This window comes from Cryptomeria japonica, chromosome 9 (assembly GCF_030272615.1).
Source record: "Cryptomeria japonica chromosome 9, Sugi_1.0, whole genome shotgun sequence".
Taxonomy (NCBI): domain Eukaryota; kingdom Viridiplantae; phylum Streptophyta; class Pinopsida; order Cupressales; family Cupressaceae; genus Cryptomeria; species Cryptomeria japonica.
The window spans coordinates 697606190-697678278 of record NC_081413.1 but is presented as its reverse complement, the minus strand read 5'-3'; positions in this window follow the sequence as shown (position 1 = coordinate 697678278).

Below are 72089 nucleotides of genomic sequence, written 5' to 3'. Positions count from 1 at the left end.
AGACGGTGAAACTCTAAAAGACACCATAGAGATGATTAACCAGTTCGGCAGCCACATCAAACAGATCAAGATGGAGAAATCCTTGTCCATGGAAGATTTCACAGGGATCTCTAAGGTGGAATCGATGCTCACCATTTGCCTCAATCATCTAGATTCTCACAGAGATAAAGTGCAAATGGTGAAGAGAAAGAAGGAGCTCTGGAAACAGAGGGTTATTCATATCAGTTTGCCACATGTAACAGTAATCCTAGAGTTTTCAAAAGTGCACCGAGAGTGGAGCATGACCAAGGTGGTGATGGTGTCTGTTCAGGACACTAACCTAAGCGATCACACCAAAATAGAGCAAACTGCATGACTAGCACTACTGGCAGTAGTTTGCCAGCAAGCCTAGTTATTCTCTTTAAATTTTGGTTGTTGCAGTTAGGGTGGTTTTTTGTTAACTCCTATGAGTTAATTTTTACTTTGTTTAAAAGAACTATTGGGTCTAGTTGCCTATAAATATTTGATGTAATGACTTGATATGGGTTCACCAAGTTTTTGAAAAAGACTATCTTTAAGACTAGCTAAGAACATTTTGTGTATGAAGAAAGTGAATGATCATCTATGAATGTGAAATCTTTTAAACAACTATTTTTAGTTTTAAATCTATGTGTTTGATTTTTTATGTCTGATTTCTATGTAAATCTATTTCAAAGAAGAGGCTATTATACTTTCTATATGTGCAGGAAACTATTGGCTAAGTTCATCTTTATAAGCTTTTTCATTTTGTTTTAGTGTTCATATGAAGTCTGTTGGCTTTATATAAAAAGTTATGTATGGATCTGTGCTTGCATTCATCTTGTATTGACTAGTGTATGCAATTTCCTTTAAGTGCTTTCTGGTGAAAAACATTCTATTGATTATATGTAATTTGGAGCCGAATGAATATTTACTAGAGGGAGCTGTACCTAAATTCAAAGGTTAATCAATTAGATGATTTTCCAACTGTTTGGTGAAAAGTTTGTCTGCTCTTCTATGATTCGTAGTGCTTTAAATTAAATAGACAAGAAAAGACAAATCTATTTACCAACAGATTTTTGGCGAATCTACTGGGGACCGAAGAGAATAATTAGTTTTAAAAAAAAATAGATCATCATTATAGTGTACTCTGTTCTTCATAAATGGTATTGCCTCTTGAATGGTTTTTGCCTGTGTTGCAACCAAACCTAAACTAGGTACAAGAGGAAAAAAGTAACATTACCTCAGAGCCCCATAATTTAGCTTGGAGGCATAGAAGAAGTCAAGCAGAATATGATAGAATAAGTTCTCTTCTTAGCGAGATAGAAAGACAATCGGATCAACCTATGTTAGTCATTGAAAGAATAGTAGTTCCTAGGGTTTTATTTATCCACGTCCCTGATAATCAATTTCAGATTCCCAAACATTTGTTGCCCTGATCGTTTCACACTGGACTCTAGACCATATACTAGATCCCAGAGGAGAGGAGGGGTTTCTGATCCTATTTTTGAAGAATTGCAGAATCTAAGTTCTTAACCCACCTTCTCGCCTCATTGAAGAGCAAGGAGTAGATCTCCATCTCCTTTTTCATCATCACCGGTGTCTCCAGTTTTTCAAGCATTGGTTCTGCATAGTGTTGCTATACTAATTTCATTTAATCCTACCCCCCTTAGTATTATACTTCCAATGGTGGCCAATAACCCTTGGGGGGCAGTTGTAGGCTCGTTGAACTTAGGTTTGAACCTTAACCCCTTGCTAAAAGCTGCCAAAGATCATTTGCCCAAATTTAGTGGGGATGGGATAGTCACAGTAGATAAGCATTTGAATGCTTTCAGTGTAGCCTATGGAGTGATAGCAATTCAACATGAAGATGTGGCTATTAGGTTGTTTATCCAAACATTGACAGGAGTTGCGGCTAATTGGTTTTATCATTTGCCAAATAGTGTGATAATGACCTAGTAGGATTTGAAGAGAAGGTTTGAAGCTAGGTTCAAGGTACCTGAAGATGAACACTCCCTTCTAGCTCAATTATCCCAATTAAATAGGGAAATTCCTAAATCTATGAGGGACTTTGTGGCACGATTTGATAATATTCTACATAAGATTCCAGTTAACCAAAAACCTTCAGATGACAATCTCAAATGTTTTTTTATTAATTCAATGCCCTCTAAAATAAGTTTCTTGATACGTAGGCAAAGGGTTGCCGATTTGAATGCTGCTAAAACTCTCATAGTTTAATTAGAGGATGATTTGATTACTATGGGCAAATCGAAATGAGAAGTACAAACATCTAATACTCAACCCGTTACTTCCTCATATCCTGTTATTCAATGGTTACTGAATGATGTAATTGCTCTAAAGAGATAGGCTCCTAAAGCAAGTACTTCCTATTCCCAGCCATATCAAGATATCCCTAGAAAATATCCTAATCAACAGGGAGGAGGTGGAGGAAGACAATTACAATTACCCCCTATTCAGCAAAGACTTGCTATTGAAGCACCACCACTTAAGACAAATTCTTGTGTGTTTCATTTAACTGATGAACATGATGGATCTTCATGCCCAGAGATGGTTCATTTTTCTCAAATGATTAGTAAAGGGGAAATAGTTTTAGAAGCAGATGAAGTAGGTTCCCAAGGTATGTCTGGCAACTCTGAAATTAATTATATGGAATATGTTTTTGACTCAGAGAGGGGAGGAAACATGTTGGTATCCTTGGAAGACTCTTCATACGCAATTCTTACAAGAACTCAATATAATTTGAGATCTCAAGATTCTGCAGCACCCGTACATAGTTCTAAGAAGGGAAAAGAAATCTTGACCCGTCATGGAGGTATGTCAAAAATGGTTCTAGGAGTTACTCCTTCAATTTTTAATTCTTCTACTAACCCTTTTGATATCATTGAGTTTTGCAAGAAATCTTGTGTTCAGATTTCTCTAGCTGAATATTTGAAGTTAAACCTGAGAGAACTAGATGGATTGGTTGAATTTGTTAAAGGGGTTGATGCCCATGCCTTAGCAAGTGAAACCCATACACCAATGAGTGTTGATTCTCCACCTCATGCTAATGTTAGTCCTTCTCTAGTAACCCCTGAGAGCTCATCAAGGTCTACTCCTTTGCAAGATGATCTACTTGAACCCAACCTTGAAAATAAACCAGAACCTTTCTATGTGTCTTTATATATTAACGGACATGAGTAATTGCATAATTGACTCAGGAGCATCTGATAATGTCATGCCTTTAGCTATAGAAAAAGCTTTAGGTTTAATCCTAACAAAGACCTTTGGCAAATGGTACTCCATGGACTCCAAGGAGGTTCCTTTATTAGGACAAATTAAAGATGCTTAGGTTGCCCTAGTAGCACATCCTGCCGAGAGAATCAAGTTGACAATCCTAGTGGCTGACATTCCTGCTAGCTATGGTATGTCGTTAAGTCACACTTTTTCTAAAGACATGGGAGGGGAAATTAAGATGGACTGGTCTCAAGTGGTTATCACAGTCAGAAAGTAGAGAGTCCTTTTGCATCCTGAAACGAAGGCTAAGTACACAGTCTTTCCTTCTGATGATCCGAAAGCTCAAATTTTGTATCAAGATTGTGGTTTTGGTAATTACATGATAACAACTAATCCTCAGGAGGAGAGTATGTCACTAAATGCAGGGAAGTCAAATGAGCTTTGGTCTATGGAATTTGATGGGAGCTGCTTAGCCTCTGGGTCAAGAGCTGGGGTTGTATTGATACCTCCTCATGGAAAGGTCATTCCTTACTCCTTCAAGTTGGAATTCCAAAACATGAATAATACGGCTGAGTATGAGGCCTTATTATTAGGTTTGGCTAAAGCAAGGAGGTTGCAGATCAAAATATTGAAGGTGAGGGGCTTGTTCGCGATAAAAAATGAGAGATTAAGACACTACAGGAACCATGTTTGGGACGAGATCGAAGCCTTTGATGCTTTTTCAATTGAAGCTATTCTTAGGGAATTTAATTCGAGGGCAGATTATTTGGCGATATCTATAGCCTTGCTGATTCCACATCCATAATTCACAACCAACACTTACAGGGTCGAACTAGTGTATAGACCTAGTGTGCCGGATCATTCTGAGTCTTGGCAGGTGTTTGAAAATGATAAATAGATTCATAATTTTCTGCAATGCACTGATATTTTTACATCCTTGTTTTATGAAGGATCAGAGGCAATTTGCAAAGAGTTTTCTCCTGATACGATAGAAGGGATACATGATGGAATGTTGCAATTGAAAGGAAACAAAATTCCAAGAGGTTTAGTTTCTCTTGAACGTCTTTTCAACAAGAAAGATGGATATGTTAAACAAAGAGACAAGGAGGCTCTTGTGGTTCAAAGCTCTGGTGAATATGAGCAAATCAATATTGGTACCAATGAGGATCCTAAATTTTTTAATTTGGGAAAATGTTGTTCTAAAATAGAAAGAAGGAAGTTCACTGATCTACTGGTTGAGTTTAAGGATGTTTTTGCATGGAGTTACAATGATTTGAAGAACTTTAGAGATGGTACATTCCAACATAAAATCATTTGAAACCAGGGGTTAATCCATTCTGGCAGAAATTAAGGAATTTTAATCCAAAGGTAGCGGAAGCAATTTTTCATGAGGTTGATAAGATGCTGAAGGCTCGGATAATTTATCCTCTGCATCATTCTACCTAGATTGCGAACATAGTTCCTGTTCGAAAGAAAAATGGTGAAATATGAATCTATGTCGATTTTAGGAATTTAAATCAAGCAAGTCTGAAGGATAATTATCCCCTATTGGCCATGGATCATATTTTACAAACTGTTTCCAAGTCAGAAATGAGGTCTATGTTAGATGGTTTCTCTAGGTATTATCAGATTAGCATCGCAAAGCAAGATCAACACAAAACAACCTTTATAACCCCCTGGGGTACCTTTGCCTATAACAGGATGCCTTTCGGGTTGATTAACATAGGGGAAACTTTTCAAAGAGCGATGGATCTTTCCTTTGGACATTTGAGGGATAAGATTATTGTGGTGTATTTAGATGATTTAACTGTATTCTCCAGAAAAAGGAAGCATCATGTGCAGGATTTGAGAAAGGTTCTTGTGAGATGTAGAGAGCATGGGGTATCCTTAAACCCTAAAAAATCCATTTTTGGTGTCACAGAAGGAAAGCTTCTAGGACATATCATTTCGCAGGAAGGAGTAAAGGTTGATCCACAGAGGGTAAAGGAAATACAAAAACTTAGCCTTCCCTCAAATAGAAATGGAGTAAGGCCTTTCTTTGGACAGGTGAACTTCTTGAGGCATTTTATTCCTGATTTTGCTGAAACTACCAGGTACATAGTGAATATGATGAGTGAGAAAGTAGCCTTTAAGTGGAATGAAGCTGGCAAAAAATATTTCGAAGAGATTAAGAAGGCAATTGCACATGTGCCTACCCTAGTAAATCCAGACTTTAATAAGGACTTTATTATTTACAGCTATGCATCCGAACATACTATGTCCAAAATTTTGGTGCAAAAAGGAGAAGATAATGAAGAGGTGCCGATTTCCTTTATGAGTATTCCCCTGAAGAAACATGAGTTGAAACACTCACAGATAGAGAAACAAGCTTATGCGGTGGTAAAAGTTGTAAAGCAGTTCAGGTATTATATACTCCACTCACATGCAATTGTTCTTGTTCCCAATTCTACAGTAAAGGTTGTTTTAACTCAACAAGATGTGGGCATCAACAATAGAGCATCTTGGGTCTCCAAGATACAAGAATTCAATTTAGATATCAAGCCCACTAAACTGGTCAGAGGACAAGGCCTTTGTAAATTCATGGTAGAAAATGAGTCTAAAGAGGGGGATAGTTTACCTTTAACTCTGTTCGTTGATCATTAGGATTCTTGGTTCACCAATGTAGCGTATTATCTTACATATGGAGATTGTTTAGATCATCTTTCTCCCAGGGGAAAAAGGAACTTGAGGTTGAAAGCTGCAAAGTATGTTATCTTAGATAACATATTATACAAGAAAGGTTTGGATGGCACATTCCTCCGATGTGTGGATAAACCGCACAAAGAAGCTCTATTGAAAACTTTTCATAATGAAGCATGCGGGGGCCATTTTTCCTCTACAGTTACTGCGTACAAAATTTTGAGAAACTATTACTATTGGTTGGGGATGTTCCAGGATGCATATGCCTGGGTGGCAAGGTGTGAGAAATGCAAGTTGTTCATAGGTAAACCACAATTGGCCACCTTGCCTTTGAGGCCTGTGATAATTGAAGAACCGTTTAAGCAACGAGGACTAGATTTTGTTGGTCCTTTGAATCCCATTTCTAGTGCAAGTCACACTCACATACTGACAGCGATGGATTATTTCACTAAGTGGGTGGAGGCGATCCTAGTAAAGAAAACTACCTCAGAAATTGTGTGTGCATTCCTTATGGAGAATATTATTATCAAGTTTGGAGTCCCTTGAAAAATAGTTATGGATAATGCATCCAATTTCTCTTCATCTGAGTTGAGTTTATTTTGCTATAATCATGGGATTTCTTTGGCACATGCTTCTGATTGCTATCCATAGGGTAATGGTCAGGCAGAATCAAGTAACAAAAACTTGATCAACATCATGAGGAAGTTGGTTAGTGAAAACTTCAGGGATTGGCATAAGAAGTTACACGAAGCATTATGGGCAGACCAAACTTCACCAAAATGAGCCATAGGGATGTCACCATTTGAGTTGGTATATGGTATTGGTACACAACTCTCTCTTCCTTTGGAGTTAGTGGCTTCAAAACTATAGACGGTGGTAGAAGATGCATTTTTCCAGAGCTCCCTTAAAAAATGGATCATGTATTTAACTAAAATTGAAGAAGAAAGAGAAAAGCTGGTTGACAGGATCATAGTACATCAGATGAGAGTTAAAAGGATTTTTTATCAAAGAGCAAGGCCTAAGAAGTACATGAAAGGAGACCTGGTGTTATTATGGGATAAAAGAAGAGAACCGAAAGGTGCTCATGGAAAATTTGAGTCGCTATGGAAGGGACCTTAGGTGATTCACAAGGTAAAGGGGCCTAAATCATTTAAACTGGCCTATCAGGAGGTTTTGAACTTCCCCTATCTTAAAATGGGTAGGATTTAAAATTGTATCAATTGTAAACAAGCATCCCCTGTTAGTTTGTACATATTTGTTTTTGTCGTGCTAGTTTAGGTGTGTCTGTTTTTGTTGTAGGTCAATCCTTATTCAATTATGCTGTGAACCAGAGTTTCTCTAATTCATTGCTTGGTATCTTAGACACCCAGTCCCCATGCAGAGCCACTATTGGGTCCATATACAATTTTCATTCCATATGTGTCCCTATTTGAAGTTATGTTTGTCTAGTTCATTGTCTGGTTCATTGGTCAAGATTTTGCTCAAATTTTTGCTCTTGTCAGTCAGTCCTTGTTAGGTTTCACTGCATTGAACTTGAACCTTGAACTTGAACCTTTTTGGTTCAAGGTTTAAAGTTCAACTGGTGTTCTTTTTTGAGCGTCTCTTCTCCCACACAATTTTAAGCTTTGCTAGTTCTTGTCGGCATTTTGCATTCTTTGAACTTTGAACTTGAACCTTTTTGGTTCAAGGTTCAAGTTCAACATCTGTCATATTAATATATTTTTGTGATTATTGTCCAAGGCTCTGAGTTTTATGTATTGGTTCCTTGGGAGGCATGCGACTTGCCATGTGGTAACGGTGCAAAATTTCAGAACATGATAGACGACCGCCGAGGGAAGGAATATTGCTTTTTCTAATAATTTGAAATCTGCCATTTATGGCAAGTATGTGTGAAGATCTGTTGTGTCAAAAGAGAAGTGACTTAATAGATAAGGCATACCCCAGTGTAATCATTTCAAAGTAACTTCACACGAACAAGAAGTAATGAAGGCAGCTTTAGTAATGACGGGTAATATTTTCTCCACTTTAAAAACTGAGTTGTTGCCTCATTGGAATTATTATTTTCGTGGGAAGATTTTGAGAAGGAATTTTTGGAGAGGGAAAATTAGGTAGTGATAGAGGTTTACAAAGAGCAGAGGAAGGTATGTTTGACAATTTTCTAAATTGTTGTAGTTTGTTTTAAAAGATCTAGGTGTTCTTTCACTGCTTGTTTTTGTTTTAAATTTCCTTCTTCGCCTGGGATTGATTTGAGAAAAACCACGAACCAAAATATGAGGCCCGTTTTACCCAAATTGATGAGTTCGTCTCTCCTTGTAAGCTCTTTACCAAAGTTGCATGACATAGCCCTGGTTCAGCTAGATTTAGAGGTCTTTCTAGAGAGAGTAAAGAATTCAACCGCAGACCCCATGATGAGAGTTGTGGCTCAGAGCAGATTATTAGAAGCGGTCACCTTCCCCACAGCCGCTCCCTGCCCAGAGTTAGTCTTAGAATGTATGAGTCATTACGACAAGGGCAATAGGTGCATAAGGAGAAATGATGGTGAAGTCTTGTTGTCTATTGACAGACAGACGGTAATGGCAGTCATGGGTATTCCACACCGGGAACCTTATGAAGACTAGACCATTGGTAAATCTTACGGGATCTTCTCTAAGAAGAAGCAATATTATAGAACAGTGACTACCCGGAATTGGCTCGTAAAATTCCAAAAAGGGGGCTCGAGGCTGCCGAGACCTTTAACTCATGATCATTTAATTCCAGCAATCTTAGATTTGGTCATACTACTGAGTAGGGTGAATGGTAATTCTCACTGAGTAAGAAAGACTGGATGTATTTCTTCATCTAGGTCACTCTAGATAGTAGCCGGTTCATTGACTAGGGAACTGTTATTGCTGAAAGATTACATGAGGGTTTGAGCAATTATCTTGGAATGCCTAATTTTTATATGCCATCTTATCTGCTATACATGCTTGCCTGTGTGAGAGAGTGGACGGGGTTGTCACATATAAAATGGGTTCAAGGCATGAGGATTTATGAGTATCATCCTAGTTTAACTTTCAAAGGGCATGTTGATGATTATCTCCGCTGGAATGATGTTTTGGTTGGAAGGCTGACCTTTGAGTTACATGGAAATTTGCATAGAAGAATATCTATAGAAGCAATTGAGCTCATCAACATATATGGCAGTTTCTTCATACAGTTCAGCCATTTCACTTATTTAAGAGTCGGAGGATTTAACAGTGAACCCTTTAGACTTTCTAGGTACATCTCAGACTCCTGCATATTGATCGAAGTATCTAGATAGCTTTCTTACGTTGCAAAGGATTATGGTGAGGACTCTGACATAAGTGGGATCTTTCCCATTGATTTAGGTCATTATAGCTGTAAGTTAGTCTTTGATGCATTGAACCTTGAGCTTGAATTTAAAAGGTTCCATTTGAAGTCCTTTATAAAGAGGGATAACTTTGATAGCAGGGGTTTCATTGCTCAATATGTAAAGAAAGCAGTACCTGAATAACATGTTCCTCAGTTGGAGGATTATTGGGAGGGTTGCCAAGATGAATTTGAAGTACAGAGAAGGAGTTGGTCCAGGTTAACTCTGAATCAAATTCATGACATGAAGTTGCCTATGGATACCTTCGATGATGAAGACATCCTTGACTCAGAGTTTATGAAACGGGTTCATGATGAACCTTTTCCTGAAATATATTGGAACAAGAAGATGGGCGATAGTGTTTAGACACGCACTTTTGGTGTAATCCGAAGGACGAAAAATTGGCTTAGGGGTTGCCATTTTCACCCAGCATGAGCCACCAGTTCAAGAAGAAAAATTAGGAAGAGGAGTACTACAAGAAAAATTTCTGTTGTGACTAACATTCCCATTTCTGATGCAGGAAAAGCACAGGAAAGGATATAAGAAGAGAAACTTAACATCAAGGTTGAGATTTTTGTTGCTGGCCGGGTTACTAGATCGAGATATAAGAAGGGTTTTAAATCGTTGGTTTCTCACCTCATTCTGGATTTAGACCCAAAGGAAACACCGAATAAGATGGCATCCCCTGTATCTAAAATGGACAAGGTTTCAATTGACCTAGACACTATTTTCAGGACTCAGGAACACTCGAAATCCAGTCTCATATAGACCATACTACGTCACCATCCTCAGCACGGTTTCCATCCATGTCTTCAAAAGAACTAACCTAAGCGCCAAAATGGCTAAGTGATTCCATCACCAAGAAAATGAATGTAGTTCTGATTTTAGTATCAATGGAGGATGCTGTAAGTAAATATCTGGGAAGGTCTACAAAGCCTAAAAAGTTAAAAACAGAGGCAATGATTGACTTTGATGAAAATACTAAGCATTGGACTGCTGACATTGCTAGACCCGAGCCTAAAAAAGATGCTGCTATGGCTTCAGAAGTAGATTATGTTGTTGAATGAATAGTTTTGGGAATCAAAACCAGAGCCATGGATGTTAAGCACTTGGAGTCTTCCACCAAATGAATCATCTCTCGTACCTGGAAGGATGAGAGAGACAAGGCTGAGTTGAAATAAAGTTTAACACAAATGGCTCAGTATATCCATGCTTTGTAGAATAGCCCATTGCCATTATCCCAACATTCAGGTCCTTTTAGTCCAAAGTCACCTAGCAATCAAAAATTCATGGATGAAGTTCAATGGAACAGGATGTTCGTCGAGGTTTTCTCAGAATGGCTCACCACAATTATGTGCCAAGAAACCAATTACATAACTAACTTGGTCTTGCTTTTTAAGGATTCCAATGAGGTCACCAAAGCCTTAGACTCCAACTTGATCTCATGGCAGAAGGAGAAGTCCAAATGGGTTGTGATTTCGAAGCAGATGCGGGATATTCAACGTTATGGGCTAATGAAATTTCTTGCTGAAAACCGAGTGTTAGGACTAAATGAAGATGTTATGTTCATTTGCAAGGAGAGTATTGAATGGTGCAATTAGATTATTGAGTAGGGTTATAGCAAGTCAGCCAGTCTACATGGTGTATTAACAACCTTGAGGGCGACCATGTAGAAGGACATACACTATGTGGATGTTCAATTACTTAAGGAAGATGGTGAAACTCTAGAAGATACCACGGAGATGATTAACCAGTTTGGCAGCCACATTAGACAGATCAAGATGGAGAAATCCTTATTCATGGAAGATTTCATGGGGATCTCTAAGGTGGAATCGATGCTCACCATTTGCCTTGATCATCTAGATTCTCACAGAGATAAAGTGCAAATGGTGAAGAGAAAGAAGGAGCTCTAGAAATAGAGGGTTATTCATATCAGTTTGCCACACATAATGGTAATCCTGGAGTTTTCAAAAGTACACCAAGAGTGGAGCACGACCAAGGTAGTGATGGTGTCTATTCAGGATACTAACTCGAGCGATCACACTGAAATAGAGTAGACTACATGACTAGCGTTGCTGGCAGTATATTGCCAACAAGCCTAGTTATTCTCTTTAAATTTTGGTTGTTGCAGTTAGGGTGGTTTTCTATTAACTCCTATGACTTAATTTTTACTTTAGTTAAAAGAACTATTGGGTTTGGTGACCTATAAATATTTGATGTAATGACTTGATATGGGTTCACTAAGTTTTTGAAAAAGACTATCTTTAAGACTAGCTAAGAGCATTTTGTGTATGAAGAAAGTGAATGATCATCTGTGAATGTGAAATCTTTTAAATAGCTATTTTCAGTTTCAAATCTGTGTGTTTGATTTTTGAAGTCTGATTTCTGTTTAAATCTATTTCAAAGAAGAGGTTGTTATACTTTCTATATGTGCAGGAAACTATTGGCTAAGTTCATCTTTATAAGCTTTTTCATTTCATTTTAGTGTTCATATGAAGTCTGTCAGCTTTATATATAAAGTTATGTATGGATCAGTGCTTCCATTCATCTTGTATTGACTGGTGTATGCAATTTCCTTTAAGTGCTTTCTGGTGAAAAACATTCTATTGATTATATGTAATTTGGAGCCGAATGAATATTTACTAGAGGGAGTTGTATCTAAATTCAGATGTTAATCAATTAGATGATTTTCCAACTGTTTGGTGAAAAGTTTGTCTGCTCTTCCATGATTCACAGTGCTTTAAATTAAATAGATAAGGAAAGACAAATTTGTTTACCAACAACCAGAAACCCTAAAATTGAGACTACTAATCGGTAGTCATGCCATATGAACCCTTGACACAAAACATTCCATATACTGGTTCTTAATCCGACATACCGATTGCAGTTCACAAGATCATACCGGTTCACTTTGTCAGTTTCTTAACATCAATAATCCTGTTCACTCTTTACCATGTTACCGGTTCACTCTTCAGCATATTACTAGTTCTCTTTTAGCATATTGACATCAATGACAACACAATATCATCATGTCAACATATTTTGCACATATGCCAACAGCTTCTCCTATCCCTTTACCCATCCCTGTACCTGTCTGGGAACCTATGTTGCTGGCACTTGTAATGGAAATCCACCTCTAACCCTCACTACATGCATCCATCTCTCCTCTCCACCCTCTCTCCTTTGAGTAACTCTCCTCTCTACCATTGCACCCTACCTCCGTCATTGACCTCTACCTCCAGCGTCCCCACTACCATCTCCATCACCTCCACCATAACACTCTATCGGCTCCCCTAGATCTGTTAGCCATGAAAATGGATGCTCTCCCAATATGCGCTATACTCTGCATCCATCCCTACATCTTCTATAGCTGCCCAAATGTCCCAAGGCATGGGAACCATCTCTAGAAGCCATGTCACTACCTGATCATAAGAAAGCAATGAACCTAAATGCACCCAATCCCTCACCATCCGTGCATACATCCCTAAACCCCATGGCATCTGCTATATGCTATCGAACTACCTGCATACCTTATCCATCAACTGACTCTCAATAATATAAGGTGCCCTCCCTATTAGATACCTACTCTAGAATACATATGGAAGCTCCAATGCGTCATCCTACCACTCCGCTCAAGCATGGTAAGGCCTCCATACCACACTGTCTTTCTCATCAATAACCCGATGCCAATACTCCAGCCTCTGAATCCATGGCTGAGAAGTAATCATATCATATAAATGCAAAAAGAAGTGTCCATGTCCCCTGCCTCTAAAGTGTATCAAACATGTAACCAACAGATGCTCATATAATCAAACTAGTAGCATGGTCACTCTACAACCCAATCCTGCTGATCCGTGATATACAAACTAATGCAGCTCATAATACAAGTGTGCCACAAGAAATGTTCCCCATGCAAACCTAGTGTTCTCTGTCACCAATGTCTCTCGTATCCTCCCCCATCCCACTGCCAACCCTTGTGTCACCCTATTCGGACCTAGGAACCCACTGATCACTCCTATCAGCATTGTCAATAGCACCTATCCTATAGCTGTCATAGTGTCCCATGCCACATGTCCAACCCTGATCTCCAATCCTGGATCCTAAAACACTCATCTCAGTGCATCCTTATCTCCCTCTTGATCATAAGGAACTAACTCCCCAATGATCGGTATCCTCAATATCCTATATACATCCTCCAACGTGACTGTCATCTCACCCATCGACAAATGAAAAGTGCATGTCTCTGAGTGCCATCTCTCAGCTAAAGTAGTTAGCAACCCCATGTTCACCCGAAACTTAGGCACACACATAATACATCGCAGGCCCATAGCCTCAACTATTGCTCTATCCTTGAATGTCAGCTCTGGTCATAAACTCTAAGTTGAAGGGAATCTCTCCCATGAATCTAGCATAGGTAGGTCCTTCTGCAATCAAACAAATCAACTATGTCAATCCTAGTAGTACTCCCTATTCATCACAAAGTGCTTCTTTTTATCCTAGTGCTTATATCTATCATATGGCACTCTATCCTAGTGGTACTCCTTGTTCATCACAAAGTGTTGCTTTTATCTTTTAGGGAACCTACTTGAGTGTATCCTCTTGAGTAGCTTATCCAATTGACAACGTATGTTCTATCATAGAATTTTCAATTTCAGCCTAATCCAATTGGCAATGTATGTTCTATCAAAGAATTTCCAATTTCTTTGGTACTCCTTGTTCATCACAAAGTGCCTCACTCTATTCTATCCTAGGGTCTCTAGTTGAGTGTATCCTCTTGAGTAGTTTCTATCACAGAATTGTCAATCCTCACCCTATTGGATCCCCAAGTCTTCTCTAGAGGACTTGTTTGAGTGTTGATGAATAATGATGAACAAAAGATACCCCAACTGGTACTGAGAGGGGGGGTGAATAAGTACAGATAAAAACTCTCCTCAACCACTTTTTCTAGCTAAGGCAATACCAACTGGTTATCATCATTACTAAACTTAACCATGGCAATACTGGTTAAACACAGTTCGACACACTAGACACCATAAACTGATAAGTTTGAACACTTCAACTATGATCAATACTCGACTTCAATTTCACCCATAAACATTTGCATGTGGTATACTAGAAATATCATAACTTATTAACTCTGCATGCATAAGCTCTTAACCAAATAATTCATAAGCATCACATGAAAAATGTATAACACATAACACATAACACACAGATTTTTCACGTGGAAACGTAAATGGGAGATACCACGGTGGGGATGAATACCCACAAGCTTGTTTTGAACTCTTTTGAAGCTTGCCCTATTAAGAGCCTAGTCCAGTTAAAGACTTTACACTAAGGTTCTACTAGGAACCGATCCTATTAGAGATCACTTGATTAAGGGATGGCTATATACCCTGTTAAAGGTTACCTCGCTAGAGGATTTAAAGAGCTCAATGATCTTGATTCACCTGGTTACAAGTTTTACAATAAGCCTATTAAAGCTACCAGGTAAAGGGATTTTCCAACTGTTGAAATGATTAGAAGACAACAGGTAAAACTCTGATTTGATAATAGCACTACATTCCAAGGAAGATCCTTTTCATATCCTCTACTCTGCAATCACACTCTACAGTTTTCCTCTTACTGGTCTGGCAAGTATCAAGTATCTCTTTACACAGATACACACACACAACATTTGCCAACAACTTTATAGTAACAAACATCATCGACCTTATAGACAATGGTTAGGTTGGTAACATAAACCCTAAACCCTAAGATGCTTAGGTTTACAACACAGGCAATCCAATCCTAACCATCCAAACATATTGCATAGAGTAATATAATTTCAAATAGATCACAAGACAATCTGGATCGTTCATTCATCACCGCTCATGGGAATTGGTAACCCATCATGATTTCTTCTCATACCACTAAGAAGAATGATCATTCTTGAGGTAAACTTCAAACGCGGTCGATCTTCTCATACCTTAATCCTTCACATGCACAAGGCTAACATGGCACCTTGATCTCATTCACATCTCTTAGTTAACTCATCATAAAGTATCATCAGTTGCATCACACAAGATGGATTGCCAAACTGATAACCATAGGGCCGAGACTACCAATCGATAGTCACACTAAGTGAAACCCTGCCACTAGTTCACTACATCTCTTCATGCTTCTTCATACCGGTTCACCAACTTTATTGACATCAATGACAACATACATTATCATCATATCAACATACTAGTTCACCATATGCTAACAATGTCCAACAATCTCCCCATATGCCAACAATATCCAACAATCTCCCTCTTTGGCATTGATGGCAATACTATAGACATCTTAGACCAATGTATCTTCATCATCAGATATCTTCTCCCCATACATTAGATATCTTCTCCCCCTTTTACAACAATGCCAAAGTGGAGGCACAAGCTTCCAAAATCTACTATGGTGCTCCCCCTAAGGAGTAGCATCCTTCAACACATCAATCCTGAAAGATTTGATACTAGAGTACTTGACTTATGCGGAGCACACATCTTTAATTTATTTCATGTAGGGGCAGAACCCCTAATTCACCTCTCAAATAGGTAAATGTCATCTTTGGTAAGGGCTTAGTGTATATGTCTGCTAGCTTCTCCTTACTAGAAACATGTTGTAGTACAACCTCCTTATTCTAAACTTTTTCTCTCAAAAAGTGATATTTAAGCTCAATATGCTTAGTTCTAGCATGAAATACCAGATTCTTGGAAATATTTATTGCAATTGTATTATCACAAAATATATTCACTGGTTCAGATAGAAGTACCTTAAAACCTTCCAATACATGCTTCATCGAAATTGCTTGAGTGCAGTTCATAAATGCTTCCACATATTTGGCTTCATTTGTAGATTGAGAAGTACAACTCTACTTCTTACTTGTCCATGATACTAATCTTCCACCAAGAAAGAATGCTCCACCAGTTGTGCTTTTCTGATTGTCCACATTACCTCCCCAATCAGAATCAGTATATACCTTGAGATTATGGTCACCATTATATGGATACCACAATCCATAATCTTTTCCTTTCAGATATCTAAGAATCCTTTTGACAGCTACCAAGTGGGATTATCTTGGAGATTTCTAAAAATGAGCTACTATGCCCATTGCATGAGCAATATCAAGTCTATTGTGCACCACATAGTGCAACTTACCGATCATTGACCGATACTCCTTTTCATTCATTGGTGTTGAATTATCTTCCTTGATTGGTTTACAGCCAATCACCATCAGTGTACCAACCGGTTTGCTTTCCTCCATGCCAAAAGTCTTCAATACCTCTTTGACATACTTGGACTGGGTAATAAAGATACCCTCTTTCATTTTTTGAATCTGTAAACCAATGAAGAATTTTATTTTTACTATCAAAGACATCTGAAATTCTTTCTTCATTTCATCTACAAATGCATGACTCATTCTATCATCTCCTCCAAAGATTATGTCATCCACAAACACTTCACAAATTACAATCTAACCACCTTCTGATTTCAAATAGATGTTGTTATCTTCACTTGTTCTCTAAAATTCAATATTCACAAAATGAGAGTGTAGTCTTTCATACCATGCCCTAGGTGCCTATTTTAGTCCATACAGGGCTTTGTGTAATCTACAAACCATGTCACTATCTTCTGATAAGGAAAACCCTTTTGGTTGCTCTATATATACTTCCTCTTCTAGGATTCCATTCAGAAAAGCAGACTTCACATCCATCTGATAAACCTTAAATCCCTTAAATGATGCAAATGCAAGTAGCATTCGAACACCCTCTAATCTAGCCACAAGAGAAAAAGTTTCTCCATAGTCTTCTCCTTCTTCCTAAGCATATCCCTTACAAGCCTAGTCTTGTTTCTTACAACTGTGCCTTCTTCATTTAGCTTATTCCAGAAGACCCATTTGGTACCTATGAGATTTTTATGTTTCGGTCTAGGCACCAAAGACCATGTTGTATTCTTTTCTATTTGATCTAGCTCTTCTTCCATTGCTTTAATCCAGTCTTCATATGTAAGAGATTCTCTTGAAGTCTTGGGTTCAAATTCAGAAATCATATAATAGTTTTTTTTTACTTTTCTTCTTGTGAGTATCCCTGCATCTTTATCTCCTATGATTTTCTTTGGATCCTAGCCTGGTCTGCTATCTTTTCTTCTTCTTCTTCACTAACTTCTTCTTCTTCTCTCATTACAACTTCTACCGGTACAAGAACACTGAGATCTTTACAAATTTCTTTCTTAACTGATTCCCAGAAAGCTATACCTGGTTCATCTTCCACTTCTTCACTGTATGTTTCCTCAAGTTCCTCAGGGGATTCATCAACCATGAAATTGATACTTTCAACAATCTTCTATGTTCTATTGTTGTAGCACTTGAGAGCTTTTCTCTTAGTGGAATATCCTAGAAATATTCCTTCATCACATTTTGCATCAAATTTGCTCAAATATTCACCTCTCTTGATATAACACTTACTACCAAACACTTTAAAGTAACTCACAGTGGGATTTTTCCTAGTCCAATAATTGTAAGGGGTTTTATCTTTACCTTTCTTGATGAGTAGTTGGTTCATAGTATAGACTACAGTGCTCACCGCTTCTCTCCAAAAAGTGTGAGCAACCTTTCCTTGGATCAACATAGTTCTAGCCGCTTCATCTACAGTCTTGTTATTTCTTTCTGCTATGCCATTTTGTTCTGGTTTCCTTGGGGTAGACAACTACCTCTTGATACCATTATCTTCACAAAACTTATTGAATTCATCAGAAGTCAATTCTCCTCCTTGATCAGTTCTCAAGCATTTTATCTTTTTACCACTTGCTTTCTCTACTAATGCTCTAAAAGCTTTGAACTTTCCAAATGCTTCAGACTTGTCTTTCACGAATGTGACCCACATCATTCTTGAGTAGTGATCAGTAAGAATCATAAAATACCTATTTCCCTGAATAATTCTAGTTTTCATAGGACCACACAAATCAGTATGCACAAGATCAAGTAAATTTTCTACTAAAAAAGACTTACCTTTAAAAGTTGAGGAAGACATCTTCCCAAGTTGACATTCTCTACACAAAGAATTCTTAGGTTTGTTTAGAAAAGGTAATCCTCTTACCACCTTGATCTTTCTAGCTTTAACAATGTTGTCAAAGTTCATATGATAAAGTCTCCTATGCCATATCCAACTATCATCAAACTTATCCATTAGACACCGACTTATCTTGGCATTCAACTGAAATAGGTTACCTCTAGTTTGTTTTCCAGTGGCAATAACTTCATCACTCTTCCCAATTATACTACAAATTCCACCTTTGAATTCCAGAACTAATCATTTGTCATTCAGTTGAGAAACACTCAACAGGTTATGCTTAAGACCTTCTACCTAGTAGACATAATCTGCACTTCTTTTCCCATTCAGTGAGATGGATCCTTTTCCTTTTACCAAGCATCGTGCATCATTGCCAAATCTGACAGCACCTCCATCATATTCTTCCAAAGATAGAAACTTTCTTCGGTCGCTAGTCATATGGTGAGAATAATCACTATCAATTATCCACTCATTGGAGTTGTCAATGCGAGAGACAAGAGCTTTCTTGTCTGACACTTCTTCCTTTACTGCTATAAACACTATGTCTTCATTTTCTTCATCTTTTGATTCTTCATCAGTGACACCTTCATCCATAGAAACTAGACAATTTCTTAGGTTTCCTCCTTTATATTTTCTAAACCTCTCTGGTTTATCCTTATTATCATTGTTAGGACAATTAATAGCTATATGTCCTATCTTATTATAGGAAAAACATTTCAAAGTAAGTTTACCTCTATACTTCCCAGTTCCCTTGGGAAGTCTTTTAGCAAGAAGAGCTTCGAACTCCATTAGAATCTCTTCATCATCCATATCTTTGCATTGTCTTGATTCATAACTGGTACTAGTTTCTTTTCCTTTTCTAGATAGTATAGTAGATGCTTTAAAGGCCGACTTAGTCTTCTAAACACTACCATCATAGCTATTCAACTCATATGCAGTTAACTTTGCAATGATAGAGTCTAAGGATATGTTGGTCTTATCAATAGACCTTATCTCCTGGATAGGAGCAACTCTAATTGCATAGACTGGTAACAATGATCTAAGGACTTTAATAACAACAGTGGCATCATCAATCATTCCACCAGTGCTTTTGATATCTCCAACTACTGTCTTAATCCTAATACCATATAGTTAAATGGTCTCTCCTTCAACCATCCTCATGTCTTCAAATTTTCCTCTAAGGCTTTCTTCATTAGCTTGATTTTCATGCTCATCACCACCATAAATGGTTTCCAGTGCATCTCACACCTCCTTAGGAATGTCCTTGTCTTGTACATCAATAAGCTCAATGTTTGACAGGCCGTTGATAAGGGCTTCCATGACTTGCCCATTTTCCTAGATTTCTCTCTTTTGATCATCAGTCAGAGTGCCAGTGGGAATCACAAAGGCATTGTCAACATAGATCCAGTGTTGAGCACCCATACTCTTGATGTAAATATTCATTCTATCCTTCTAGATCTTAAAGTTATCTCTATTGAACTTAGGACCTTCCCTCTTCATCATTACAATAGGATCTTTTACCTCAAGCGATTAAGCTTATATCACCGAGGACCTGGAGGTGCTCTAATACCAATTGATGAATAATGATGAACAATAGATACCCCAATTGATACTAAGAGGGGGGGGTGAATTAGTACAGATACAAACTCTCCTCAACCACTTTATCTAGCTAAGGAAATACCAACTGGTTATCATCATTACTGAACTTTACCATGCCAATACTTGTTAAACACATTATGACACTAGACACCATAAACTGATAATTTTGAACACTTCAACTATGATCAATACTCGACTTCAATTTCACCCATAAACATATGCATGTGGTATAATAGAAATATCATAACCTATTAACTCTGTAGGCATAAGCTCTTAACCAAATAATTCATAAGCATCAGATGAAAAATGTATAACACATAACACACAGATTTTTAACTTGGAAAGCCAAATGGGAAAAACCACAGTGGGGATGAATACCCACAAGATTGTTTTGAACTCTCTTGAAGCTTGCCCTGTTAGGAGCCTAGTCCGGTTAAAGACTTAACAATAAGGTTCTACTAGGAACCAATCCTATTAGAGATCACCTGGTTAAGGGATGGATTTATACCATGTTAAAGGTTGAAACCCCTTTAAAAGTTACCTCGCTAGATGATTTAAAGAACTCAATGATCTTGAGTCACTTGGTTACAACTTTTACAATAAGCCTGTTAAAGCTACCCAATGATAAGTTGAAACTTTGTCATGTTTTTATCATCAAAACTCTTAGGTTTTTGTCATCTTTTAGGTTGCATTGTGGTAGTGAAGTATTGTGAATTGACTATATGTATTCCATGTGTTAAACCTGAGCTTATGAAATCATGTTTGAACTTTGTCGGTCTATTCCTGTAGCCATGCCAATTTATTCCTGCAGCCAAGTGATTTGTTCTTGTTGTTATGCGAATTATTTGCGATAGTGTCATATGTGAGTTAATGAATGTACTAATTAAGTAAAATATGTATGCATGTCCTTGTATGTTGTTTTTGTTGTAGTATAGATAATAAATGATGTCGAGGTGGACATTCTCCTTTCACGCCTGAAGAATGAAGAATCACATATGAGATAACTTGGAGATCAAATTGAAGAGGTGCCGAGTGAGTGCAAGGTGCAGCATAATCGGAGCAGCCATACATCACTATGGGAGTTTAACTCTAGTGGGCATTAAATTCGCAAAATATCACTAAGATCTGCAAAGACTATGGTTCGGTTTAGATCCATGTTTCCTATAGCCAAGCTCTAGTTATCTTCTTCATCTGTCAATCATCTGCCTCTTCTTCTGGGCGTAATTTGAGTTTTCCATTGTAGTTGATCTTTGCTTTACAATAAGCTCTTCCTTTTCTTAGAGGTGAGACAGAATAGAAAGGAATAGAGCAGAGAATTTTGACAAGCATTCAGGAGTTTTTCTTTTAGAATATGTAATCATTTTCAGATCACAATTAATGAAAGATATGTTATTCTGATATGTTAAAAGTATTCTTTTGGAAGCTTGATATCACTCATCCAAGGGGGCCCACTTGGTGAGTGATCATGTTTTTATGTTCATTGAAATTAGTTCTTGTTAGTTACATTAGAAGTTCATGTCTTACCTATTCCTACAGCCACTAGAAATAGATCCGTTGACTATTCCTGCAGCCAAGCCAGAACAAAGTGATTTCTGTTATTTACATTAGATCATTCCAGCATTGTTTTTATAAGCTTTTATGCAGTCTTCTATGATTTCCATTCTTTCCTTTCCTTTCTGTATAATGTTAGTTACTGCAGCAATGCAAAATAGCCATTGAAGGACCTTAGTGTATATATAGTGCAGACCCATTTCAAGTTTCATGTCCCTGGGTTGATAACTAAATGAACACTAGCCATGAAAATAGTAACTTTACCAGATGAATGTCCAAACTTCAGATTGAGAATTCAATTAGAGTTATTATTATTATAGTTGGAGCAGACATTTTTGGCATCGTTATTGGAGACGGAGTCAAACTAAGACATTTTATGGTTATTATAGTGTGTGGGGGAAAAAGTGACACCAAGCAAACATGCCCTAATCTCACTTTCAATCACACACTTGTGGAATACGAAAGAGCCTAGAGGTATCACACAATTGGCTACTTCTTTTTGTGGAAGAGAGAGCCATAGGCTACCTATTAGGATTTCTATTCCTTTGTTGCAAATGATAGATAGAATGATGCAAGTTCAACTATTAACCCTAAAGTGTAAGTATGAACTAGTAACAAGATTGCAGAATTGAGATTAAACAATGGAAAGCTATAAACACAAGGACAAGATAAGAAAGCAGATGTGTACCCGGAGTTAAAATCTAAGTGGAAATGTTCGAGACGGGGGTGCGGGTGCCACTGTCCTGATTCTGCTCCTGAAACTGCTATTTTGCAACCTGAAAAGCTGTCGAAAATGCTGAAACTTGTTGTCTGACAGAGGGACCAGGGCGCCCAGCGCCCCTGTCCCAGGGACCGGGGCACCCAGCGCCCCTGTCCCAGGGACCAGGGCACCCAGCACCCCTGTCCTGGTAGGACCAAGGCGCCCCACGCCCCTGTCCTAGCTTTCTGGGCTGGAATTTGGTGTGAAGTTCAGTCTCCGTCTGCTTCTGTCGAATCTGCAACTTGCGGCGTCCTTCGAATCCTGAAACCTGCACTTATATCTGAAAAGGTATGGTGGGCGGCTATATAGGGTTTTGCCTTAGTCAAACCCCCACTTTGGTGATTTCCACCTCCACGAATAGCCAAGTTGTATTGTAAAAGTAATGTGTGTGCAGACCTTGTGTGTGTGCAAGATCCTAAAATGCAAGTAAGCAAACTAGAGCAACCTAGAAAGTAAACCCTAATTGCTTGTAAATGATAATGTAAATGCTCCAAATCAAGATGTAAGGAGATATAAAGCATGAATACAAGTGATATAATGAGGCTTATGCAAAGACATGAAAACAACATGAAATCATACCCAACCCCAAGGGAGGGGTACAAGCCAATCTTCAGTCGGTGATCCCTTATTGTTCTTCAATGTCTTCAAAGCCCTAAATGGATGAATGAATTTGATGAATGCTTGATGGATGGATGTTTGAATGTTGTTGAAGTCTTCAAAGATCTACTCTTTTGCTGCATAGAAAGCCCTTGAAACCAAAATTCTGGATCCTTTCAAATGAAGAAAGAGAGCTCTTATATATGAAACCCTAGGTCTTAATTTCAACTTTTGGCCGACCTAGAGATTGAATCTCCCGCCAATTTCTTGGGGTTAAGCTTTATTTTATGATTGGGTCGTGCTCCTAAAATTTCGGGAAAAATGTCCGGGACCATGTGCACGCCGAGCGCCATGGTCCCGACAACTTTTCAGCAAATTTTCAGGGCCATCGGATATGATGATTTTAGATCGAATCCCGAAGTTACAGCTGATTTCGAGATGTTTTGACCCCCGAAATCAAGCCCCCAAGTTCAAAATAGGACCTAATTAGGGTTTTAGATTAAATGATGTATTGGAAGAATAAAATGAAAGGGGCACACTTTAATGAAAAGGGCCCAACTTTATGATATGGGAGATGATAAAATAGAACCCTAGACCTAATTAATTTAATTAATTAAGTGCTAAAGGGGAAATGCAATGCAAAATGCAAAATGTGCCAAGGCGGGTGCTAAACTAGGTGTGAAATTGTACCACCCTAGCAAGTGCATACAATTTATGACGCTACATTTAGCCTCCACTTTAGCGGTCATATGAACACTACGTGCATATGCAAGCTAAAGTACAGAAAAGTAAACATTATTTGAAAAAGGATATATCCATAAGTCTGTCGAACGAAGCCCCCAGCGGTATCTGCAGTACACAGTTAGGAACCGCACCCTACAAAACACACGTTAGATCACAAAATCACCTAATGCTTACTAAGGAAGGTGATGAAAATTTGAGGGTAGCTATATGCCCCCCCTGTTTCGGCTTGCTAATTTTAGTGAGTTGAAACAGGGTATCATGTTTACCACTTCGAATTGTTAAAGAATATTGATGACAAATGCTCACAAGAAGATTTGATATGAGATAAGAAACTAATGGAGAATCATTTGGTAAGAAAGAGGACTAAATCTCAATTCCAACACAACAAAGAGTGTGAGGATTTGAGAGTTCTCTAACACAAGATGAAGGATGTAAATGGAAACAAAATGCAAAGAGAAGAAAAGAAAGGAAAAAAGCATGAATACACACATTGGTGATCCATGAGAAGAATAGTGAGAGAGAAAACATGGACTTCTAACCCCTAGATCTTGTCTAGGTGATCCATGGGAAAAAGGACATGGAAAACTAGCCCCTAGAGTCTGTCTAGGTGATCCATGTAAGGGAGGAGAGTGAGAAAGTCTAGCCTTATGCCGCTAGTTCCACTCAACCTCATGCATGTGTGTAAGTGAGGTTAGAAGCACCTCATAGGAGTCTATGCCCGAGTATGCTACAACCTGTATATGTATAGTACAAAAGCGTGACATCTCACTCTAAGAGTCTATGCTCTGGTTCCGAGAATAATCACCTTGCATAAAAGAAAAATGGAGACATCTCGCTCTAAGAGTCTGTGCTCTAGTTCCAAGAATGACCCATTCCTCAAAAAGTGTCATGTTTATGTCATAAGAAAAGTAGAAAAAGGATACCTACCTTCATCACAAAAGAAGATACCCCAAAAATGCAACAATGTCATAGATCCAAGCAAGAGAGTTTTGCACTCTTTAAGCAAGGATAAGATAGTTGAAAAGGGATATCTTGTAGTATGTGTAAAGGAAATCCTTAGAGGAGAAGAGATCTTTGTACAAAAGACACCTATCCCCGAGAGGAATTGTCTAAGAAGAGAATAAGAATGCAATACTTCCTTCTTTTGCGAGGTGAAAGTGATTCTTAATGAAGGATGACGCTCTTTTTAACCCAATTGGGAGAGTGAATTCATTATGAATTTATTTTACCAAGTGCAAAAGAGGTTGTAGTCAAGGACTTACACCTCTTGTAAGAGAGAATCCTTGAACAAACAACAACAAATGCATACAAGGAATAACATCAAGTAATAAAGTTCACACCATCCACGAAAATAGGAAAAGGTGGATCCTTAGATAAAAATAAGAAAAGATCATTGCCTCCCAAGGATAAGGTCAATGAGAAGGACTTACACAATCTTCCAGGGAGAGATTTAGACATAAGCAAAATGTACTACATACTCACATGAACTCATGCAAGCAAGACATTAGTGTATGTAAAATGCTCCTCACAAGAAGTGGGTAAGGTAAGAAAGCGAATACACATCTTCTCCCATATCTAGGAAAAGAGGATTCTAAAGAAAAGATGATCAATATTTCCACATTATTACCCCATAGGAACAAGAGATAACATAGAAAAATTAGGCTATTATGTTGCTTCAAAAATATGATTGCACTTGAAATTGTACCATCATGAATGACAATGAGCCCCCAGTAAATGAGCTACCAATGTCACATAATGATGAGCAACATAATAGCCATTAATGTTATTTAAAGACATGATAGATTGAATAAGGTATTTGAATATGACATGCTAAATGCTCAACTATAAGTGAGATCAAAAACATGTATAAAGTGATAAAAATTGAAGAAGGAAAGTTACGAGAAATCTTAGAAGAAAGATGAGTGTAATTTATTAGAGCCTTATCCCTGGAGGAAAGGACTTTATGATGAATGGGAGATAAAGATTCATAAGTGGATTTAGAAATTTGAGGAGAGTCATAAAGAGATTTGTTCATCGCCAAGATTTCCTTATGAGGGGAAAAAGAGTTGATAGAAGTAGAAGATGATTTAGTTGAAGTGAGATCATCATCACTACTAAATATAGCATTCACATTGAGAGATGGTCTTTTAGATGCTTTGGTGGGCTTAGAAAGATTATATCCAAGTCCAAATGAATATTCATGCATGTTATGTTCTAAAGGAACTTTAAATCCTTGTTCATTTGCGCCACAACCATTTCCACTATAGCCACTCTTAGCCAAAATATGGAAACCACGACCATAACGATTAGCCATTTCAGAAAGAAAAGGTGGTTTTTCATAAGACAAAGAATCAAATTCTTCAGAATTAGAGGTGTGAGGAGAAGAAGTTTGAGAAGAGGCCACAAAATTATTGCTCATAGGTTCAATTAAGACTGATTGATCTCTAGTTTCTTCCTTATTTTTAACTTTAAGCTCTCTAGGAGGAACCCTATACTCACCTACAAAGGTGGGATTGAAATCAAGGGATCCCCAATCGTCTTCTGCGAGAACCTTCTCAAGATAAAAAGCCTTTTCATGTGTAGATTCAAGTTGAGAAGAATCTTCTTCAAGAACTTCAGACTCATCCAAAGAATTTTGATTATCAGAGGGTGATGATTCATCCATAGGTATCTTGTTTAACGAGTCATCACTAGAAGAGGAAGGCGTAGAAGAACTCCCTTTGGAAGTAGATGTTTGCAAACAAGCTTGAAGATTAGTATCACCTATCAAGGTATATGTCTTATTATTATAAATAAATTTAACTTGTTTATGCAATGTAGAGGGGACAGCTTGCATACTGTGAATCCAAGGTCTCCCTAATAACAAGTTTTATGTTAGATTTCCCGACATAACATGGATAGGAGTAGGCAAAGTAACAGGTCCCACTGTGATGGGTAAGGTGATAATACCTAACAAAGACTTAGCCACATTATCAAAGCCTCGAATGGGATGAGAGTCAGGCTCAATAAGGGATGTATCCACATTCATCTTATGCAATAGATTAATGCTACACACATTAAGGCCAGAACCATTATCTACCAGTGTTCATCTTATAGCAGTGTCATTTATGATAACCACAATCATCAAGGGATCATATTGATGTTGAATTTCACTAGTAGGCAACTCATCTTGAGTAAACACAATTTGAGCTTTAGGATTCATCACAGAGTTAACCAAAGATACTATATTACTAGATGTATTAGGTGGAGGAACATTCAAATCTTTCAAGGCATCTTGTAACATTCCATGATGAGTGGAAGAAGTTTGGATCAAATCCCAAAGGGATATCTTAGCAGGGGTAACTTTAAGTTGTTCTATGAGATCATATTCCTTACCAAGAACTTGTGAAATATGAAGAGCTTGAGGAAGAATAGGTTGGGAAGGAAGAAGTGAAGTTGGGATAATTGGAGGAGGATTAGGTTGCCTATTATTTCTTGTGTTATAGGTATGAGCAACCGCATGATAACTCTCTCTAGTCAGTTGCTTAGCATACTCATAAGGGCTCTTAGTAGAATAACCTCCTTGCACAGTAATAATAGGTTTCTTAGGAGTGCAAAAAGAATCATTAGCATAACCACCTTGAACCACTAAGATAGGCTTATTTAAAGGTTGAGAATTTTGAGAAGGACAAGCACCTTGGACAGTGAAGAGAGGTTTGTTAGGTGTTTCATTCACATGTATCAAATTGATTGAGGATGGTTTAGAGGAATGAACAAAAATGTTGGAAGAATTATTGATAGTCTTCTCTTGCACTAAAATCTCATCATAGATTAAATCAATTTTAGGAGAGAGACAAGGGGTAGGCATTGATGTTCCAGTAGGAAGAGGAAAGGTCATATCATCCTCTATCATCAAAGGATCTACATGGGGAATAAACTCTCTAGGAGAAGGATCAACATTACTCTCTAGAGTCTCACTTTTGAGAGGGAGATAAGAGATGTTAACCATCTTGCTTTGAACTAGGGTTTCCTTATGAGTAGAACCAAGTTGAGGAGAGGGAGAATAATTGAGATTCAAGGAAGGTGAGAAACTATCAAGGGAGTTTTCAATCTTGATTTCATCCCCTTTGGCTAGGGTTCTCTCATGGGGAAGAGAATAATCTACAACTTCTTCTAATGGTTCATCCCAAATAGCGAAGTTGTTGAAAGGAATGTTTGAAGTATTGTCAATTCCGGGAGAGGAGATAACATTGTTTATTAATTCCTCATCCTTAGGAGGGAGAGCATCAATAGATGTGTTAAACTCATCGTTTTTCCTCAAAATATGTTCAATATGATCTTTAGGGGAGAGAGAATTAAGGAAATTGCTTATTATTTCATCTTCTTTCTCTAAGGGATGCTTATGGGTAAGACAAACTTTAGGAGAAGGATAAGCATTTATCATTATTTCATCATCTCTAGTGAGAATTTTGTTGGAAAAGGAAATGCCATCACTAGGAAATGTAGGGATAATGTCATCTTCTTGCACAAAAGGATCCTCATGAAGGGAGTGTTTTTTAGGAGGAACATGAACATATTTCTCCAAAGATTCATGCTTAGGAAGGAGATCTTTGAAAAAAGTGTTCATGACCTCTTGTTGCACTAACATGCCCCCATTGGAAGGACCAACTTTAGGAGAAAATAAGTCAATGTCCATCAATACCTTTTCACTTAGAGAGGCATAATGTAGGGAAGATGAAGTAACATTAAGAAAGGTGTTTATGATATCATTCTCTTCCTCTAGGATAGCTAAATAGGAAGGCCACATTTTAGGAGAATTGTCAAGATCACTCTTAAAGTCTTCATCCTTAGAGCATGGGAGAGTCTCAAAGGGATTGGTAGCAACTCTTTTAGGCACTAAAATGTTGTTATAGATGGGGGGAGGTTCTTTAGGAGAAGGAAAAATTGAAACAAGGGAAGCTAACCCATTATCACATCTATGAAATGAATGCATCATGACAACAATTTTCCTCTTTCAAATGATAACACATGCAAAATAGAAGGAAATGTATAATTTTAAACAATGCAAGCACTTAGAATGTAGATTTAGAAAATGATATTTATGATTCAAATGAGTTCCTAAATCAGATTTGAAATTAGTGATCCCAATTAAGCTATCCACAAGTTCAACTTTGAATTGAAAAATTAGCAAACATTTCCTCTAAATTTTTTAATCTTGCAAGAAATTAAAACTTGTAAATACAAATTTGAATTTGAAATAGCATAAACACTCAAATTTGAAAACATAAATCAGAATTAGAGAAGATTGGAATTCACGTCGGGTTCACCAAAATGTGTGGGGGAAAAAGTGACACCAAGCAAACATGCCCTAATCTCACTTTCAATCACACACTTGTGGGATACGAAAGAGCCTAGAGGTATCACTCAACTGGCTAGCCACGGGCTACCTATTAGGATTTCTATTCCTTTGTTGCAAATGATAGATAGAATGATGCAAGTTCAACTATTAACCCTAAAGTGTAAGTATGAACTAGTAACAAGATTGCAGAATTGAGATTAAACAATGGAAAGCTGTAAACACAAGGACAAGATAAGAATGCGGATGTGTACCCGGAGTTAAAATCTGAGTGGAAATGTTTGGGATGGGGGCGCGGGCACCACTGTCCTGATTCTGCTCCTGAAACTGCTATTTTGCAACCTGAAAAGCTGTCGAAAATGCTGAAACTTGTTGTCTGACAGAGGGACCAGGGCGTCCAGCGCCCCTGTCCTGGTAGGACCAGGACGCCCCACGCCCCTGTCCTAGCTTTCTGGGCTGGAATTTGGTGTGAAGTTCAGTCTCCATCTGCTTCCGTCGAATCTGCAACTTGCGGCGTCCTTCGAATCCCGAAACCTGCACTTATATCTGAAAAGGTATGGTGGGCGGCTATATAGGGTTTTGCCTTAGTCAAACCCCCGCTTTGGTGATTTCCACCTCCATGAATAGCCAAGTTGTATTGTAAAAGTAATGTGTGTGCAGACCTTGTGTGTGTGCAAGATCCTAAAATGCAAGTAAGCAAACTAGAGCAACCTAGAAAGTAAACCCTAATTGCTTGTAAATGATAATGTAAATGCTCCAAATCAAGATGTAAGGAGATCTAAAGCATGAATACAAGTGATATAATGAGGCTTATGCAAAGACATGAAAACAACATGAAATCATACCCAACCCCAAGGGAGGGGTACAAGCCAATCTTCAGTCGGTGATCCCTTATTGTTCTTCAATGTCTTCAAAGCCCTAAATGGATGAATGAATTTGATGAATGCTTGATGGATGGATGTTTGAATGTTGTTGAAGTCTTCAAAGATCTGCTCTTTCGCTGCATAGAAAGCCCTTGAAACCAAAATTTTGAATCCTTTCAAATGAAGAAAGAGAGCTCTTATATATGAAACCCTAGGTCTTAATTTCAACTTTTGGCCAACCTAGAGATTGAATCTCCCGCCAATTTCTTGGGGTTAAGCTTTATTTTATGATTGGGTCGTGCTCCTAAAATTTTGAGAAAAATGTCTGGGACCATGTGCACGCCGGGCGCCATGGTCCTGACAACTTTTCACCAAATTTTCAGGGCCGTCGGATATGATGATTTTAGAGCGAATCCCGAAGTTACAGCTGATTTCAAGATGTTTTGACCCCCGAAATCAAGCCCCCAAGTTCAAAATAGGACCTAATTAGGGTTTTAGATTAAATGATGTATTGGAAGAATAAAATGAAAGGGGCACACTTTAATGAAAAGGGCCCAACTTTATGATATGGGAGATGATAAAATAGAACCCTAGACCTAATTAATTTAATTAATTAAGTGCTAAAGGGGAAATGCAATGCAAAATGCAAAATGCGCCAAGGCGGGTGCTAAGCTAGGTGTGAAATTGTACCACCCTAGCAAGTGCGTACAATTTACGATGCTACATATAGTTTCTAGTTAATTGTTTGAAAATTTCATGAATCTGCATGCATAGCAGAAGAAGAGACCCCAGAGGTAGATTTCTGCCCACTCACCCTAATCATGCAGAAGAAAATTTTCTAGATATAAATCCTTTTGTTGAACTTTACCAAGCCCCACATAATTTGAATCACCTTGAATCTGAATTTTTGGAAAGTAATCTTCAATTCCTTTTTGGTCCACAAGAAGAAGAATTTCCTATAGTAACAACCCCCACAAGTCCAATGCAAGGGAGCCCTCCTCTTGGTGGGAATAATCCACCACCACCAACAGGTCCCACATTTGAGTTTCCCATCTCTGATCACCATGATAATGCTAACCTCAAGAACATTCTAGCATCTTCACTCCCTAAATTCTATGGGTTGGTGACAGAGGATCCGGATACATTTCTGTTTGAGTTTGATGTTCTCTGTAGGAGTTTTGACTATACTACAGACACCCATAGACTCAAAATTTTTCCTGCCACTTTGAAGGATTCATTCTTGAGATGGTTTATGATCTTGGGTAGTATCACAATCAACACATGGGATGAGATGAAATGGTTGTTTCTTGCAAAATACAAAGATTATTGTAGAGATACTGATCATCACGGAGATGATATCTTTAGAATGACACAAACTGAAGATGAGAGTCTTGAAGATTATTTGGAAAGGTTTCTGTTTAGTGTCAAAAAGTCCAAGCATAGCACTCTCAATGAAGATTCCCTCAAATTGATATTTTTGAGGGGTATCAGTGATGAATGCATTGATTCCTTAGATCTTATGGGAGGAGGTGATATTACACAATCCACTTGGGCTGAAATAGAACAAATTTGCAAGAAATATTCTAGATCTACTTCTAAGAAGAATAGGAGATTTAAGCCAGGGGCACCATTATCAGCATTTGGAACTAGAATTTCTAGATTGGAACTTAGTCATCTATTAAAGGACTTCAAGGAGGACATTATAAACAATATGGCTACCCAGTTGGATACACTGGTAGCTAAAAAGAAGCATGAGGAAGTTGATGCATTCCTTGCAGAATTTTATCCTCATTGTAAATAGTGGAAGAAAGATTGCAGATGTAAGATGGTTGCAAACGTTGAAGTACCTGACTTCAAACCATTTCAAGGTGAGGACGAGCAAGTCTTCTATGTTGCTCAAAGAAGACCAAATTTTCAAAGACAAGGTATGCCACCTGATCCACTTTCTTTTTTTGGTTATAGTGGTAATTCTTATGCACCAAAGAACCAATGGCAACCACAGTATTCTCAAAATTTTGGTAACTTTCCATATTGGTATGGTTCACAAGGCCAAGGGAAACAATTTGCTAATCAAATACCACATTGGTAGCAACCACAGGGGAGCTGGTATCCACCTCAGGATCAAGGAAACCAGTTTCAAGGGAATTGGCAACCTACCTCTCAATGGAGGGGAAACCAATCCTGGCTAGCCCAATCTTCTGGATATCAGCCTCCTATTCAATAGCCAAAACCTCCTGCTTTAATGCCTCCTCCTGTAGCTACGGCTGCACTATCTAAGCCAACACAGTTGCCTACTCAACCATTGCCAAATCCAAATATCAAATCTTAGCAGCAACAAAAAGCTTATTTAGCTGATGTTAATTAGTAGCCAGCCTATTCTTTATCACTAGATGGCATTCACCTCTGATCTGGAACAACTTTACCTAATCCCTCTCATCTAGTTATCACTAAGGTACAAGAGGAGCAAGAAATCTCTAATCTAACAGATACAATACCCCAGAATCAAATATTTCCACCATTTCCCAATAGATTGCAAGAAAAAGAGGTTCCCATTGAACAACAACAAAGCTTTGATATTATTGATCAATTGAAGCATATTTGTGTTAAAATTCCATTGTTGCAAGCAATAAAGGATGTTCCCATATATGGTAAGGCATTGAGAGAAGCATGCCTAAAGAAACCTGGCAAGATGAAAAAGGACCCATAAATAGTGCATGTTATGGGTCAATTGGCTGATATTATGTTAGGTAAAATTGCTATTCCAAAGTATTCTGATCTGGGTAGTCCTGTTGTGAGTATAGTCATTAAAGGCAGTCAAATAAAAAATGTTTTGATTGATCTAGGGGCAGCCATTAATGTCATGACAAGGGAAGTAATGAAACATCTAGAGATCAATAGTTTAAGGGCTACACCCACAGTTCTACAACTTGTTGATGGCTCTACAGTGAGACCTGGCGGTATCATAGGGGATGTAATAGTTATTCTGGATTCTTGTGAATATCCTGCAAACTTTATGATTTTATCTCCAAAAGCAACATTGGGAGGATATTCGGTCATTTTGGGTAGACTTTGGCTTGCCACAGTTGATGCATATATTGGGTGTAGATCGAGGGACATGACTATTTCAGATGAGAGTTCTACAAAAAGATTAGCCTTGTATTCTCTAGCACAACCTCAGCTTGAGCAACAACAAGTTGTTTGGCCTATCTTGGGAGACAAATCTGAGGAAATTGACTTTATTAATCACCTTATGATGATTAATCAAGGACCACTCATGCAGTTATATGATGAGGAATCAATTCTTTATAAAATATAGATAAATGAATTTATAGAAGAGCAAAAATTGCAGGAATTGGTTCCGAATATTGCAGGTTTGGACTTTCCTGCAGCCATTGATATCTTGCATACTCTGTTGCCGTAGGAATTATCTTTTTCTCATCTTTCTGATATAAACCAGATTAATCTTACTATTAAGATAGAGGTGGAATTGAATAAATACTTGAATATCAATAGAGATCTATCAGATACTCAGAAAAAGGGCCTTGTGGACTTGTTGAAACTTCATAAAAATGCTTTTGCATGGGATTACAAGGATATGAATGGGATTGATCCAGAAATATGTACTCATCGTATTTACATAAAGGATGAGTGTTGCCCACTCAAACAACCTCAAAGAAGAGTCAATCTTGCCTTTAAGGAGATAGTTAAAGAAGAATTACAGAAATTGTTGAAAGTTGGGTTTATCTATCCTATCTCTGATAGTCAATGGGTGTAACCTTTGGTGATAGTACCTAAAAAAGGAGGCAAATGGAGGGTATGTGTTTATTATAGATCTTTGAACTTAGCAACAAGAAAAGATCATTTTCCATTGCCATTTGTGATCAGGTATTGGATTCTCTGGTTGGTAAGAGATATTTTTCATTCCTTGATGGATTTAGTGGCTACAATCAGATACAAATAGCCCCCGAGGATCAAGAGAAGACAACATTTACTTTCCCATGGGGCACGTATGCATATTCTGTTCTTACTTTTGGGTTATGTAATGCTCCAGCCACTTTTCAAAGAGCAATGATCAGTATTTTTTCTGATATTTCTCAAGATAGTATGAAAATTTACATGAATGACTTTACAACTTATAGTTCTAAGTTTGATCAAGCATTGGGTAATCTAAAGAAAGTTTTGTAGTAATGTGAAGACTACAATTTGTCTTTAAACAATGAGAAGTGTTTCATCATGATGGAAGAAGGAATAGTCCTTGGTCATCATATATCTGTACAAGGCATACAAGTGGATCCAGCAAAGATTGAGGTCATTCAGCATATTAATGACCCTATGAAGCAAAAAGATGTTAGAAGTTTTCTTGGTCATGCTGGATACTACAAAAGGTTTATCAAAAATTTCAGTAAAATTGCAAATCCCTTATATTCACTGCTTACTAAAGATGCAGAATTTAAAGCTTAAGCATGCTTTGAATCAAGCACCAGTCCTTAAGGGGCCAAATTGGTCTCTATCATTCCAAATCCATATAGATGCATTTGAATATGTAATAGGAGCGGTGCTAGGACAAAGAGTTGACAAATTAGAAAATGCAATATATTATATTAGAAAGAATTTGTAGGGACCTGAATTGAATTACACAATTACTGAAAAGGAAATGCTAGCTATCATATATGGACTTAATAAATTTAGGTACTATATCACAGGGTATCCCTTATTTGTGCATACAGATCATACTACCATTAGATATCTCATGAATAAGCCATCAATCACTAGTAGATTAGCTCGCTGGTTATTGTTGATGCAGGAATTTGATATCACAGTTGTTGATAAGTCAGGAAAGTCTAATGTGGTTGCACATTATCTTTCACATCTTCAATTGTAGGAAGATTCTACAATAATAGATGACACTTTTCCAGATGAACATTTGTTTCTCATTCAAGCTCACACTCCTTGGTATGCTAATATTGCCAACTATTTAGCTACACCTAAGATGCCAATTTATTTCTCTCCTAAGGAAAGAAGGTTTCTAGTTGAAAAAAGTTTTAAATTTTCATGGATTGTTGATTGTCTATTTTATACTAAACCTGACCAAGTCATGTGAAGATGTGTTAGAGAAGATGAAACATATGGCATCCTGCATGCATGTCATGATGAGCCATGTGGAGGTCATTTTGTTGCTAAAAGAACAACACTAAAAATACTCAATACAGAATACTATTGGCCCACATTACACAAGGATGCAACTCAGTGCACACGAAAGTGTGATAGATGTCAACGAATGGGAAAAACTAAAAAATCTAATGAGATACCACTATATCCTCAAATATCAGTTGCACCATTTGAAAAGTGGGGATTAGATTTTGTTGGCCCAATTTACCCACCTTCTAATGGAAAATCTTATATCTTGGTATGTACAGACTATGTAACAAAATGGGTAGAAGCTCGAGCCATGACACATGCAAGAGATAATAAGGTAGTTGAGTTTCTCTATGAAGAGATATTTACAAGATATGGAGTACCAAGGGAAATTGTCTCAGATCAAGGACCTCAATTTACTTCAATATTGATAAAGGCTTTGGTCAATGAATACAATATAAGACTTAGAAAATCTACTCCATATCATCCATAGTCTAATGGACAGGTAGAAGTTACAAATAGAGAGCTTGAGGCTATTCTTACAAAAACAGTGTCAGTTCACAAGAAAGATTGGTCTCATTGGCTTTCAAAAGCAATTTGGGCATATAGAACAACTTGGAAAACACCAATTGGTTTCACACCTTTTGAGATGGTTTATGGAAAAAAAACAATGGTGCCTATTGAATTTGAGCATAAAACTTTGAGGACAACTTTGCAATTAAATATGACATTGTCAGAAGCATAGAAAGAACACATTCAACAATTAAATGCTCTAGATGAATGGAGAAAGATAGTTGTTCAACATACAAAATTGATTCAAAATTAAAGAGAAAAATGGCATGATAAATATATCAGGGAAAATAAATTCAAAGCTGGTGATTAGACACTATTGTATGATTCTGAATATGAAGATGCTATGGGAAAGCTTCACACCATGTGGTTAGGTCCTTATGAGATAGAATAAGTTTTTTAGAATGGAGTAGTCCATTTGTCCACAATTGATCCTGTTTGATTTAAACTCTTAGTAAATGGACACCGACTACGACTATATCATAAGCCAACTACTAGAGAAGAGTTCCCGTAGTAGTTTGTTCCACAAAGGGACATAAAGGTTCCTGCAGCAACTGACAATGACTCTGCAGCAACTCATGAGCTTCCTATTGCAATTGAGCAAGATAATAAAGGTAATGTTCCTGTAGCCTCTGCAGTGAACATAATTGTCATTTCATAATAAAATATTTCCATTTTATATGGGAATATTCTTCTCCGTACAAAAAATCCCATCCACGATATTCCATCCCACGTTCTTACCTGTCATTTCATTTTGCCCTCATTGTCGTGCAATTGTAGGTACATGTGTATTGTATTTTATTTTAATTATGCATTTATTAGTTCATTATGATTATATCTTGTTTAAATCCACTCCACTACCCAGAATCTTGTCAACTTGTGTGGACACGTGCTAGGTTAAGTTGGGGAGGGTACTTTATGGTTCAATTTCCAATATGATTAATTATCAGTCCTTTTTGGTACTCCAAATTGATTTTCTCCCCATCATTACTTATTATTCTATTACTTCACACAACTGAATAATAAATTCTACCGCCAAAATTAAGATATGTAAGGAAATTTCAATTTTAACAAGACTATCAAATATTTTGGTTCAGCTGCAGAGAGAAAAATATCAGAGTAAAAGATGGGTGGTGATCTAATTCGCCATCAACCAATGGTTCATGAAGGGTTGCTGTAGGATGGTTTTTGTGAGCATTATTTCAAAAACCACAGTTGGTTGGATTACTTCTTGAAAATCAGGGATTACAGCGAAGAAATTGCTGCAGAATTTATGCATTCCTTTAATGAAGGAGAAGCTATAGTTAAAGGTTTGAGGGTTATTTCTACAGAGCAGCGAATAGCAGAAGTAACGGGGTTGCTGCAGGAAGGAGAACTCTTTTTGAAATCAAAAGATGCAAGGAGAGCCAGGGCAGAGTTCACAATTCCAACTAATGAACCCTTAATGGTGGATAGACAAGGAACTAGAAGGGTTTCTCTACCAACACATTGGCCTCAAGTAGCTTTGTATGTTATGAAATACATTACATGTGAAGGGTGGTATTCAAATCTACATTCACCTCATTTTAAGTTACTTAGTCATCTGCAGCATGACCGGCAAGTTAATGTTCCTAATTTCTTATACCATCTCATTTCTACAAGTGCTAAGGAGACACAAAAAAATGGAAATCGCTTCGTTACCCATCATGGATTGGTTAATCTACTTGTACAGTGGTCCCTGAGAGATGTTTCACAAATGGAATGGGGTGTATTTGAGGATATACAACAATTTAGGGTTGATGATGCCCCTATTACAGATAACCTACCAGTTGAAGAAGAGAATGTTGCAGATAATCTGCCTATTGAAAATCAGGATTTACTTGTTGCTAAAGGAATTGCAGTTATTATGGAAGAAAATATTGAAGTAGAATCAATTAAAGAACAACCCTCTACTTCTCTTCAAAGAGATTCACTAGTTTTGTGAAGGAAAGGAAAAGAGATTAAAAAAAGAGATAACAAAACTGAGGAATTAGAGGCTAAAGTAGAAATAATTTATGGTATGGTTCCTGAGTTGATGTAGTGTAGGGCACCTCCAAGAGTTTATGCAGTACATTTGAAAGAGCGGTATCTAAACTTCAAACTAAACCACGTTGTTAGGGACCTTAATCCTCCCTTTGAAACACCTGAAGAATTGTTTTATGCTTATCACACCTCTCCACCTGCTATAAAGAATTTGCTATGTGAATTATACTTACATAACTATGATGTACCCTCAGACAGGGAGCGGAATCTTTTATTGTATATTGGGGATATCCATATCAAAGCTTTAATGTCATGGATCCAAAATGAGATTATCATAGGGCCACAAGCTAGGGAGTATGAAAAATTAGAGCTTGACTGTCCATTACAATTAAGAAGAGAATCACAAGCACCAAGGGTTCTTTATTATGATTGGCAGAAGTTACTGATAAAAAATTATGTTAGTAAATTAGTGCTTCCAATGAGAGAGGAAGTCTATCAAGCATATGAGCATTTGGTTCAGATTGATAGGACAACTGCAATAGAAGGGTTAACTCAATGCTGGAATAATCTACCGGAACAGTTAAAACAAGGAGAACCTTACTCACTATAAATTTTTCATGCAGCCATACAAAGAGCCCCCAGATACGTACAGTTAGGCAGGGAGAAGGCCAACAACTAGCTACCATTGATCTTTCAACCTCCAATACTTATGTGGCCACTTTTGGCATACCAACCAACAGAGCATAACTATGATACAATCATAGAAGAAATAGCTAGATGGTCCAGGATGGAAAAAATGGAAGGATTTTATAGGAACTTGGCTTCGGGGGGGACAGGTCAGGGTACCATTGGTGATTTAAGAGTTACAGTGAGAATCAAAAATTTTCCTTTTGCTGCAGGATCATCAAACTCTTAAAGTTGGGGGGCATGATAAGTTGATACTTTGTCATGTTTTTATCATCAAAACTCTTAGGTTTTTGTCATCTTTTGGGTTGTGTTGTTCACCAAAAGTGATAACCCAAGAACACCTGCAAATCTTTCTATGAAATGGCCAATTTCAGTCTACAAAACACATCAGGGCTTGGACAACATAACATAGGATCCTAATTGATCCTCCTGCACTTCAGGTTCTGCTAGACCTAGGGGGGGACACCCTCTTGATGCACTAAATACAACAATTACAGACATGTAACTGCATCAGCATTAAGCAGATAGATCATTTCACAAGCTCAACAGGTTAGGAAACATTACAGATTGGCTAGATCTGTATAAACAATAGGATGAAACAGAGCTTGGAAATAATGGAACACAAACACCCCTAAACATGAAGGGAAAATAGATTTATCTTTTAAAATGTATATCTGAAAACATCCCCAAACTTGCAAGACCAGTGCCTTGTTCATTGGGCAACAGAGTCACAGACATAACTACAAATATGAATCATAGATGTAAGCTTATTTTCCTTAAACAAGATATTCATGCATCAATACCTTATATTAATGCACTATTTGATTCATTCACAATTTTATCAGATCTGGAAATATATTTCATCATTTATGACTGACTATAGAATTTAAAACCTTCCTTGAAGGATACCTACAACAGTCACACAATCTCCTTGAGATGACAAATTTCATCCTCCTTGAGGATTGAATTCATAATAATGAAAAAACATATCACAGAGACAATATCATGGGAAATTTACTCATGCCTGACACAAGTAAGACCTGCAACTAGAAAACAATTTGTCATCCTGTAATGTAGCCTCTGTACCCTGAATAGATCCATAGAACTTTACAAGTTTGGGTCAAGAATTTCAGAAAATGGAAGCCATGAAAACTGGAGCACTTCCTCATAGAATTCTGGAACCCTTACAACTGAGAAGAATGGGGAATAAAAAGAGGAGGGAAGAAAAACAAATTCACAACTGAAAATTGCCAAGTGTCTCTCCTCTCTAACTGAATTTTGTTCCCATGGAAAATACTTCTAAAATATCCCACATTTGTCCAAATTAACTTCATAATCGAATTCCTCGCTCTAAGAGCTTTCCGAAAATATATAACACTTTATACCTTGGCCAAAAATTGAGTCCTGGGCGAATTAATTCCTCAATGTGCTCAAACATTTAAATTTTTCATTTATTAATATAGTCTAAACTATATAATAAACAATTTTAATTTTAAATTTTTCATCTCCAAATGTGCTCTGATGCCTTGCCACGTGGCGGGGTCTGATTGGCTGATGGGGTTGAATGGACGCCACCTGGGATGACACCTCATCATCGCCACGTCATCTGCTTCGTCACTGCCACCTGTGCGCCATGTCATCGCCACTGGACTGCCACCTGTGCGCCAACTGTGTGCCACCTCACCGGGACCCGCCTGCTGGACTGCCACCTATCACGACACGTGGACGGCTCTCGTTCACTTTCGCTATTTCGCGGGGTTTAAACGACGTGCATCTTCCCTTTGCGAAATAGCGCGCACCGTTGATCTCTCTTGGACTTGCTCGCTCGTTAACCCGGCCTTCGTCTGCAAAATTTTGCCTGTCTGCCTCGGGAAGCGTGCCCACATGGGATCCATTTGGTCTTCGTCCAGTCAACTCCTCCATTGCCTCGGGAAGCATGCTCATGCATGGGCCCGTCTTGGGCGCCCATGGGCACCTTGTGTCAAAAGCCTTTAAGGCTTAGACATTATACTACTGTGCGTTTTTGCATATAAATATTAAAAAATACCACTTCCCAGCCAATGTGGGATATATGCATCTTCCTGTAGCTGCATTTTTTGAGCTCTTTTCTTGAGTTTTAATGGCGATTTCCAGATTTGATTGAAAATGTTGGTCTTCAAACAACACGTGAGGGAGGGAAAATGCTAGCAAAGTCACGGACATTGGCTTTACACCTCCACATGCACTTGCTACATGTTAAAAATGGCCTCCAAACAGCCACACAGAGGGGGTTTCTATTACATTTTGCATTATTGGTTTTGATTGCTGCTATTGTCTCACGCCATTTGTATTTGGTTGAAGATTTAATCCATTGTTGTCACTTCCAATTGCTATGTGGGTGGAATGAAGTTTGCTGTTTGTTGAATGTTGTTTACTGCTGGAGGGAGAGCATGTGAGAGTGGTTTTCTATTGGCACACTTGCCTTGGTAATTTGTTGCAGTGTCAATGATTGCTGGTAACTCCAATGCCCACATAGAACCTTGAAGTCTTCTACAAACTATTTCAAATACCAAGCTGCCCTTTTTACCATCCCCATTGGCTTCCACGCAGGGAGGAAGTTGCTGCTGTTCAGAACTTTGCATTACAAAATGCCCCTCTCCAGCAGCAAGGACTTTGCATATATCATGGAATTTGGGCTCAAACCTGCCACATTGCATTTGTTTGAAGTTTCTAAAATCCTCCATATTCTCCATTTGCTGCTCACTACATTTGGTCTCAGTTTTAATACTGCCTCACATACCACATGGGAGGGGAGAGCAAACAAATGTTTGTATTTGCTGAAATTTTCTAATGCCTCTTAATTCCTTCTTCATGCAGCAAGAGAATTAATGGCAAAACATCAGCCAACTGCAATTTGTTGAAGTTTTTTAAAAAACCTTCCTTTCAAAAACCATGCAAGGAGCATAATGGAATTACACCTTGCTATTGAAATTTTGAAAATTTATTTGCCAGCCAAAGGAAAACCATTAAAAAAAAACCTCTCAATTTTCCACATACCAATTTGCATTTGGTATTGGAGTTTCTCTTCTCTCTCACTGTCTGACTGGTGAATTCAAATTGATCCAATATGGATACACATATATTGCCAGGAGAAAAGAACATTTCACCATTAAAATTAAAGCACAGGCATGAGCCAGGTCGGGCCTCAAAGTGGGTCCGACTAAAAAAAATTTCGTTTTCAAGCTATCGGCCTTTGGAATATCTTCACAGACCTCAAACATACCTCTGGGAACGATCGACATCGTTTTCGTATCATTAATCCGCATTTTACAACCTTCAGGCAATTACGCCACAATTTTCGCATTTAATCGCGAAGACGTAATTTTCAAACCTGTCAAAACACCTTTTTGGAGCTCGCCATCTGACAGGCGTGTACTTTGATATACAAGGATGACATCTACCAAATGGTTTCTCAAGACGAGTCCCGAGCGAAGAGATATTAATTTCCGAAAACGGCCAACTGGCTTTGTCGACACTGCAGACCTGATGAAGTCAATGTTCTGGCAACACATGATGCCTTTCTCAAAAATATCAAACGACCTCCGTGGGTCCTCAAATTCGGAATATAGGTACCTTTAAGTACATATTAAATATTTGAATTCTCAGTTTGATCACCCGACTGACAAGATGCAAACGGCGCACTCACCAAAACGGCTACATTTATTGATCTAACACTGGAAGTGCGGATAACTGAATTTGATGGCAAAATGAGTCCTTTTGAAAACCGATCAAACGGATTGGTAGAGCCTTGAAATTTGAAACGTAGCTCACCATTTATACCAACATTATCTCGGAACAAACATTCTGACATGACGCTCACCAGGACATTTTTACACTTGTGCAAACATCACAAACTACAAACGGATTCGGCTTTGAAAACTGAGCAAATGGATTCATAAGGACTTGAAATTTTGTGTGTTGACTCACATTTATGCATAAAATTGAATCCACGTTGAATTTTTTCATGACGATCAACAGGGAAAAAGATGTAATCGCTCAAAGTAGGCTACTCAATAAAATTTGCACTTGTGCCTAGAATGCACTTTCAGCTCACCCCTCGAAATGGGTCTTGATAAACTTATCCAAACTGAATTATGAAAGTTGCACATCACTGCATAGGCCAAATGAAAGGTGTGGGACATGAATCCCGAGCCTTACCCTCTGAAAATCAACCGGCTCCATTTTACCCCCTTGCTAACTAGGCCATTCAAACTGACTTATTTTAATCATTTGGAAATGCAGGGCAAAATTTTGAAATGGGCCTATAAACTTGACTCAGTTTTAAATACTCCCAACAGGTTGCATTGTGGTAGTGAAGTATTGTGAATTGACTATAAGTATTCCATGTGTTAAACCTGAACTTATGAAATCATGTTTGAACTTTGCTGGTCTATTCCTGCAGCCATGCCAATTTATTCCTACAGCCAAGTGATTTGTTCTTGTTGTTATACGCATTATTTGGGATAGTGGCATATGTGAGTTAATGAATGTATTAATTAAGTAAAATACGTATGCATGTCCTTGTATGTTGTTTTTGTTCTAGTGTAGATAATAAATGATGCTGCGGTGGACATTCTCCTTTCGTGCCTGAAGAATGAAGAATCACATATGAGATAATTGGAGATTGAACTGAAGAGGAGCCGAGCGAGCACAAGGTGTGGCATAACCAGAGCAGCCATACATCACTATGGGAGTTTAACTCTAGTGGGCATTAAATTCACAAAATATCGCTACAACGTGCAAAGACTGTGGTTCGGTTTAGATCCACGTTTCCTGCAGCCAAGCTCTAGTTATCTTCTTCATCTATCAATCATCCACCTCTTCTTCTAGGCATAATTTGAGTTATCCATTGTAGTTAATCTTTGCTTTATAATAAGCTCTTCCTTTTCTTAGAGGTGAGACAGAATAGAAAGGAATAGAGTGGAGAATTTTGACAAGCATTCTGGACTTTTCCTTTTAGAATATGTAATCATTTTCAGATGGCAATTAATGAAAGATATGTTATTTTGATCTGTTAAAAGTATTTTTCTGGAAGCTTGATATCACTCATCCAAGGAGGCCCACTTGGTGAGTGATCCTATGTTTATGTTCATTGAAATTAGTTCTTAGTTACATTAGAAGTTCATGCCTTTCTTGTTCCTGCAGCCACTGGAAATAGATCCGTTGACTGTTCCTATAGCCAAGCCAGAAGAGAGTGATTTCTATTATTTACATTAGATCATTCCAGCATTGTTTTTATAAGCTTTTATGTAGTCTTCTATGATTTCCATTCTTGCCTTTCCTTTCTGCATAATGTTAGTTACTGTTGTATATGGTGAAAATAGATAAAACAATGTTGAAAGGATAAATGAATTCAACCACAAAACCCTAGCCTAACACCAACAAAGATCTACCATAACATATGAAGATTACCTAAGACAATGCAAATCAAATGAAATCACAAAGATTATACCATCACATGTCCAATAGAGTTTTGATCTCCATTCTTCCTATCTCCATTGATCTTGGTTGATATATTTGCTCTCAGATTTTATGTGCACAAGAGCTCAACAAAGAACGGAAATGTCGTTGCAAGTAGGCTTGATTGCATATGCAAGTTTGAAAGCGTAGTCGGGGTTGAATGCATAGTGAGTGTAATCAATTGATTAGGATGCATAGATTGATTAGAATGATTGATTAGGATTGATAATGAAGGAGGCATCTCCTTATATAGAAGCCACTATATGAAATGGAGGGATAAGATTGAGAGGTGTAAAAGAGGCCGGCTATGATTAGAGGGTAGGTAAAGAAAATAATAAAATAATGAAAGGGATAGGTAGTGTATGAATTAAGAGATGAATGACATATGTCATAGGTAGAAAATGCTATTAAATTAATTAAATAAATAAAGATTTATTTAATTAATAGAGGAAGTGGGATCAATTAAATAAATAAGACATTTATTTAATTTAAGAAAAGGGTAATTTAAATAAATAAATGTATTTATTTAAATGAGAAATAAGGCTAGAAGAGGATAAATGAATTAATTAAATAAATAAGGATTTATTTAATTAAAAGAATAATTAGGCTTAGATAATTAAATAAATAAAGATATTTATTTAATTAGACATGACAATTTTAGGTGTCTACATTTTGCCCCTCTTTGAGACAATGCAGCTTGTTGCGTTGTTTCAAAGAAGATAATATGAATTGATACAAAGTTGCCCCAAGATGGCAATGATATGCCCCGTCGAGAGATTGGATGAAAATGTCTAAAAAGATCGCAGACAATCTCTCGATAAGAAAGAAAGGCTAGAATGGACTGACTGGATAAAGTGAGAGAGTCACAGGATAAAGAAGACTGACTCGGGAAATGAGGGCTAGGGTAGTCTATAAGATAGACCATGAGGGGAAAGCATCCTCATTGTCATCCACACATCCAAGATATCAGAGTGTAGGGTGAGATAGAGCAGCAGCAATCAACAGCGATGACATTGGTTCACAGATTCTATTATGTTCATCGATTTCAAAGGCCAGCAGATGCAGGAGAGCCGGTAAGTACCACAAAACCTCCTTGTACTTTGTTGTAATAAATGTTGTCATAAATGCATCATAGGTAGCACAATAAATGCATGTTTTAGGAAATGTCAAAAATGTCCAAAAACGTGTAGGCGTGTCTGCGTAGGTGCCAGGCGCATCTATGTTGGCTAGGCGTGTCTGTGTTTGTGTCAGGCACATCTATGCTAGGAAAATCGTCTATGCCAAATGCGAGCGCGTCTGCATTGTTCAGGCGCGTTTGTGAAATGTGGGCATGTTTGTGTAGGACAGCCATGTCTGTGCAGAGCATAGGCACGTCTGTGTATTTCAGGCACGTCTATGTAGAGTAGGCGCGTTTATGTAGTCTATAAGCACGTTTATGTCATGAAGGCGTGTTATCGGCAATTCTATGATGAACATACACTATCAATTGGATAAGTTGCTGAGAGGATACACTCAAGCAGGTCCTCTAGGGAAGACTAGGATAGCAAATAGGGCTAGGATTGACAATTCTATTATAGAACATACGTTGCCAATTAGGAAACTACTCAAGAGGATTCACTCAAGTAGAGGCCCTAGGATAGAATAGATCAAGGCACTTTGTGATGAACAGTGAGTACCAAGACATAGTACTTTGTGATGAATAGGGAGTACTAAAATATGAGTAGCACTTTGTGATGAACAGTGAGTGCAAATGTGAGCAGCACTTTATGATGAACGGGGAGTGCAAAACACATAGTACTTTGTGATGAATAGGGAGTACCACTAGGATAATCAGCAACACTTTGTGATAAATAGTGAGTGTCACTAGAATAGAAGCAACACTTTGTGATGAACAATGAGTGTTACTAGGATAAAGTACCATACACACTTAGATAAAAAGTAGCATTTTGTGATGAACAATGAATGCCACTATGACTGACATGATTGATTTGGTTGATTGCAGGAGTATTTGCCTATGTTGGAGTCACGAGAGAGATTCCTGTCGACTCAGAGGTTGTGACTAGAGTTGACATTCGAGGACAAAGCTGCCATTGAGGGTATGAGTTTGTGACATATTATGTATGTGCCTAAGTTTCGGGCAAACATGGGGTTGCTGATTGCACTGGCTGAGAGATGGCACTCAGAGACTTGTACATTTCATTTATCGATGGGTGAGATGACAGTCACCTTAGAGGATGTTTACAGGATTCTATGGGTATCGATTGATGGGGAGCTGATTCCTTATGATCGAGAGGGAGATAGGGAGGCCTTGAGACGAGTGTTTCAGGATCTAGGCCTAGAGATGAGAGCTGGACACGTGGAATGGGACACGATGACTGTGATAGGACTGGCACTACCAATAGTGCTAGGAGGAGTTATCAATGGGTTCCTATGTCCAGACAGGGTGACACGAGGGTTGGTTGTGGGCTGAGGGAGCACCTTGGAGACACTGGTTACACAACACACCAGATATGCTTGGGGACCATGTTGGCTGGCACACTTGTACTATGAGATGCATCAGTTTGTGTATCATGGATCCATAGGATTGGGCTGCGGAGTTACATTGTTGCAAGTATGGGCCTATGAGCATCTGCCGGTTACCCAACTGATACACTTCAGGGGTAGGGGTCATGGACGCAGTTTTGTTCATTTATACGATATGATTACATCCCAACCATGGATTGGTAGGTTGGAGCATTGGCGTCGAGTCCTAGATGAGATCGACACTGTAATATGGAGGTCATACCTTGGGTGCGAGTAGTGGGAGGATGATGTAGTGGATCTACCTTATACCTTCTGGAGTAGATATCTAATTCGGTAGATGCCCTATGTATTGGAGAGACAACTGGTTGATAGGGTATGCAAGCAGTTTGGCTGTATTTAGTGCATGCCACGGGGTTCTGGGATGTATGCTCGGACAGTCAGGGATCAGGCACACTTTGGGCCATTGTCGTCATATGATCACGTCACGATGCAGCTAGTGGAGATGGTTCCCTTGCCATGGGATATGTGGCCGGCTATTGAGGATGTAGGTATGGATGTAGAGTACACTACATATTGGGCTGAGCATCCATTCCCATGACTGACTGACCCAGGGGAGGTGATAGATGGAGATGTTGGGGGGGATGGAGATGATGATGAAGATAGTGGAGGTAGAGGCCGACGGAGGAGGCAAGGTGCAGTTGGAGAGAGGAGGGTGGCTCCACGGAGAGAGGGTGGGGAGGAGAGACAGGCTCGGGTGGTGAGGGGTCGTGGTGGATTGCCATTATAGATGCCAGTAGCACAAGGTCCTAGATAGGTGCAAGGATAGAGGCAGAGGCAGGTACAGGTACATGCACCAGTACAAGGGGAGCCACAGGGGGCCGAGGATGAGGAGGATGAGCTACTTGAGCTGAGGGAGACCTGTTAGGGATAGGCAGATGAGATTCAGGACCTAGAGAGGGAGACAACTAGGCTCAGAAGGTGACTGAAGGAGACAGAGCATGAGCGGGATCAGGTTATCTAGCGCTATACTGAGGCTGAGACAGCGCTGAGGGATAGGAGGCAAGCAATAGAGGATACAGGGGCTGGATATGCCTATGTTCTACGAGTAGGGGAGGAGATAGGTTATTGGCGAGACCAATATTATGGGGTAGTGCCACTAGAGTAGCGGGCGAGGAGCTTCCGCAGACCATCGCAGACAGCGACAGCTACGAGAGGGAGCCAGAGGAGACAGACATCTAGCGGTGGGGTTATGGGTCCTCCACCACCACCAGAGAGAGGGGACAGGAGAGATGATCCTAGGGTAGGTCCATCTAGGGCTTAGACTCCATCGAGGCCAGGTGGCTCCGAGGGAGGGAGTTCATCATAGCCTTAGAGGGCTCCCTATGTATTAGTGTTTTGTACCATTTTGTATTATGATGTAGACACCTCCGGGTGATTGTAAACATATGATTTTGACATCATTGTATCATGACACTTTATATATATATATATATATGAGATGATTCATCTTTGCGGCAGTTATATGCATGTGTACCTATGTGATGAGATGTTTTTTTATGTGATGCTTATGATATGGATGCAAATATGTACATGAGGAAAGGCAATATTTTTTTGTTCTTTTATGTTTTATGTGTTATGCATATGCAAATGTGAATGTATGAAATGCAAATGAATATTATAATGCGAATGACTATTTACATGATGAAAATGTAAAATGTGCTAACATGTGTTGTGTGCAGGATGTGATGCAATTGTGATATCTATATGGATGTATGAAATGCTTAATATGTGATAATGCAGGTGCAACTACATAAAATGCAAATGTTTTTGGCATGTCATTATACTCAGTCATGTGATAGCAGGCTACACAGACTAAAGAAGGATGATGGAAGTCAATCAAGAAAGGGGGATGGAAGATAGAAGATATGGAAGTGAAAGAGCTTCTTGTGCGTTATCATCATTGAGCTTTATTATGGCAAGTAGGTTATGACAATCGAGGCATATGTTCGACCCATAAAGTCATTATACCTGTTTGCATGGAGATAAGACAGTCACAAACAAGGAATGCCCCAGTTCATACTAGACTCTTAGTGTCTTCATATCCTTGGACAAGTCATAGCATTACTAAGAGACAATCCACGGACAACAAAATAAAAATAGGTGATGATACCCCATCCTCATTTTTCTAGTCAAAGGCATCCTAGAGATAAAATCTCTAGTCAGAGATATCTTGGAAAAGCTAAAAGACATGTCACCAAAAGATAAAATCAAAGAAAAACCAAGAATCGACACCAACATCCACTGTAGTCCTCAAGTTTAGTGTCTCTTGTCACTTGTATAAGTATTATTTGATTGCGGTGACAATGTTTACTTTCACAAAAATGATAAATCGCACTAAACCATAATGTTGTCTGAGTCAATTGAAATATTTGATTTGTTGAAGCTCATTATTGCTGCTGTGTCTCATCTGAAACTAACTGAATCCATGCAACTGATACTTTATTGCGGAGAAAACAAAACTTTATTGCGGATTGGCGATGCAGATGTTGCTTTATTGTGGATTGTGCGTGTATAGACTGAAGAAAAGTAGAAGAAACTATACTCCTCAAAATGTGTGATGCTCTCAGTTCCACACCCATCACTAGACGTAGGATTTGTCTTAGCCATAGATAGGAGTTGATTTATTATGGATGCAAAAAGGAAGGACTATTATGAATGGCTAACCAATCTTAGGTAGATCAATGACAAGCCATGATGTGAATGTGTAAAGTTTATTATGGATAGATAGGTTGTGAGTGTGTGCAAAGTGAAAGGATGAAAGTGAATCCTGAAGGAGGGAGGAGCAATGTCTCTACACATGGCGCCGATGACCCAGTTTTCACCATGGTACTTGCCCAGGGCGCCACCAAAGTGGTTTTCACCATTGGACAAAATGTTTTTCTATTTTTACTTTTTTCAATTTTTCTTTTTTTTCTTTTTTTGTGTCACAAGGTGCCTGTTTGACAGGTTTTCACCAAGTAATGATTTTTTTATTTTTTATGATTTTTTTTTATATTTTTTTTATTTTTTGTATTTTTAAATTTTTTGAATTTTTTTGTATTTTAAATTAGGATACTTTGAAGAGCTATGTGTAAAACCTGTGAAGGTGCATGTTGTTGATAGGATCCTCCAAGGGTTCACCCTCTATGGTTGAGAGCTAATATACACCGGATCCATAGGCTATTATAATGATGTAAGGACTAGGCCAGTTTGGTTCGAACTTTCCCTTCTCTCTGTCTTGCTGATTTCTAGGATTCTCCTTGAGAACTAAGTCACCCACTTCAAATGTGTGAGGCTTGACTTTATGATTGTAACTACATTGTTCCCTAACTAAATGATGTGTATCTCGAGTGACTATCTTCCTTGATAAAGGAATTGAGATAGAATTACTAGTGTGTGGACTACAGAGGCCCGTATGCATGTCACTTGAAGAAGTTTGGGCATCCCTGATAACAAATTCCTTCAAGGAAGCTCCACTAAAGGTCCATGATGTATCACCAGAAGGGAAAGCATGTGTGGAACAAGTGGATGAGTGATGAAATTTTATGATTGTGAAAAGAAGGGAAAGTAGGATAGTATGATGGAGACTTAGGATCAACAAGTATGGTTTTTGACTTGAAATTGTAGAAATTTTGCCCCTAGTTATTTTTATATTAGGGGAGATCAACTCTTGTTCCTTTTCTTTCATAGGATTTTTATCCTTGACTTTGATTTTTGCAGAGTCCAATAGCTTTTGATTTTGATTTGGACTAAATGACTTTCCTTTATTATTGACTTTTAGATTTTTCTTTTCAAATCTTGATTTTTGATCCCCAATTAGTAAGGGATTTTCTAATTCTTGTTGATCCAAGTCTAGAAGTGGAGTGGAAATGGAATGAGTGCATGAAATGATAAGGCTATGTGAGTTCTTAAGAGGGCTGGTGATACACTCAATAGATTCTTCTCTAGAACCACTCTTAGGATTATTGATATCAAGAGTTGCTTGCACCACTAGAGGAGATTTGCATTCAGACTTAGTAGCCACAACACTAGGTGGTTCACACCCAATTCCTTCATATTGGAAGTTGCTTGTAGACTATTCCTATTGAATGAATACCTTAGGAGATAGTGGGAGTTGATCAACATGAAAGATATACTCACCACATCCTAAATCTTTAAACTTGAACTTTTCTTTGATCTCTGCTTGTTTTGATGTAGAAGTTTTCAATGATTCTGGATCAACATATGCTGATGAAGGAACAACCTCTCGATTGACTAGTATTGTTATTTCTGATCTATGTCATAGATTGTTGCAATATTTGAATGGATTTGGGTCAGCTTTGATGGTCACTTCAACTCCATTGTGTGGAAACTTGATAGATTGATGATATGTAGATGGGACCACCCTCATTTCATGAATCCAAGGATGTCCTAGCAATATGTTGTATGTGAGATCAAGATCTAGTACTTGACAAACCACATCCTTTGTAACTGGCCCAACTCTGAGAGGTAAGCTGATTGTGCCCTTGGATGAATGCTCTTCATCATCATATGCTTTGATGGTAATTTTGTTTGTAGAATTCACTGCTTTGTCAGAATATCCCAATTTTTTAATAGTGCTCAATGTACAAATGTTTAGACCTGATCCTCCATCTATCAGGACTCGTTTGATTCTATGTTTGTGTATGAAGGCTTCATTGTGTAATGGTGCATTATGTGGCTGAGTTACAGAGGCATCATCAACTTCTATGAATGTAAGAGAGTGTGGAATGGAAAGGTATCCCACCATGGCTTGAGATTGGTCCACATTCAAATCAGTAGGAATGGCAATGTCTCTCAAAATTTTGTCGAGAATAGCTTTATGTGTGGGGATATGCGTAAGAGCTCAAGGATGGAGATAAGCACAAGTATCTTCCCTAACTATTCTACAAGGTCGTATTTAGGCTTGGTTGATGAAGAAGTGGTGTTTTTAGCTGGGGCACCTTGCAAAGTGAATTTACCTCAATGAGTTGTGACATTACATTCAGAGGTAGGTTCGGAAGAAGATCCAACACCTTTTAGGACAATCTTGGGTCTCTGGGTAGAATTCTCAAGGGTTTTGTCCTTGATGATAATAGTAGAGACATAATTATCCATTGAAATGTGATTGATAGTTGAATCATAGTTATAGGATGCTCTAGTATAGTTGGTCTGGTCATCTATGGCTGCAGCTTTTCCCTTGTCATGCTTTGGGAATGGTTCCTTAAACATTTCATGTTCTTGGTTGGATGAGTGTCCTTCAATCTCAATGTCACCTCTATCAATGAGATCTTGTATGATGTTCTTCAGTCGATGACAATTTCCTATCTTATGACCCTTGCTCTTATGGAATTCACAATACTCATCATCATTCCATCAATTTGGTTTGACCTTTGGTTCATATGGAGGAAAATCTGGAATTGTGATTACTTTGTTTGCCACTAGCTTCTTGAAAATTGACTCAAGTGGTTCTCCCAATGGGGTATACTTCCTTCGTGATCTAGAAGTTGTTTGAGTATTCACTTGTTTGTTTGTAGAGCTTGATCCCGAAAAAATGATTTTGGGTCACACTGTATTGGCATCAACAACACCATCATTGACTGTGTTCTTGTTTTTGTTCCAAAATCTTGGCTTATCTTTTCCTTTAAAGTCATCTTTGTTTTCCTTGAATATCTTAATGACTCCTTGTTCAATTAGGACCTTCTCTGTCGCTAAGCCTTTTTCAATGACATCCTTGAAGGTGGACAAACAAGCTTTCCTTAGATCATAACCAATGTCTTTGTTAACATTCTAGGTGAACATCTCCACTATTTGTTTTTGTGGAATTTCACAGGAGCATCTACTGGCTAGATTCCTCCATCTTTGTAAAAATAATGAAAAAGAGTCTCCATCCTTTTGCTTGGTGTTGCACAAAGTAGTGACTGATATGTCTATCTCTATGTTGTATGAGAAATGTTGGATAAATTCCTCTGATAAGTCACCCCATGACTTAATTCCAGGTGGAAGTTGGGAGAACCATTCCATAGCTTGATCACCTAAGCTTTGTGGGAATAATCTCATCAAATATGTCTCTTCTGTAGCTACCTCAATGTAAGCTATGAAAAATTGTCTTATGTGTGCCTTAGGATCCCCTTTTCCTCTATACTTATCAAACTTAGGCATCATGAAGTGTGTAGGAAATGGAGGCATTGGAATGCTCTTGTCAAATGATTAAGGACATATGTCTCTCATTGTGTATGCTGGCTTCAGTGTATTTATGTCCTCCATTTTCTTTTGTAAGTCCCTAATTTGTTGCTCCAAATTGTTCTTAGGTGGAGACCGACTTCTTGGACCATACCCCATGCTTGAGGCACCAATTAGAGGAGGAGCATGTTGCATATATGGATGATATTGATCATACACATGTTCATATGGAGGAGGTCTATAATGATGCTATGTATAAGGACCACTTGGTATAGAGTCATGGTGAGGAATGGAATATCTGCTTTATCCATGTATACCATACTCTATAGGCATGTCATGAGTTTGTTCTAGTGTGTTGCCCCCAAATTTGACATGGGGTTTCCTTGTGTCCAAATTTTGAGCATGCCTTTGAATATCCAATTGCATTGGTGGTTGATCCTTAGCATTGATATGTGATTGAGAATATATTCTGCATAAGACTTCCATAATGGTCTGCGAAGGTGAGTATCATATGCTTGACCATGTGTGTATGGGACCTCTGGTTTTTGAAACAAAGATGATGGTGATTTAGGCACCATATGTGGTCCTCTATTGCCTCCACTATTAGGCCTCCTTTGATCCATGTTAAGGTGAGGTTGTTGCAAAGGTCGATTTTCAATTATTTGAGACATGTCAAAATCATGAGGGATCTTAGCTCCACTTTGTGCCATCATTTGTAAGAAATATTGTCTATCCCTCCTCATTATTTCCTCAACTAATTGATTGAAATGGGGATTCATAATGGTGTCTTCCACTTCTGCTAAATGTATGGAGAAGTTGTCCATATTGCCATTGTGTGTATCATTGTTGTTTGTAGTGTCCATGTTTTCAACATTTGGAATGTTTCTATAGGCATCCATGTCAGGTAATGTAGTATGATCATAATTGAAAAAGATATCATTATCATACTCATAGGAACTCATGTTTGTAGACTCTTGAGCCTCTTTAGCTTCTCTCCTAGATTTTTGGGAATGGGTTTCAACCATGAACTAGGTATTGACCAAGATGTGTGAGACTAGATGAAAATGGAAAGATATGAAAGACCAAGAGTTGGATGGAATGTAAATGAGTCTAAAGTTTACTTGCAATGTCCAAAGTGTAAGACTAAGTATGTATGTAGTAGAGTAGGTGTGGCTTCTAAAGAGATGATAGTTTCTCTTGATGAGGTAAGTTGACCTTGACTCTAAGTAAGACCAAATGAGACCCAAAGGTGATAGACCTTGATGAGGGACCACTTAGCAAAATGTTATTGTATTTAATGTGTTGACAAAATATGATGATGACAAGCAAGTGACTTTTTGACTCAAGTTTAGAAAAATGTGAATGTAATGCAAGATGTAAAGAAATGATGGACTTTGTGAGATCCAAAGATAGGTTGAATTCTAGATGAAAACTTGAAGAGATAGCTTAGGAAGCTCAAGAATTCTGAAACTGATTGCTCTTGTTTGTTGGACTGTAAATTCTTCCCATTTGTGAAGTTGTTTGTTGTGATCAAATCTGAATTTTTGACTATTTTTTCGTGACAAGAGGACACCATGTTGATGAAGACTCAATGTTTGCAAGTGTTTAGACTAAAAAATGACTCAAAGAAAAGTGTGTTGTTTGATGTAAAATTGTTTTGCATACACTTGAAGACACAAAAGACACAATGTTTTGTTGTTTGGTCTTGAATGTTTGATTGTTCAAAATAAGACAAGAACAATTCTCATGGTTGGCTAGGACAATAGTTGTTGATCCCACATGGAGTTTCCCCCAAGGCTACACTATTCAAAGCGGATACTTAGATGCTTGACCCCACTGGCTCCACCCTCGGCACTCACTTGTCAGGGCAGCCAAGCATCAGTCCCCATGAAAACTCCTCATGGCGAACTTTGTATCTCTACTAAGAACCGTATGTGTGTGGGCCACTACTAGAGGTCCGACCTCCTACCCCAACAACTAGAAGGATTTTGGCTTCTAAAACAAAGAGGTGCTAGTAAGGGCATCCGCTCATGTGGCCATACATGCAACACTTTCAGCTCTGTAAATATAGAAGGCTCCCAGTCGGTAGGGGTTACGCCCTACAAATGATCAAATAAATTTGATCAAACAGGTTTATGGGGAGACATAGTGTCGGTATGAACTAATCAGCACATGTTATTCATTGTTTTCAGCATGAATACAGTTATTTATAGTGGTTTGGAAGAAGATGGCTTTTCTTTTGCTACCACTTGGGTCATTCTCTCCTCACTAGTAGTCCTAATGACCACACGGGGAAACAAGCCCTCTAAAGATGAAACAAAAAGAGCCTATTGCTCAAGACACAAAAGACAATGGTTCAATTTTAGTGCACCAATGGAAGTATTTGCTAGTCTATGAAAACAAGGCACACAATAAAGATCAAAAGAAAATCCTTGTCAAGGTCCTGCAACAAAAATTTGTTAGTAGTTTGGATTGTTTCAAATGATCACCCCTTCCTGCAAGCACACAAGTTAGGTAAATTTTAGATTCAAAAGACTTTGTGAAATAGGGGCCTTCAACAATGTGTTTTGTTGACCAATTCAAATATATAATTCATCATAAAAAAAGACCACCTGTAAAATTTCAAGAGATTTCCAGAAATGTAAGAAAATCCAAAACATTTGCTAATTTACTCCAAAAAATTAAATTTTTATGAAAAATCATAAAAAATTCCTATAAAATGTAAAATCGATCCAAAAAATCTGAAAATTTTACTGGAGAGTCCTGATGGTCTTCCAAACCTGCATAAAAACATTTTTGCAACAAATCCAAGTAGTTTGTGAGATATGAGTAAATAATGCAAAACCCTAATTTTCAAAGATCCAATTTTTGAGGAATAATTTTGCATCAAATTTAAAATCACAAAGATTAGATCCTATGTATAATTATGAGGGATTTCCATAAATGTAATAAAATCCAAAAAATTTGCTAATTTGCTCTCAAAATTAAGTTTTTATGAAAACTCATAAAAAATTCATATAAAATGAAAATTTAATCCCAAAAATCTGAAATTTTTACTAAATCCTTCTGATACTTTTCCTGACCTGCACAAAAAATTTGATGCCAAAATTCGAATTTGTTTGTGAGATCTGATCAAAATAAGGAAAAACCCTAATTTTTAAAGATCCAATTTTTTAGGAAATATTTTGCATCAAAATTAAAATCACAAAGAACAAATCCTCTATATAATTATGAGGGATTTCCAAAAATATAATAAAATCCAAAAAATTCACTCATTTGCTCTCAAAATTAATTTTTTATGAAAACTCATAAAAAATTGATAGAAAATTAAAATATGCTCCAATATATCTGAATGTTTTTTTGAGAGTTTCTAATACTGTCTTAAACCTGCAAAAAAAATTTGGTGCAAAATTTCCAAGCCGTTTGTGAGATATGATCAAATCTCTCGAAGATCTTGATTTTGTGTCCAATACTCCAAATTTTTTTATAAAATAGCAATATAGGGTTAGAAAAATCTGCAAAAAACATAGATCTAACAAAAATCCATGTCCCACGAGGTGTGCCAAAATGTATAGGGTGAAAATGGATAACAACAATATTGAAAGACTAAATAGATTGAACCACAAAACCCTAGCCTAACAACAACAAAGATCCACCATAACATATGAAGATTACCTAAGACAATTCAAATCAAATGAAATCACAAAGATTATACCATCACATGTCCAATAGGGTTTGAATCTCCATTCTTCCTATCTCCATTGATCTTGCTTGATATATTTGCTCTCAGATTTTATGTGCACAAGAGCTCAACAAAGAACGAAAATGTGGTTGCAAGTAGGCTTGATTGCATATGCAAGTTCAAAAGCCTAGTCGGGGCTGAATGCATAGTGAGTGTAATCAATTGATTAGGATGCATAGATTGACTAGAATGATTGATTAGGATTGATAATGAAGGAAGCATCTCCTTATATAGAAGCCACTATATGAAATGGAGGGATAAGATTGAGAGGTGTAAAAGAGGTCGGATATGATTAGAGGGTAGGTAAAGAAAATAATAAAATAATGAAAGGGATAGGTAGTGTATGAATTAAGAGATGAATGACATGTGTCATAGGTAGAAAATGCTAATAAATTAATTAAATAAATAAAGATTTATTTAATTAATAGAGGAAGTGGGATCAATTAAATAAATAAGATATTTATTTAATTTAAGAAAAGGGCAATTTAAATAAATAAATGTATTTATTTAAATGAGAAATAAGGCTAGAAGAGGATAAATGAATTAATTAAATAAATAAGGATTTATTTAATTAATAGAAGAATTAGGCTTAGATAATTAAATAAATAAAGATATTTATTTAATTAGACATGACAATTTTAGAAGTCTACAACTGCAGAATAGCCATTGAAGGAGCTTAGTGCATATATAGTGCAGACTCATTTCAAGTTTTACGTCCCTGGGTTGATAACTAAATGAACACTAGCCATAAAAATAGTAACTTTACCAGATGAATGTCCAAACTTAGGATTGAGATTTCAATTAGAGTTATTATTATTATAGTTTGAGTAGACACCCGGTAAAGGGATTTTCCAACTATTGAAATGATTAGAAGACATCAAGTAAAACTCTGATCCAATAATAGCACTACATGCCAAGGCAGATCCTTTTCATATCCCCTACTCTGCAATCACACTCTGCAGTGTTCCTCTTACTGGTCTAGCAAGTATCAATTATCTCTTTACTCAGATACACACACACAACATTTGGCAACAACTTTACATTAACAAACATCATCGACCTTATAGACAACAGGTGGTCCAATCTTGACCGTCCAAACATATTGCATAGAGTATTACAATTTCAAATAGATCACAAGACAATCTGCATCGTTCATTCATCACCACTCATGGGAATTAGTAACCCATCATGCTTTCTTCTCATACCACTAAGAAAAATGATCATTCCCGAGGTAGACTTCAAACGTGGTCGATCTTCTCAAACCTTAATCCTTCATGTGCACAAGGCTGACATGGCACCTCGATCTCATTCACATCTCTTAGTTAACTTATCACAAAGTATCATTGGTTCCATTGCACAAGTTGGATCACCAAACTGATAACCATACGGCTAAGACTACCAACTGGTAGTCAAACTAAGTGAAACCCTGACACCAGTTCACTACATCTCTTCTTGCTTCTTCATACCAGTTCACCAACTTTATTGACATCAATGACAACATACATTATCATCATATCAACATACCGGTTCACCATATGCTAGCAATTTCCAACAATCTCCCCATATGCCAACAATATCCAACAATTGCTCAAACCTGTAGCAAGATCACTCTACACCCCAATCCTATTGATCTATGATATACAAACTAATGCAGCTCATAATACAAGTGTGCCACTAGAAACGGTCCCCATGCAAACTTTGTGTGCTCAGTCACCAATGTCTATAGTATCCTCCCCCATCCCACTGCCAACCCTCGTGTCGCCCTATCCGGACATAGGAACCCACTGATCACTCCTTCCAGCACTGTCGGTAGCACCAATCCTATACCTGTCATAGTGTCCCATGGCACATGTCCAGCCCTCATCTCCAGTCCTGGATCCTAGAACACATATCTTATTGCATCGTTATCTCCCTCTCGAAAATAAGGAACTAACTTCCCAATGATCGGTATCCTCAATATCCTATATACATCCTCCAAGGTGACTATCATCTCACCCATCAACAAATGAAAAGTGCATGTCTTTGAGTGCCATCTCTCAACTAAAGTATTCAATAACCCCATGTTCATTGAAACTTATGCACATACATAATATATCACAGGCCCATAGCCTCAACTGTTTCTCTATCCTCGACTTTCAGCTCTGGTCGTAAACTCTGAGTCAAAGGGAATCTCTCCCGTGACTCCAGTATAGGTAGGTCCTCCTGTAGTCAATCAAATCAACTGGGTAAGTGCACCAAGATGGTGAACAGAAAAGTGGCCACATGCCAAAAATAAATAAAAATTTCATAACCCGTATGGGTTCTAAAATTTCAAAAATGTGCTAGGCTTGGTAACACCAGGCCTAGAGAAAAAACAATTAAAAAAACCAAAAGTTCCTCAAAACTCGTACGGGTTTTGAGGAACATTTTTTTTAAATAAAAAAATTTAAAGTATGGGTTTTGAGAAACATATTTCTTTTGTTTAGGCCACGGGTTTTAGCCATTTTCAATGCCAAAACCTGTGGAACAGTAGCAAGGAGAAGCCAAAAAAAGCATCGAACCCGCATGGGTCTACAACAATTTTTTATTTTCCCATCATCAAAAGCAATTTTCAACAATGGCACCCCATCGAACAGGTAATATTTGATTTGTTTTATTATTTTTCTTTGCATTTTAATTAAATTAGGGTTTTTTAATTGATTTTTTATTTTTATTAATTTGATGTCAGATTCTTCAAGCAATCCCCAAAAATGAAATAGAAAACAAAGACCTCCTTCTGCACAAGCAACACAAGAAAACCCTGTTAATATTGCACAAGAGAAACAAGAAAACCCTCAAAATATTGAAAATGTTGCTCCTCAACAACCACCACCACCCCAAAACCCTCCACATCCTCCATTAGATCATGTAGATGCTACACAAAAGGATCTCATCAATCACCTTACACAAAATAGTTCCCAAATTTCTATTTTGGTGAATAGGTTGAAGACCTCTAAGCTTGAGCACCACTCAACCCTTGCCAGAACACTAGAAAAAATGGCTAATAGTGCAAATGAGGTATCTAGGGAGGTTATGAAATGGGGTTCATGGAGGGATAGATGTCGAACATTTTATGATGATGGGTTGTCATATGATCAAGTGAAGAAAAAGGGGATAGTTAAAGCTGACATATGTTCTCTTTTCACCGATCCTGTTACCAGTAACAACCTAGAACTAAATATGACTTAGTTTCCTATACATTGGTGTGTTCATGCTAGGTTGAAAGATGCTTTTTGGGATAGCTGGTATATGGTCTTTGACCAACCACCTTGTAATAATTGGGAGGTGCCTCTATATTTTTTAGAAAGTTGTATTGTGAGTTTATCCTCCGCGAGAAACTGAATTACTTTGACATCTGACAATTTTAGGCTAGAGGGAGAGGCTTTGTGCAGGATAGACCTGGGGCCCATAGGGTGGTAGATCCACAACATAGGAGGCGTACAGCTCCTAAACCCATGGTTCATGTCACTGTCCCTATATCCTTGAAGGAGTCTATGGAATTATAGACTCTTCAGGCAGCTGCATCATTGACTGATGTTGTTGTTCAGCATGGGACATAGCTGGTCGGAGTAGAGGATGTACCAACACCTACAACACCTCCTTCATTAGTGACACCTCCTTAATCAGCAACACCTCCTTCCTTAGTGGCACCTCCTTCATCAGTAGCACCTCATGCATCATTTGGCATGAGCTAGCCCATTTAGCATATGTGCCCCACTTGCCAGGGTGTATGTTCTGGTGTAGACATCGATGCATATGAGGATGGTGGGACATCTCATTCATGTACATGTTGCGGGAGTAGATGTCATGCTTCCACTGTAGAGGATGTGGCCCTCACCAACGAACTACTCAATATGTTGTACCCTCTCTATCAGACACAGGTGCATTTAATTCTATTTATGACATGTTATCTATTAAGTGACAAAATCTTATAAAAAGAAATAAATTTTTATTTTTAGAATAATTTAAAGTGACATATAAATAAAATGCATTGCAGGGTGCAATAAGTTGTGGGAGTACACCACATACTGTTCAGTTCACTCCATAGTCATGAGTAGTTTCACCACCAGAGGTACAGATTTATAAATTTGTTAAAAATATAATAATACATTGGATTCAAAATATATTTTGTTAATTTTATGTATCATTACTTGATATTTTGTAGGGCTTATCAGTGGCTGAGATGTCCCAACTTGATGATATCACACTTTCAGCCATTGACTTTCGCCAAGATAGCTATGCGGTACCATTTAGATTTATATATTTTTTACTTAAGTGATATATTAAATACATGCTCTTTTACCTTATGTTAATTTTTTTCCATTAGTTTACCCCACCTGCCTCGAGGACATCTCGTGTGAGAAAACCATCCTCTAGCACTCCGAGGCAGAAAAAGATATCCTCTCGGACACCCAAACGACAGAAGGTAATTCACTACAATTTAAATTCAATTGTTGAAATGTATTATGATTAAACATGTATATGTAGATATTGATAAATGCACTTAATTTATTTGTTCTATATACAGAAACATATGGGGTTTATGGAATTAATGAATGCACCTGATGTCGATGAGGTTCAGCAGAGGGAAGAGATGATATCTTCATATTCACTTTAGATTGCATTCTTGCTTGTTCAAAATAACTAAATCCTTTTATGTCTATATCATATGTTATCATTTTTCATACAGGAAATGGTAATAGCTACATCAGATTGGACAAGGCCTCCTAAGGTTATAGGAGAACTATACGAGGCTTCAGTGTGCATTTTTTCTACATATGTTAAAAATATTTGTTTTATCTAGTTTGTCAACAACTTTGGGTTATTAATTTGTATGATTGTCTTTAAACTATTATAGGCCCCTTGCAAACTTCCTACTGGTATTCTACCATTCCATTTCAGTAGAAGTTCTACACATATATTATGGGATCCAACATGACCAAGGCAAAAGGTATGTCTGTCTTAGATCAACTCCTTTTCACTAAGTGTAGAACGGAGTTGAAACCGTTTAGTTAACTCCTTTTGGATCACTTACCATGGATATAGGAAATGGTCATAACTGATTCATCTATGACTTTGCCTTCTACGACCACAACACATCCATCTGAGGCTCCGATATGCTTTAGTTTTTTAGTCTATTCATTTTTAGTTATTGTGTTATTTGACATATATGTCATTAACATGTATTAATGTTGTTTTACCAGTTATAGCCTCCTGTAGGTCATCCCACGGATCCTCAGCCTCACCGAATTATAGAAGACAAAGATGAGGTAATCAACATTTCAACTTCAAACAATTTAGAGTTTAGTATTTAGTTATTTTGATGTTATATTGAGAAAATATATCTGATTAGACATTTGAATTGTCCTTTTGCGGCCACGTACTGCTTCGAAGAGGCTCGATTTTGATGATATGCCACAGTCATAGATACATATAGAGACATATAGTTATAGTTGTGGTCATTAAAGGGCCAAATTTTTATTTATTCGACATTTGTATAAGTATATATTGACTTTGACAGACATGGCACATGCCACATTTTTGTAACTATTATTGATTTGGCATCTATGCCATTTTTTGATATATGTACATGATTATTGTTCATTTTGATATATATGAAACTTGATATTCAATCCAATTTATTCATTGATATATATGAAACATGATATTCCTAAAACTTAGTTATTTGCTATTGAAATGTGATCAAATTTGTTAGTTGTGTATATGTCTTGAAATGTGATCCAATTTGTTTATTACTTGTAACTCATATGGCATATACTTTTAAACTATCTATTGCTCATATTGTGTATATCTAAGTACTGATACCAGTAATGTTGATATTCTGTATTTTGATTGAGTGAATTTTCTTTGAGTCCTTCATGTGTGAAGAGATTGGAGTGAAGTTATTATTTTATAAACTTGTGCTTATGGAGTTGTAGCGTCGTAAATTGTACGCACTCGCTAGGGTGATACAATTTCGCACCTAGTTTAGCACCCGCCTTAGTCATCCTCGTCCTCCTCGTCATCCTCGTCATCTTCATCCTCATCCGCATCATCACCTGCATCCTCCTCGTCCTCCTCTCTATCTGCATCCTCCTCCTCCTCGTCACTGGGTTGATCGCCTGTAGGTGGATCAGGATCTCCCGCCTCCTCATGATCCTCTCCCTCATCTGGCTCCTCTGACCTGGATCCCTCGTCCTCGTCTCGGTCTCCATGTCTCCATGGGCCTGGATAGCCTATTGGATGATCTGGTGGAAAGATAGGACTTGGATATGATCTCATGAACCATGAAATATATCTACGCTGTGCTCCAGGCTCTGCAGAATAGTCAGTGACTACATCCTGATCTGATCCCTCTAAGTCTGTCGTCTCGATATCATCCACCGTCGGTCTTGCTACTGCTCTAGGTCTGGGAAGGACCCGTGAGTGTCGAGTATAGATGGGCACATCGGCTGGAACACACTGCTCTAGTCCGAACTGCCTCCGTACTCGGTCAAAGTAGAAAGGGACTATGATGGGTGCATATCGTCCTCGCAGTAGGCGGTTTCTCTGTAGACATGCTAACTGTCTCTCCATACCATCCCATCTATGCATCCGTAGGTAAGGTCTCCACACTGTCACCTCGACTGTCAGTCTATCAATAGTCACTCTCCAATACAACAAATCCCCAAATCTCCACTCGCTGGTCAATGGATAAGCGAACACCCTAGGTCGCTCGCTCGCTATACTCAGTGGATAGCCGACGGGCCTGGTGCATGTGAAGTGCTCTAAGATCCACACCTGCAGAAGTGTGCATGTCATCAAACTACAACCCTGTCCGAATACATACTCCTCAAGGTCATGATAGAGATGTGCAAGCATACTCCGACCCCATGCATAAACTCTCCTATGTCTCTCCATCCCTCTGATACACCATGTGAGGCCCCCATGCATGTGTGTCCCTCGCCCATTAGGGTAGATGGCTAGTGCTATGATGGCTATCATGAGGCGTCTCAGAAGTGGTATCTCTCCTGTAGGATGTAAGAGCCAGCTGACCATGATATGACCTCTCGTCTCGCTCGGCATGACTCTCCCTATGCAGTACATCTGCTCCCTCTGATGATCCTCTGCTACCCGATCAGTCGCATATGTGACTGTCACTCCTCTAATAGGAAGACGTAGTATATGGTACACATCCTCGAGTGTGACCGTCAGCTCTCCTACCGGAAGGTGAAAGGTACAGGTGTCCGGATCCCATCTCTCCATCAGTGCCATCAGCATCGCAGGATGAAATCGAATGGCCGGCATAAGAATCATGTACCACAATCCTACTATCGATAGGGTGTCTCTCTCTGACTGAGTAAGCCATGGAATCTGGTCTCGCAAAGTGCGAAGGATGTGTCCCGCTGTGTGCTCTCTCATGTACGGGAGACCCTGCAAAAAAAAAAACATGACCAAAATCAGTACTCAATCATCGAAATCGCAAATGCAAACTGTTGAACATTGAATGCTTGCCTTGAAACCCCTCGCCAGGCCCTGATTGGGGACCATGGCGCCCTGTCAGGGACCATGGCGCCCTGTCAGGGACCATGGCGCCCTGAGGGGACCATGGCGCCCTGTTAGGGACCATGGCGCCCTGCAGGGACCATGGCGCCCCTGTCAGGGACCATGGCGCCCTGGGGGGACCAGGGCGCCCCTCAGGGACCAGGGCGCCCTAGGTGGGCCCCGGTCGGTGTTCAGGGTCCGCATTCGATCACGAAAAAGTCAAACATGTGAGAAATCAAAAGTCAAACGTTCAGTCAACTCACCTCGTCCAGTGGCTCATCGTCAATCACGGCCTGGCGCAGGATCTCGATCCTCGTGGGACGCTCCGGTCATCGTGAAGGCATGGTGATGGATAGGTGGGCTCCGCTACACTAAATAGTATCCTGAAATTGACAAAGTGACGAATACAAGTGTCACTTTCAAAGTATATACTCTCGTTTGTTTATTCTTACTTCTTAAAACCCTAATTTTTATCCTATCCTTCATTTTATCATAACTTGAGTTTGGGAGATGCGATTTTCCAACTATTTGTTGCGTTGGAATCATATTTTCCTTCTCCTACTCTCAGGATGTTCCAAAAAGTGCTCTGATGAAGCCTATTTAGTGAACACCCCTCATCAATACTCTATTACACAATTTGTCGCAAGTAAACATGCTACCCTGTTTCACCTCCCTAAATAAGCAAGTCGAAACAGGGGGGGGCATATAGCTACTCACAGATTTCATCACTTTCCCTAGTAAGCATTAGGTGATTTTTGTGATCTAACGTTTGTTTTGTAGGGTGCGGTTCCTAACTGTGTACTGCAGATACCGCTGGGGGCTTCGTCCGACGACTTATGGATATATCCTTTTTCAAATAATGTTTACTTTTCTGTACTTTAGCTTGCATATGCACGTAGTACTCATATGACCGCTAAAGTGGGGGCTAAATGTAGCGTCGTAAATTGTACGCACTCGCTAGGGTGATACAATTTCGCACCTAGTTTAGCACCCGCCTTAGTGCATTTTGCATTCTGCATTGCATTTCTCCTTAAGCACTTAATTAATCAAATTAATTAGGTCTAAGGCCCTATTTCATCATTTTCTACATCACAAAGTTGGGCCCTTTCACTAAAGCGCGCCCTTCGCATTTTATTCTTCCAATACACCACTTAATCAAAAACCCTAATTAAGTCCTATTTCGAACTTGGGGGCTTGGTTTCGGGGTCTAATCATCTCAAAATCACCTGTAACTTCAGGATTCTCTCTAAAATCATCATATACGACGGCCCTGAAAATTTGGTGAAAAGTTGTCGGGACCATGGCGCCCGTGCAACATGGTCCCGGACATTTTTCCCGAAATTTTGGGAGCACGATCCAATCATAAAATAAAGCTTAACCCCAAGAAATTGGCGGGATATTCAATCTCTAGGTCGGCCAAAATACGTATTTACGACCTAGGGTTTCATACATAAAAGCTCTCTTTCCTCATTTGAAGGGATCAGATTTTTGTTTCCAAGAACTTCATATGCAGCGAAAGAGCAGATCTTTGAAGACTTCAACAACACTCAACATCATTCTATCAAGAATCTATCAAATTCACTCATTCATCCAATTAGGGCTTGGAAGACATTGAAGAACAATAGGAGATTACCGACTGAAGATTGGCTTGTACTCCTCCCTTGAGGTTTGGGTATGATTTCATATTGTTTTCATGTCCTTACATAAGCTTTGATATATCATTTATTCATGCTTTAGATCACATTGCATCTTGATTTAGAGCATTTGCATTATCATTTACAAGCAATTAGGGTTTACTTTCTAGGTTGCTCTAGTTTGCTTTCTTGCATTTTGGACCTTGCACACACACTAGGTATGCACACACAATACATTTTACAAAACAACTTGGCTATTCGTGGAGGTGGAAATCACCAAAGCGGGGGTTTGACTAAGGCAAAACCCTATATAGCCGCCCTTCCCCCTTTTCAGATATTATTGCAGGTTTCGGGATTCAGACGACGCCGCAGGACACAGATCCGGAAAGAGGAGGCTGAGACAGAACTCTGTGTGCAATTGCAGCTCAGAAGACTGGGACAGGGGCGCTGGGCGCCCTGGTCCTGCCAGGACAGGGGCGCTGGGCGCCCTGGTCCCTGGGACAGAGGCGCTGGGCGCCCTGGTCCTCCGGACAGACAACTTTCTGACAGTTTCCAGACAGTGTTTCAGGGTACAAAACAGTGGTTTCCGGTGTAGTTTTCAGGACAGTGGCGCCCGCGCCCCTGTCCCGAACATTTTCAGTCCGATTTCGACTCCGGGTACATATCTGCATTCTTCTTTTATCCTTACATTTACAGCTGTTCATTGCTTAATCTCAATTCTGCAAACTTGTTACTAGTTCATACTTACATTTTGAGGTTAGGGTTTGAACTTGTATCATTTTAGCTTTCAATTTCAACAAGGGAATAGAAATCCTAATAGATATCCCGTGGCTCTCTCTTTCACCAAAAGAAGTAGCCAACCGTGCGATATCTCTAGGCTCTTTCGTATTCCGCAATGTGTGTCAAAAGTTAGGATTAGGGTACATTGTCCTAGTCTCGCTTTTTTCCCCTACACAGGAGTGAAGCTCATCATTTCAAGAACCAATTAAGACATTTCATGCTTAAGTTCATCATTTCATGCTTATGGAGTGAAGTTCATCATTTCATCACCTATAAAAGAAGAGTTGAAGCACTTATGGACAATCTATTTGAACCTATGGGGTCATGTTGTCTCGCTCCCCAAGGCATCTGATCATTACGAGCCACCTCCTAGCGACGTTTTCCCTTGAGTGCTCAAAGCGAAAAAAATGGTCAAACTTTGACATAGCCTAACTCAGAGACCATGGCACTTATGGATGATCCATTTGAACCTATGGGGTTGTGCTATCACTACCTACAAAATCCTATCTTGGTTTCAAGAAACTCCATTTCATTTTCTTGTGGTGAGATTTTTTCTGTCACATCAAAAACCGTCAGTGAGAGGTGGCAAAATAGTGCATCTTTTGTTCTACTTGTCGTGGGAATGAACTATCAGGGTGAGCGCATCTAGGTGGTTTTTTTTATGCTAGGTGTGCCCTTGTATTGTTCCCCAAGATGTTTGATTGTTATGAGCCACCTCATAGTGACGTTTTCCCTTGAGCGCTCAAAGCGAAAAAAATAGTCAAACTTTGACGTAACGCAACTCGGAGACCATGGCACTTATGGACGATCCAATTGAACCTATGGGGTCATGTTGTCGCTGCTTACCAAAATCCTATCATGGATTCAGACTATTCGTACTATCCCTTCAAATTGGGTAATTCAATAATAACTCAAAACTCTCCCAAAACACTTGGAAAAAAAAATTGCATATTCATATTGAAAATTTGCAAATTAGCCCCATGGACACTTTCATATATAAAATTTGGCATCTTATCTAAACTATCAAGCTCATTACTTTTTCTATTTACAAAATTTTGCATCTAAATATGCAAATTACATCTCGTTATTGTTTTTTAATACAAAACTTAGCATCTAGATATGCACATTACAACTCATTGTTGTTTTTCTATACAAAATTTAGCATCTAGATATGCACATTACAACTCATTGATGTTTTTATATACAAAATTTGGCATCTACATATGCACATTATAGCTCATATGCATATTACAGCTCATATGCATGTAGAGCACATCCAAAAAAGCAAAGTTACAATGTTTCGCAAAAGATATATACAAAATTGTCAAAATTATTCTACCATATTGTAGAATTATTCTTCTATATGGCCAAAAATCAATCAAGTGAAATTCTAGATCAGCTCTAACCCTTAGTGTCTCAAGTATTGCCTCATGGTCTGATTCACAAACTTTCCACAAATCCTTGTTAAGAGATCTACCACAATATTTAATCAAATGAATATTTGTTGCAACAAGAAGGTTTGAGTAATGAAGAATATGTCTATGTGTCTCAAAGTCCTCAAACAACCAAGCATTAGAATTTTTGATAGGGCACCTGCATTTTATAGAAGAATAATGCCAAAATCAATACAATGACTACTAAATAAATGAGTTTAAGAGGTCTCAACACAACTCGACACAACAACGTGGTACCTTCTAAGCCATGTCCCTGTCACAACAACGAATCCTATTGGGTATTCAATACCCTCTCCATCAACCACTGTAGAAGTCAATTTCTTTTTGGCCTCAATACAACGACACAAAAAGTAATTTGTTCCTTCTTTGTTGTTCTCATCCGCAATAATTGCATATACATGAGCTGTATTTAATAGAAGGATATAAGTTAATACCAAAATCAGAATAAGTTAATACTAATAAATTAAGCTTAAAATTGTAGCACATTGCAACCTAAGTTACCTGGTTCAACTATGTCAGATGCATGGTCAAATTCCACTGATGCTTCAATCTGGTTCCTTTGTAGTGCTCTAAGAAGTTGATATGTATCTAGGGTTTGCAAAGGTCTACAAGACCATTGGTCAACCCACTCTTTTGATTCACATTCATCCCACAAAAAATGCATACACAAAGAGAAAAAGCATCCAATATGTCTAGTATAAATAACTAGTGATGGTGCATTTGAACTTCTAAATGAATGCATGTCACTTGATCCAGTAAGTGTACAACAATCTAGATAGTTTTCAATGTTAGATTCACTTATTAACCAAAAATATCTAGAAACCATAGACTTATCTGCATTACCTGGTCCCATCGTAGAGCTACACCATTGCACAATTGTTTTTGCATCTATTAACATTGCACCACCTTCGCACTTCAATTCCTCTCTAGTAAGAGCTCTTTTCACACATGCTCCTACACCATCATGCTCTCCCTTTCCATGCCCTATCTCAATGAAATTCCAAAAATTTTGCACACCACTTGTCACATGCATCCTAGTCAACCAGTAGAACATCCTTGCATTCTTGAATTGTGCGATGCAATTGTCCGACCATATTAAGTGTTGGTTGTATCTTATATCCCTTTCCCTTAAACTATCATAGAAGACTGTAAAGCATCCTTGCACAAACTTTGAGGAATGTGTACGACCATCGCTAATATAGAAGTGATATTCTTTTATAACCTTTTGTGTCCTCCTCAATGCTATCATGTGCATGCATGAATGCTATGTGTACAAAAACTGTAACTTGTGTAGAGTGGTAATACATAGATTGTACTTCATTCTGTGGCTTTAGTGTATAATGTTAGGATTCCTACAGATACTGAGAGGGGGGGGTGAATCAGTATCTAACTGGTGAATTGAATTTCTTAACTTAAAACATGTAGAACATATTATAACAGTGTACCAGTAAGCAAGAAATAATGCAATAAATAGAATTAAAACCAGCCACATGAAAAACACACCATAACAAAATGATTTAATGAGGAAACCTGGTGTGGGAAAAACCTTGGTGGGATTTATGACCCACAATATTCACTTACTGGCCAATAAGAGAATATTACTGCTACAAGAGGGGCCTGCACATGTAGGAAGGCCAACTGCCTAGAGCTCACTGCTCAATGGGAAGTCTCACTCTAAATGTTCTACAATTATCTCTCTTATATAAGAGTCATTTTACAATTATGCCAAGTCGGATTATAGAGATTTTACAATAATAAACAAAATATAATATAACAAAAATCCTGTCGGCCTCTGTGCCAGTATGCTTCCTTTCTCTGCTGGTGTCGGTGGTCTGAGTTCCAGTGTAGAGTCTGATCTTGCTAGTGCTGGTGTAATGCCTTGCCGGTGCCATAGGATTGTAAGGTTACCATCAATGACAAAACCTTCAATCACCTACAATGTCTCATTGGAGTGTGCATATGCCAACATATAATTCTCAGCAAAATCAATGACAGAGACAATAGTGCTGAGGGGGGAAGTGTCCTTACACAACTTGAATTGCTCATCTAACCATCTAGCTCTATGTGTGTGACCTATGAACTCATATACTAGTTTCTCTTGAAACATCTTCATAAAATCAGCTACGCATATATCCCTTTTCACTAACTCACACCTCTTTAATTATTTTCCATCTTTAACACCATATGTTATTGACTTATATTTTCCAATAGAAACTAGTTCCTTACCAATTTCATGTGTGCTATCTAGATGTAGGCATCTATGCAACTGTTGCAAACCACCACATGTAGGACAAAAACCTCTCAAACACATCATCTTATAATAAATGCACCCATCATCTCATCTACATAGTACACTTGAAATAAATTCTCTCGGTGACTTAGGAGGTGCTTGTAGACCACATTCCTGCAAAACATCGTTAGTGTGCAAAGCACAACAGATATAGCGATAATTATCATAATGCATGGAAAATTCAACATGGACCCTACAACATGTAGTACGTGAATGATTAATCTTAACATAAAATGGTTTTGTCATCTCAAAAAATCTTTGACTAATTTTAATCTGAGGAAAGCTTTGAAGAAACCATTCATAAAATTGTGTTTGAGTTGTATCTAAATAGTGTTTTGGATGTGGCTCACGATTACTAATTCCAATTCGCCTTCTAAAAACATCTCTTTGGTTGGGTGAAACCCTTGTGTTGTCATGCCAAAATCTCTCAATTAACATTCTTAGTGCATCAACAACAACCTTGTCCCTACGTGGGAGTCTACCAGAGAATGCCCAAAGAGAATTATTATTAGGGTCCTCAATTTTGTCTCACCTCTCTAAGGCATAGTGTAATGTGGTTCTACTTATCCTTAATGACTTGCTTGTTTTGCTTATTAAATGATATTTTTTCATTTCCTTTCCCATTATGGTGTATGTAAGGACACGACGAGTAACATTAGCATCTTTAGTGCATGATTTTGAACCAATGGCTTGGTATGCATCAAAAATATTTCTCACAATGGTTCTTTCACTATTATTTTCGGATGTTCTTGACCCCAAAATTTTCATTGTCTCTCTAAATTTTAGATTTTTAATCATTTCAACAACTAATTGGCATCTTCCACTTTGATTTAAGTTTTCAAAATAGTTATTCCAAATTCTTCTAACCATTCTTCTACAAGTTCTTTTGGAAATTTTATCATGCATTGGCTTCACAATATTTTCATCAATATCTATTAGGAACTTTGGTTTTCTATGAATTATTCTAAGAGGTGTTAAGATTGGTGCATGCTCTTCGTTTTCATTAGGTGCATTATGTGCATTGATCACATCAAATTAAAATGGTAAATCTTCTTCAATTTCATTAACATGTGCATTCACCGAATCATTTTCAAATGGTCTATGTTCATTGCATTCATCAAATGCATTCATCATATGTATTTGAATTGGTGTATGTTGATCATTTTGATTTGGTGCATTAATCATATCAATTTCAATTATTGAATGTTCATCACTTTCATTAGGTGCATTAGATGAAGTACCTTCACGTAATCTCTTCATATGCTCCCTTTGTCTTTCCTTTGCTACCTCTCTTTGTTCATTTGTTCCTCTCTTATTCTTTCCCATTGTCCTACACATAACATCATGATGACAATCCATAATCAAATAGCAAAAAAACAACAAATGATCATCATTTTGTTATAATCTAAAGTAACAATAATTAAATAACTTCAAAAAAAACCAAAATACAAGACAAATAAATCATAATCAAAGCAAAAAAACAACAAATGATCATGATTTTGTTATTATCTAAAGTAACAATTATAAAATAACTTAAAAATAAATCATTCCAAAGCAAAAGTGACAAAAGAATATGAAAACCTGCCTGTTACTGTCCTAGAAAATCATCTGCAAAAGCAGTGGGGCCTTCAAACAACTTGAAATGCTATTTTTTAGGCTGTTGGGAATAAAATATATAAAGATTTTCCCATAACCCATACGGATTATGGAAACCCTATATGTCAACATTCACAATTTCTCATAACCGGTACGGGTTATGTAGAACTATAAGTTTTGGCCTTAGTTCTACACGTATGGGCTATGTAGAACTAGGCAAAGGAGAGGGGGAGAGGGAGAGAGGGAGGGAGAGGGAGATAGGGAGAGGGAGAGAAGGAGAGGGGGATGGAGAGAGGGAGATTGGGGAAAGGAGAGGGGGAGAGGGAGAGAGAGGGAGATTGGGGAAAGGAGAGGGGGAGAGGGAGAGAGAGGGAGATTGGGAAAAGGAGAGGGGGAGAGGGAGAGAGAGAGGGAGATTGGGAAAAGGAGAGGGGGAGAGGGAGAGAGGGAGAGAAGGAGAGGGGGAGGGAGAGAGGGAGAGGGAGAGAGAGAGAGAGAGAGGGAAAAGGAGAGGGGGGAGAGCGAGAGGGAGAGAGAGGGAGATTAGGGAAAGGAGAGGGGGTGAGGGAGAGAAAGTGAGATTGGGAAAAGGAGAGGG